The sequence below is a fragment of the Pituophis catenifer genome, unplaced genomic scaffold (assembly GCF_029215685.1).
Source record: "Pituophis catenifer annectens isolate HBS135680 unplaced genomic scaffold, rPitCat1.0.hap2 SCAF_2, whole genome shotgun sequence".
NCBI classification, from domain to species: Eukaryota; Metazoa; Chordata; class Lepidosauria; order Squamata; family Colubridae; genus Pituophis; species Pituophis catenifer.
This window is the reverse complement of record NW_027256882.1, coordinates 38452863-38508461: the sequence shown is the minus strand read 5'-3', so window position 1 is coordinate 38508461 and position 55599 is coordinate 38452863. Positions and strand designations below refer to the sequence as shown.

The 55599-nt window shown below is 42.6% G+C and overlaps 2 protein-coding genes across 2 annotated transcripts; one reads left to right on the top strand and one right to left on the bottom strand.

Annotated features, from left to right (window-relative positions):
- The first annotated feature begins 1512 nt into the window (after positions 1 to 1512).
- Positions 1513 to 8093, top strand: TCF19 (transcription factor 19). Its single transcript, XM_070933426.1, has 3 exons — positions 1513 to 1786; positions 5435 to 6071; positions 7859 to 8093. The coding sequence occupies exons 1-3, from the start codon at positions 1513 to 1515 to the stop codon at positions 8091 to 8093; spliced, it is 1146 nt and encodes a 381-aa protein (XP_070789527.1).
- A 7270-nt stretch (positions 8094 to 15363) lies between these two features.
- Positions 15364 to 40213, bottom strand: POU5F1 (POU class 5 homeobox 1). The gene is made up of 5 exons (XM_070933425.1): positions 39554 to 40213; positions 26850 to 26961; positions 24997 to 25127; positions 19139 to 19303; positions 15364 to 15654 (listed from the first exon to the last, which is right to left on the bottom strand). Exons 1-5 carry the CDS (start codon positions 40211 to 40213, stop codon positions 15364 to 15366), a joined length of 1359 nt encoding a protein of 452 aa, XP_070789526.1.
- Positions 40214 to 55599: the final 15386 nt, after the last annotated feature.

The window sequence follows — 55599 nt, the reverse complement described above, 5'->3', positions numbered from 1 at the left end:
AACTTTGAACGGTCACTAAACGAGGTAAATCGAGGATTCCTGTTACTGGGCAACTTTCTAGGTAGAAAGCGAAGCTGGGAAGCGGCCCTAGTCCTCGCTCCTCCTCCCACCTTCCTTCCCCTCTTCCCTCCTCCCCCCCGCCACCCAATCGCCTTCCGCCGGCCGAACGCGCCAACGAGGCCGAACCCCCACCCTGACGCTCCCAACCAATCAGGGCCTTTCCTCCGCCCCAAGCCCTGCGTCTGGCCTCGCGCGCTTTATGCTAGCCGACCCGCCCTCGAGCCTTCCCAGCCAACGGGACAGCAAGGCTTTCTCTGGGAGAGGCCAATCGGCATCGGAGGCTACGGCCGCTCCTCCTTCCCTTCGCTTCAGCCGGGCCAATCGGAAGGCAGCGCGCGCCGCTCGGAGCCCCGGGGAGCGGCTTTTGACAAGGGAGAAAAGCCTCGGGGCCAGAAGCGAAGCGGGGACCTTTATAAGGCTATTCGAGGCGTCGCCAAGGAGACGGAGATTCGAGAACCCTCCGGCCTCCCCCCCCCCACCACCACGCCCAAGATCGCTCGTTGCTACGGCGACGCCCGGGTTCTAGAACCGAACCGGGTTGCCTGAGCAGAGCGGGGCGTTGGACGTTCCAGAACGCTTGCAAGGAAGGGCGGATCGGCTTCGCTGCCGGGCAAACCGGAGAGACGAGAAATCTGCAGCTTTTTGTGGCCGGCCGGTATAAATTCGAATTCATTTCCAGGATCCTCAACCTGCTGGAGAAAGCCGAGGCGGTTTCGATCCGGTCCCTCGAGATCTGCATCCTCCCTTTCCCGAGGAAGATGCGCGAAGAAGCCCGGCGGGGCTGATTTCCACGAACTCGGGACCTGCGGGGTAGTTTTCCCTGCCGTGGAAACCTGCAGAAGTGGGGGAAGGAAAAAAAAAAAAAAGACTTCAGGCAAGAATTCCCATGGCTGGTTGCAGACACGGGTGTTTTGCACTCACAATGCGGGTCAGGAGTCAGTCTGACTCGAAATTGCTCTCGAGGAACTAATTGTCCTTAAAACATCTTGCGACGCGTGTCACGCAACGCGTGTCACGCAAACCGCGGTGGTCTTGCAACGCTGTCATGATGAGATGAAAGGGGCTGCATGACTGAAGAAGCCTTATTTTCTTCTTCTTCTTCTTCTTTGCAGTTAAATCAATTGGGGTTAATCAAGGAAGCTCTGCTGATGGAAGGATCCTGGACTGCCCACCCCTCACCCACCTGCTTTCAGGTAGAGATGAACCTGTCATTGCACAACAGCCTGTGATTTGGGACATTCAGCCAATTTTTGTAACAATCTCAGTTTTTGCAATTGAACCCTATTGTCTTACATCCAGTCCTTGCTGCTTTTCCCTTAAAAAAAAAAAAAGGTTGCTGGCTTGTCACAGCGGAAAGTCAACTTGACGGCTTGCAGGTGGAGTGACTGAACCCTGCCTTGAACCTGCTTTGTCACCTGACACCACTGTCTTTGGATTGAGGGAGACCTAGCCATGCTTTCTGAAGCTCTGCCCTGCTTCCAGTTACTCCGGATGGGCCCGGCCTCTTCTGGGGATTTGCCAAACCGGGATCTCTACACTTTCCGACCTGCCAAGCCCAGCTGCATTTATCGTCTGGGTCGCCGTGCTGAAGTTTGTGATGTCATTCTGGTGTCCGAACAGAACCCAGCCTTGATCTCCCGGGTCCATGCGGAGATACACGCAGAACGGGATGCTGACAGCATGGCGGGGGAGTGGCGAGTTGGCCTCGTGGACTGCAGCAGTTATGGTGAGTTCTTGTGAACACAAGTAGACTTTGACTGACAACAGTTCATTTAGTGAAGTGTTCAAAGTTCACTAAGTGAACTTTAATGTTCAAAGTTACAACGGCACTGAAAAAAGTGACTTATGACCATGTTTCACACTTACAACCGTTGCAGCATCCCCGTGGCCACGTGATCAAAATTCAGAGATGCCCGGCAACTGACTCGTATTTTATGACAGTTGCTGTGTCCCAGGGACATGTGATCACTTTTTGAGGCCTTCTGACAGTGGGGAAGCCAGATTCACTTAACAATTGTGTTTGCTAACTTGACAAATGCAGTGATTTGCTTGACGTGGCACAAAAGGTCGTAAAATGGGGTTAAATTCACTTAACGAATGTCTCGCTTAGCAACATCAATTTTGGACTCAATTGTGGTCATAAGTAGAGGATTGCCTATATTATGCTGCTAAATCCTGGCCTAATTGTTTATTTACATCCCACTTTTATTAGTTTTATAAATAGCTCAAGGTGGCCAACACACATAATACTCTTTCTGCCTTCTATTTTCCCACAACAAAACCCTGTGAGGTGGGTTGAGCTGAGAGAGTGATTGGTCCAACTCGGGATCTCTTGATTTCTAGGTGTTAACCACAACACCAAAGAGTTCAGACACTCCTTCCTAAATGTATTGAATTTCAGCATGGTTGGACTTTTGAGGGTTAAAAAGAATTGCTTTTATTTATTCATTTATTTTGAGGACTTCAGAACAAAACCCACAGCTCAGAAGTTGAATAATTGCTTAGACTAATACAGGTAATATTTATATAAGGGGCATCAACCTTATCCTTTAAAAGTCAAGTTCATTGCTGAAGGAGAAACACACATTCCAAAAGGCCTGATATGAAACAAACTACAATATAGATAGTCCTCAACGTACGACCATAATTGAGCCCAAAATTTCTATTGCCATGTGAGACAGTGGTTAAGTGAGTTTTGTCCCATTTTACGACCTTTCTTGCCACCATTGTTAGGTGAATCACTGCAGTTGCTCAGTTAGTAACACGGTTGTTAAGTGAATCTGACTTCCCCATTGACTTGGCTTGTCAGAAAGTCATAAAAAGCGATCACATGGCATTGGGACACTGCAACCATCATAAACATGAATCAGTTGTAAAGCATCTGAATTTTGATCCCATTAACCATGGAGATGCTGCAGTGGCCATAAGCGTGAAAAACGGTCATAAGTCACTTTTTTTCAGTGCGGTTGTAACTTCGAACAATCACTAAATGAACTGTTGCAAGTCAAGGACCACCTGTAGCTCACACTTAGAGAGCACGCTGCTTTTTTCACTTCTCTGCTTCTCTCTTGGGTGTGTTGCAATACTTGAGCACCTGACTTGATCCTGCACACATGAAAAAAAAAATGTCTCATAAACTTGAGTATTAAGTGGCTGCAAATACTTGTAAATCACAAAATACTTTTCTAAGTGTCCATCTTCCTTTCCTTTATCATGATCGGCTTCTACGAAACGGGATGGTTGTGACTGACAAATTCCACACATTAGTGTGTCTAATACTGGCCCAAACACACTGCGATAAGAAGACTGCAGGCTACAAAGTTGTGCAGGTGTGAGGGCCTCGTGTGGCCAGTTGCCCATTCCTGTCATAAAGCAGTTGTGGAGTGGAGAGTGGAGTGGAATGGAATAGAATAGAATAGAATAGAATAGAATAGAATAGAATAGAATAGAATAGAATAGAATAGAATAGAATAGAATAGAATAGTCGGAAGGGACCTTGGAGGTCTTCTAGTCCAACCCCTTGCTTAGGCAGAAAACGCTACACCATATTAGTGTGTCTAATACTGGTCCAAACACACTGCGATAAGAAGACTGCAGGCTACAAAGTTGTGCAGGTGTGAGGGCCTCGTGTGGCCAGTTGCCCATTCCTGTCATAAAGCAGTTGTGGAGTGGAGAGTGGAGTGGAATGGAATAGAATAGAATAGAATAGAATAGAATAGAATAGAATAGAATAGAATAGAATAGAATAGAATAGAATAGAATAGTCGGAAGGGACCTTGGAGGTCTTCTAGTCCAACCCCTTGCTTAGGCAGAAAACGCTACACCATATTAGTGTGTCTAATACTGGTCCAAACACACTGCGATAAGAAGACTGCAGGCTACAAAGTTGTGCAGGTGTGAGGGCCTCGTGTGGCCAGTTGCCCATTCCTGTCATAAAGCAGTTGTGGAGTGGAGAGTGGAGTGGAATGGAATAGAATAGAATAGAATAGAATAGAATAGAATAGAATAGAATAGAATAGAATAGAATAGAATAGAATAGCAGAGTTGGAAGGGACCTTGGAGGTCTTCTAGTCCAACCCCCTGCTTAGGCAGGAAACGCTACACCATATTAGTGTGTCTAATACTGGTCCAAACACACTGTGATAAGAAGACTGTTGGCTACAAAGTTGTGCAGGTGTGAGGGCCTCGTGTGGCCAGTTGCCCATTCCTGTCATAAAGCAGTTTTGTATATGGAATGGAATGGAATAGAGTGGAATGGAATACAGTGCAATGGAATGGAATGGAATGGAATGGAATAGAATAGAATAGAATAGAATAGAATAGAATAGAATAGAATAGAATAGAATAGAATAGAATAGAATAGAATAGAATAGAATAGCAGAGTTGGAAGGGACCTTGGAGGTCTTCTAGTCTAACCCCCTGCTTAGGCAGGAAACCCTACACCACTTCCTGTGTGAAGAACAATTTCCCTTTCATATGTCTTGCATATATCAGCCCATTTGAAAAAGATGATGGTTTGGTTACAGGGTAGTCCTCAACTTGCAACCACAATTGAGCCCAAAGTTTATCTTGCTCAGTGAGAAATTTGTTAAGTGAGTTTTGCCCCCATTTTAAGAGGCACATTTTATTGCCACCGTTGTTAAGTGAATCACTGCAGTTGTTAAGTTAGTAACACGGTTGTTAAGTGAATCTGGCTTCCCCATTGACTTTGCTGATCAGGAGGTCGCAAAGGGGGATCACATGTCCCCAGAACGCTGCAACCGTCATAAATGTGAGTCAGTTGCCAAGCGTCCGAATGTAAATCACATGACCATCGGGATACTGCAACGGTCATAAGTGTGAAAAATGGTTATAAATCACTATTTGCAGTGCCGTTGTAACTTCAAACAGTCATTAAGTGAACTGTTGTAATTCAAGGACTACCTGTACAGTCTTTGACAGGTAGTCCTTGACTCAACAACCATAATTGAGCTCAGAATTACAGTTGTAAGTCATACCTGTCCTTAAGCTGGTCATCACAAGCCTCACCTGATTTTACAACTTTTTTTTTTCTTAAATGAATTCCGAAGTTGTTAAGTGAACCCATTTGTCTGCAGTGGGCGTTTTTTGCCAGAAACTGCAAATAAATGCCGGTTTCTGACAGAAAACCATCATTAATCAGGGTCATGTGACTGTGGGATGCTGCAAACGGCCATAAATGTGCCCAAAATGTGATCATAGGGGAAGGAACTGCCAATCAGAACTTCACATCTGGGTCATAAGTACATTTTTGGAGTCTGTTGTGACTTCAAACAATTGTTTAGCGGCTGGTCATACCTTGAGGACTAGAGACTACACGTAACATTTTTTCCTCCCTGTGTAATTATCCTTTCAGGTACATACATCAATGCTCTCCGCATGTCCCATGGCCAGCGGGTAGATCTGAACGATGGAGACCTTCTGACTTTCGGACACTCCAGCCCGGTGCCCGAGGGTTGCGTGTTGCCGCCACCGCACGGCAACTCCGAGTTTTATTTCCTCTTCCAGAAAGTCCGTGTTCGGCCGCAAGACTTTGCAGCTATCACCGAACCCAAAGCCCCATGGGCTTCTTCCTCTGGTTTCCGGCCGGTGTTGCCTTCCGACAACCATCGCATCCATCCCCTATCCCGTCATTCGCCCACCTCCCTCTCGTGCCGCCCCAAAGCCACCCTCATCCTCAGCTCCATCGGCAGCCTTAGCAAGCTGAAACCCCATCCCTTCACTTTCTCTTTGAGTCGGAGCCGATGCACGGATCCTCCCGCCCAGCCGAAACCATCCCGCAATCGACGTAAGTCGGCTCACACGGTGCTTCCTGAACTTGAGGATGAAATCGCACGTCTGGAAGAGGAACAGCCACCCCCAGATAAGGAGCAGCGCTTGGGAACTTACCGGTGTTGCCCGAGTAGCAATTTGAGGCTCCAGCAAAGAGTGCAGGAAGGGAGCAAAAGCATCCAGGAAGATATAGAACCAAAGCTTCATATCACACCGAGTGGGTGAGTCCCTTTAAGGCAGGGGTGAAATCCAGCAGGTTCCGACAGGTTCTGGAGAACCAGTAGCGGAAATTTTGAGCAGTTTGGAAAACCGGCAAATACCACCTCTGGCTGGCCCCGGAATGGGGTGGGAATGGAGATTTTGCAGCATCCTTCCCCCAGGAGTGGGGAGGGAATGGGGATTTTGCAGTATCCTTCCTGTGGAGTGGGGAGGGAATGGGGATTTTGCAGTATCCTTCCCCTGGAGTGGGGAGGGAATGGAGATTTTGCAGTATCCTTCCCCTGCCATGCCCACAAAGCCACGGCCCCCGAGCCACACCACGGCCACCAAGCCACGCCCACAGATCCAGTAGTAAAAAAAATTGGATTTCACCACTGCTTTAAGGTCTATGTTATATGCAACATTACTTTTATTAAAGAAGCAAGATTAAAGACACTGAGCTTGTCAGCTGGAAAGCTGACAGACTGGGTTCGAGACATTGTTCCTGCAAGGGGTGAGCATCCATTCCTTGCTCCAGCTCCTGCCAACCTAGCAGTTAGAAAGCATGCAAATGGGAGTAGATTCTTCTTTTAACAAAATACTTGTTTCTGAGAGCCAGTTTGATGTAGTGGTTAAGGCACCAGGCTAGGAACCAGGAAACTGAATTCTAGTCCTGCCTTAGGCAAGAAAGCCAGCTCGGTGATTTTGGGCCAATCACCAGGAGGCTATGAGTTCTAGTCCTGCCTTAGGCATGAAAGCTGGCTGAACTTGGGCCAGTCACTCTCTGTCAGCCCAATCCACCTCCAAGATGCCTGGCCTGGGAATAGAATGTGAAACTATTTTGAGAAGTGCCCAGCTTCAAAGCATTTCCAGAAACATCAGATAGTGAAGCTATTGGACACTATTGAACTGGTCAAGGGAGGAGGGCCAGGGAAAGGGGAAAATTGTAACCTTTTGTGCGGGAATACTCAGATCTAGCCTTACTTTCGCTGCAACCACTTGCCTTTAGTAAAAACCTATCACTTCAACTTCAACCAAAGAGCCTTGGTAGTACAGGGGTTTAAGGCACCCTGTTATTAAGCTTATTAAGACCAGCTGCCTGCAATTACTGCAGGGTTCGAATCTCGCCAAGGCTCAAGGTTGACTCAGCCTTCCATCCTTTCTAAGGTAGGTGAAATGAGGACCCAGTTTGTGGGGGCAATAAGCTGACTTTGTATAAATATACAAAAGGATGAAGGCTATTGCTGAGCACATTGTAAGCCGCCCTGAGTCTTCGGAGAAGGGCGGCATATAAATCAAATTAAAAAAAAAAAATGGAGTCGAGGGTCTTTCTTTCCTAAGTATCTAAGTTGGGGCAGGTCTGACACTATTTCAGGAATGCGCTTGGGTGATTATGATGCATTAGGTAAAGGTAAAGGTTCCCCTCGCACATATGTGCTAGTCGTTCCTGACTCTAGGGGACAGTGCTCATCTCCATTTCAAAGCCGAAGAGCCAGCGCTGTCCGAAGACGTCTCCGTGGTCATGTGGCTGGCATGACTAAACGCCAAAGACACATGGAACGCTGTTACCTTCCCACCAAAGGTGGTCCCTATTTCTCTATTTGCATTTTTTTTTTGCGTGCTTTCGAACTGCTAGGTTGGCAGAAGCTGGGAGAAGTAATGGGAGCTCACCCTGTTACGCGGCACTAGGGATTCGAACCGCTGAACTGCTGACCTTTCGATCAACAAGCTCAGTGTCTTAGCCACTGAGCCACCACGTCCCTTTTTATGATGCATTACAAATGTTTTATCTCTGTTTGGTTCTTTCCAGGAAGCGTCGTGGTCGGCCTCGGAAGAATCCTTTGGGAAGCGCCGGCCAAGTTTTCTCCCAGACTCTTTCTTCCCTGGAGCCATGTGCGGCTCCCCGGTGCCGCCTTCCCCAGGATGAGATGGTGGAGTGGGTCCAGTGCGATGGCTGCGATGCCTGGTACCACGTAGCTTGTGTGGGCTGCAGTTACAGTGTGGTCAAAGAGGCAGATTTTCGGTGTGTTGCCTGCCGTTCGTAATGCCAGATAATTCTCCTCAGAAAACCAGTCCCATCAGAGACCGAAAAGAATTTTTTTAAAAAAATAAGATCCCTGATGGACGCATGTGGACTACTGAAAATTTGCACAGGGTAAGCCTTCCTTCAAAGAGAAAGAAGCAGATATTGAATAGGGTGAACTGCGGATTCGTGCAGAGGAAACCTTTGAGCAACCTTTGACACGTAAAAGGAGACAGACTCCTAAAGTTATCAGTCCCGTTTCTTTGGGAATCATTGCCTTGCTGAGAACATGCCAAGCAAGCGTTGGTGGGAATGTATCATGCTGTAAATTGCTACCTGGTGACCCTCTGAAAAAGGTCAGTGAGAGGCCTGGAGATCAATATGGAATAGACCTTCGGTGCAGAGTCCCCCACTCCTGGAATCTTTTCATTTTTGAAATTTTTCAAAACCTTTCATTTTTGAAAAAATTTTCGTTTTTGAAGCGTGCGGGGAAGAACAATCCGTATGTCAGTTGACTTGCACGACGAATTCATAAAACAGCCGAATATTGTCAAAGGTCAGATTGGCACCAACTTTCTGATCGCACCAAATGGTCTGATCACCATCAGTGCCTTACAACAGGGAGAAAGAAGGCTGTTGTGTGAACAACCAGCTGCTTCCTGGAGGGGTCAACGGTGGTTCAAAGCACAAAAGAAGCAACTTGGGAAGGCAGCTCCAAGAATTGCGTCTCCGGATTTGAGATTTGGGGCTCTTCAAATCTTCACTAAGTTCATGTACAGTACGGGACGATTTTCCAAGAACAGGATTTGCTTTGAAGGAGGGACACCTCCTGCTCTCTCTCCCTCTCTCTCTCAAGCGTTTGGGGTGGGCGAGATGGCAGATGAAAAAGCAAGCATGGAGTTCAAAGATGAAGAATTAAATGGAAAAAAACAACAACGATAACCCACGAGTTCTAAATTCCAGAGAGATGAACGGGGGCTTGTAATCGAATTGATGAGGCCGGGGCTGGTACGGTTCACCATCTGCTTTGTCCATATTTAAAGCGCATATGTTTGCTTGAATGTTACACCAAAAGCAACTAGGAAGGAAATATTTTCCATCCTCTTCTCTTTTCACCCTTTTGTTCTCACCTCCCAACGCCGGGCTGTGAGACTAGTGGGGGGAAAAGAAGGGGAGGATTTTTTACTCTTTTTAGCAATCGCTTTTTGACTTTTTTAAAAAAAAGCTTCTTGCACTTTATACGCAAATAAGGCAGACACACGATTGAGTGCTCCTTCTGATTTAACTTAGCCCCTCTTTAAAAGAAGCAGTCTGGCCCAGTATTTCTCAACCTCGACAGGTTTAAGATATGCGGACTTCCATTTCCAGAATTCCCCAGCCAGCCATGCTGGCTGGGCAATTCTGGGAATGGAAGTCCGCATATCTTAAACCTGCCAAAGTTGAGAAATACTTGTGGCATCTTATGAAGGCAAATGTGTTGCTTTGTTGGTCTCAGAAGGTTCCTACAGCATTATCCACAGTCTCCATTGTGTATATTTGTAGATGGAGAGTGAAGCTACTCTAGAAAAAGGTACATGGCAAGTCTGGTGGTCTTCAAGGGAGACCAAATCCATATTGGGGGGGTCTATGACAATTCGGCACAGCCAACTCAACTGCAAGACAACTCATCACCGCCATCTCGCCACAGGACAACTCGGTACAGGACAAGAGTTACACTAATATCAAAAGAAATGGTGGAATAGAATCTATTAAAGAAGGGCTGCAAAAGGAGGGAGAGAGTGAAATGTGAGTGACAAAAATTAAAAGAACTTTTATTTATTTTAAACAATTAAGTAGAATTGTTAAATTGCCCTGCAGCGAGTTGTCCCATTCCCTCCTGTATGCCCTCCCGGATCAAATGATCCCACAGAACCTCTTCTAACCAAGATGGCAAACCACCTATCCGGCTGCAAAAGCTTACTGTGTTTCCCCGAAAATACGACCCTGTCTTATATATATATATATTTTTGAACCCTGAAATAAGCACTTGGGCCTTACTGCCATGTGCTCAAAAGCCCGATTGGGCTTATTATCAGGGGATGTCTTATTTGGGGGGAAACAGGGTATACGCCCATAAGTTTGTTGAGCAGTGTTTTTTCTTTGTCTAAGGCAGGGGTGTCAAACTCAATTTCATCGAGGGCCGCATCAGGGTTGTGTTTGACTTCGGGGGACCGGGTTGGGTGTGGCCAGCATGATATCACTCGTGTCGGGGGCGCCTGTGGTGGCTCAACCACTCTGCCAGCAAAAATGGGCTCCTGAGCTCCGTTTTTGGCTGTGACAGTCTCCTGCACCCCTCTGTCAGCGAAAACGGAGCTTGCAAGGGCCGCCTCCATTTTCCCTGACAGAGGCACCATGGGCTGATCCCTTGCTGTTTCCAGGACAGCCCCGCGGGCCGGATCGAAGCATCCTACGGACTGGATCCAGCCCCCGGGCCTTGAGTTTGACACCCCTGGTCCTTTGCACCTGATAAAGGGGGTGAGTTGGTGGGTTTTTTAAAAAAATCTTTCTCGAGAATGCTCGGTAGCCTTGATTTCTAGCATAGAAACTGAAACCCTTTTTTAAAAAAATCTGTAAAGCAGCATGGTTTAGGTTTTCCTAAGAAACACCCAGATGTGTGCAGATGTGTATGCACAAGGCATCCCAGCTGGATAAGGCACTTCATTTAATTGATAGCTGGGGAGATACCATTCTCATTCTGCTATGTATTTAGCTGTAGATCAGTGACAAACAACGGGATCTGCTTGTCTAGACCAGGGGTCTCCAACTTTAAGCCTGGTGGATTTCAATTCCCAGAATTCCCCAGCCAGGAATTCTGGGAGTTGAAGTCCACCAGGCTTTAAAATTGCCAAGGTTGGAGACCCCTGATCTAGATGTTGAACAGTAGGTCCCAGCCTCCCTTGGTGATAACATCTGGGGGCTACACAACTGGAACGGACTGTATCTTCCAGTTTAGGAGGGAAGAAGGGGGTCAAGCCACAGAATGAAGAATCTTCAACCTGGGGAAATGCTAGAAACAGGCTCCATCTTTTCACGGAAATGGTTTCAAATGTCAAATACAAGCCTTCTGCTAGCAAAAGAAATAAACAGGAGATCAAAAAAATGGAACCCCTCGAAAAAAGGATATTTGCTGTAAACCATGGGATCTGCCTTGTTTTCTCAAGATGCGTCAACTTAAAGCACTTTGCAGTTAACAAAACAGAAAGGCAATTCTTAACTTCAATCCCGTTTCTGTTCATCCCGGCTTCACTTATCCGACTTCTCAGCAGCATGTTTGCTCGGCTTTGCCGCCTCTACCGACTCAATCTGGGGAAAATCTGCTTTTTAATATGCCAAAATGAAAAAAATAAGCTACTCCTTACAGGGAAACTGCTGCCATAGAAGCCAACAAGAAAATCAACCAAAGACTTCTGTAGTTTAGGAAAGAGGCATTCTTTTTTTTTTTTTTTTTTTATTCTTGTGCACTTAGCAAGGTCGTTTTTATCTTTTTAGGGGGAAGGAAGGAAGGGTATCCTTTTCCTGTAAAAAAAAAAAAAAATGTTTCTCATCTTGCAACAGGCTTGATTTTAACATTGAAATAAACCTAAACTGCAAACTTACTAGCTGCATAAATGTGATAAGACGGAACGAGATGTGTTCAAACTAAATTACAGTAGTGGCCAAAATTGTGGAAACCTTTTGGGACAAGTGTATTTTTTACAACACCATTTTTATTTGGAGTAATACCATAAAATTATATATCAATGGAAAGATAATTTAATCAAGAATGTAATGCAATAACTTTTTATGAAGGATTTGCTATTAGAATAGCAGTTATAGTATAAAGAAGAAAAGTGGAACACGTAGAAAAAATGAGATATACAAAAATGATCACGTCAGTTAATAGTTGGGTAATCTTTAGCATGAATTGCAGCCCTACGTCTTCCCATGGAGTGAACCAAATCTTAATTCTGCATCTGTTCTAATGTGAAACCAAGATTGAATGATTGCTTCTATTAGCTGGGTTTTATTGCTGGGTCACTTCTGACTAACAAGTTTCTTTAGCTGGCTCCATAGATTTCCAATTGGGTTAAGGTCTGGACTATTCCCAGGCCGTTCCAGCAGTGGAATATGATTATCTTGAAACTCCAAAAACAAAGTGGTGTTATTAGCCATCAAACCTCAAAAATACATTTTTCCCAAAAGGTTTCCACAATTACTGTGTCTTTCCTTGAAAACGATCTTATGGCAGGAGAATGGCGGGTTTCACCTGTTGAAAGAACGCTCAACGTTGTCGCTGCGATCTCAGACATTACTATTAGAAGAAATATCCTTCTGGGTTCAGCTCCAAGTGGGGGAAAAAGACACTGGAAACATGGAGACTGCTTGGAAAGATGGTTTAATGGTGGACAGGATCACATGGCTTGAGTTCCTGAACAGAAAAGATGCTGTGAGTCCCCGGGTTTTATGCCCTCTGGCTTTGAACTTCCTGGGGCCCAGAAAGAGTATCCTGATTGGTTGTCAGACTCCCAGGGGGTGGGGGTTTTAGCTAGCCTGGCTGGCTGATGTAATCTTCCCAGGTGCCATGTGGTGAGTTTCTGTTGCTAGATGGGTCCTATTGTGTTAGTTTCTGTTGCTAAATGGGTCCTATTGTGTTGCAGATGATGGTCCATTGACAAAGATGGGGAATTGAGTTTCTGCCTCTCTGAGTTTCTACTTCTCTTTTAGGGAAAATATTTTGCCTTTTTAGTATTTCCTAAAGTATTTCATTTTTCTAGGAGAGGGGTGGGTGCTAACTTCCTACATTACAAAGTTCAGAAATTTACCAGTAGTCCTTGACGTATGACCACAATTGAGCTCAAAATTCCTGCTGCTAAGCGTGACAATTTGTTAAGGGAATGTTGCCTCCATTTTACGATCTTTCTTGTCCCATTTGTCAACTCAATTACTGCAGTCGTTAAGGGAATAACACGGTTGTCAAAGGAATCGGACTTCCCCATTGACTTTGCTTGTCAGAAGGTCGCAAAAGGGGATCACATGACCATGGGACACTGCAATCGCAATAATTAGGAGTCCGTTGCCGACCGTCTGAGTTCTGATCACATGGCCATGGGGATGCTGCAACGGTCATAAGTGTGAGAAATGGTCCTAAGTCACTTTTTTCAGTGCCGTTGTAACTTTGAACGGTCACTAAACAAACTTGTAAGTTTATTTATTTATTTATTTATTCAACTTGTATGTCGCCTTTCTCCGAAGACTCAAGGCGGCTTACAATGCATTTAAAAACCATATATAAAAACACTAAAAATTAAAACATTAAAAACAATTAAAACCCATTCACACCATTCATGGCCAGATCTCGCCAGATCGCAACAGCGAGATCAACGGCCCCAGGCCTGCCGGAAAAGCATACTACCTGTATGCATGTCCCAGGATAATGTTGCAGGATCCCATCTGGGTTAGTCACCGGGACCAGTGGTCTAGATGTTGAACAGTAGGTCCTAGCCTCCCTCGGCGATAACATCTGGGAGCTACACATCTGGTATCTTCCAGTTTAGGAGGGAAGAAGGGGGTCAAGCCACAGAATGAAGAATCTGTCCTGCAACCTTCTGCCAATGAAATTGGAGTTCCAGGAGGCCACTTGCGGCCTGCCCAGTCTCCATTTTCGGTTGTGATGGCCTCCTGGAGCCCTCTGCCAGTGAAAACGGAGCTCCAGGAGGCTGTCGCGGCCAAAAATGGAGCCTCAATGAGTGACGTCGAGCTGGCCACACCGTCCTCCCCCAAGGTTAAACACAACCCTGATGCAGCCCTCAATGAAATCAAGTTTGGTACCCCTCAACTAAGCCATTTGAAGTAGTATGATGTGCAAAGTAATCCATAGGCCAACAAATAAAAAGATATTTGGGTGGTTTAATTGTGGCCAACGCATTATTGTCAACCTTCTTGATACAAAGATGCTCCTGATTTTTTCAAAGAAATCACCTTCACGCCTACGTTAATCAGCAATTTTTTTTAATAGAGGCCTCTTATGTCATGCAAACAATTGAGCAAATTAGGAAAAAAATCAAAAATACAAAGATAAATCATACGAGTTTATGATTAAAATAACACAACCACCAACATTCTTCTCCCATGGCCAGATACAATCGTAACATTATGAAAGACAAATGAGAAACGGGGTATGACATTCAATATTTATAGCTAGCTTCCTTTCCATGTTTGATTTTGATGTGCTGGCCCGTTTTTGAATTTGTAGCAGGGCAGGGAAGGAAAAATGGGACATCTGGTCCTTTGAAAGAATATCCTGCTTAAAATATATCTCATACCATGCGTCGTTGTGTCTTTAAAAGATTATGGACTTTCAGAGATGGGTATCCAGCCTCTTGTGTGTACTTAGGGAGAAAAGGGCATCGTCTTAAAATCTGATTTTTGAGGACTGTAATGGCAGTCAAGGCCAAAAGGAGAATGTTTCTGGGGACACCACTAAGATCTCTCCATCTTGGGGTGGTGGGATGGACGAAGAACGAAACCAAGATTTCAGTAACCTTTTAAAGACTTTTCTTGGTTGGATCAGAGCCATTCGGACACAAGAATGCTTTGACATAGGTCACCCTTCAAAGAAATTTTATATTAAATGATAGGATGGGGAGGGAGAGAAAAAAAGAGGGAAAAAAATGAAAACCCAAGTCCTTTCTACCTGCAGGGGAGTTTGCGTCCCACAAAGAAAACGACAACGCTTGTGTGATATGTTGAAGTTCACCTCAAAATCATTTGGGTTTGTGTTGGATAGTTACGAGAACAAAGCCCATTTTTAAGCCTTTATAAGCCATACCGTCTCATTCATTAAAAGTGGGCAATGATACCCAATTATGTCCCCCAAAATCTGCTTGGTCCTTTAAGGGAAAAAAGCACCAGGATTTGGGAGTGGGTAAATATGGATGCATGCCAAACTAAATAAAGACCAGCTATTATGGATCCTATAAGAGACCAAAAAATGGTTGGAAATGAAAGCGGCTTTTAGAAGCAGCTTTTCCCTTTCTCAATATATATATGTATTAAAAAAATCATTGGCAAAAATCTTTTTTTAAACCCTGATTAGAAAAAAGCCTTACCAAGAAGCTTTGTACCCCTGAGTGTAACAGGTGGCCTAAAGCCTAAGCTTTGAGCCCTTCCTTTCCCTAAAGGAAAACAAATCTAAGGAATAGGAAAAGAAAATGGCCGGAGGACCTCCCCGAGATTAAAAATGAAGACAACAAGAGATTTGCTAGACAGGCTGCTCAGGTGGAATGCATCGGGTGGCCCATCACAGCCGAGGTCGAGGCCGGAGCGATAAAAACTTCTCCTTCGTGGAACTGGGGCACGTAAACAGCAGCAAAGGCAGCCGTGTTGTAGCCCTGGGGAGGTGGAGGCAGCTGGGGATGGACGGTGCCAAGACCGTGGGGCGGAGCTTGGAGTGGCCCATGAGGACAAGCTTGAGGTAGTATAGGACCATCGGACTCATCCCGAGACCCAGCTCCTGGGTTGCGCTTGCCCTTCTGACGGCGGTTGCAAAACCAGACGCGTACTACCTACAAGAGACAAAAGGACATGTAAGTTATAGCACGAGCACTTATATACTGCCCCATAGCGTTTTACAGCACTCACTGGGGGCGGTTTTTTTTTTTTTTAAACAATGTCAGCATATTGTTCTGAACAATCTGGGTCCTCATTTTACCGACCTCGGAAGGATGGAAGGCTGAGTCAACCTTGAGCTGGTCAGGATCGAACTCCTGGCTGTGGGCAGAGTTTGCCTGCAATACTGTGTTCTAACCAAGGTGCCACCATGGCTTAGGGTCAAGCCGATATGGTGAGGGACAGGTCACTGTGCTAATGCTCTCCACAATGCAGTGGTGGTTGTCCCCGGTTCGGACCGGTTCGTAAGAACTGGTAGTAAAACTGGCGGGAGGCTCCGCCCACCAACCCTGACATCATCAGGAAGCGAGCACATATGCATAGCCCCGTTGCAAACCAGTAGTAAAAGGTAAGTAGAACCTACCCCTGCCACAATGGCCTTCTCTCCATAGCTCCTTGCACAGCCCATCCTCTAGAAGGGCTCTACATGGGCTGCCCTTGAATGTTGCAACAGCAGAAGAAACTGAACTGGTATCTCCACATCAAAATACGAAACATTTCATTAATTAAGTATCTTGTGCCAGCAGAGTCAGTGTTTAATTTTAATTTTGAATTAGTGTAATGCCAGCACATATGTGTGCATTAGTTGTAGCCACTCTTAGAATATTGTGGACAGTCAAGTAAACTCCTAAATAATTGGCAATCAGAGCTGGAAAAGAGTGCAGAAAGGGGCAAACAATGCAATCCAGAGATCACATCTTGTTTCATTTAATCCGTAGGACTTCCCTTAAGTGTAGAGTTCAGGTAGTCCTCAATTTATGACCGCAATGGAGGCTGTAAAGCAAATCACCCTGTGACAATTGATTTTACAACTTTTTTTGCAGTGGTCATTGAAAGCCACGGTCATTAAATGAATTTCTTGTTTGCTACGGGGCCGGTTTTGCTGGAAATCAGAAGTCAATACTAGTTCCTTGGGAAAACGTAAGATCGCAAGGTGCTGTAAATTTGGGTCAATTGTCAAGTGCCGAAAATGGGGTCATAGGACCATAGGGGTTGAAGATGGGTGTTGGGACTTCACACCTGGGTCACAAATCCCTTTGTTGGGGGTCTGTCATAATCGTCCCAAAGGTGCTTTTTTCAAGAGGCAACTGGACTTTCTGGTTTTTCTTTGAAGACATTTCGCTTCTCATCCAAGAAGCTTCTTCAGCTCTTACTGGATGGTAGATCTTTCTATTCCCCTCCATCCAGTCAGAGCTGAAGAAGCTTCTTCGATGAGAAGCAAAACGTCTTCAAAAAAACAAACAAACCAGAAAGTCCAGTTGCCTCTTGAAAAAGCACCTTTGGGACAACCATGACTTGGATGACTGAGAACCTCCATAGATATCGGTCTCTCGTAATGTTAAATCGACTGGTTGTAAATCAAGGACCACCTGTAGATGCCTCGCAACATAAGCAAGAAGATTCATTTGTCCCTAGATCTTCCTTAGGATTTGGCTGACTATTATCGGACAGCTGATACTAGGCTATATGGAACCTGAACTGATCCATCAGGATTGCTCTTATATTCTTAGAACAGAAGAAGCTTCTTGGATGAGAAGCTAAATGTTTTCAAAGGAAAAAAAATCAAGCAAGTGCAGTTGCCTTTTTTGGAAAAAGCATCGTTGGGACAACCATGACCTGGATGACTGAGAATCTCTATAGATGTGTTCTTACAACAAATATTATGAGTAGAGGTTGCTGTCAATTTTATGTATTTCCAGAAGCAACTCAATATAGTTGTATGATGGGATGAGCTTTAGGCTCATCACCGTAACTTTAAGATCCAGAAGCAGGAATTCCAACTTAATATACTGCTCAAAAAAATAAAGGGAACACAAGCAGAAGACATCCGAGATCTGAATGAATGAAATAGCCTTATTAAATACTTTGTTCTTTACCTACAGTAGTTTATACACTGCTCAAACAACTAAAGGGAACACAAAACTACTGTGTGTAACGTATGTACTGTATGTAAAAAAATAACAATAAACAATGGCCAGCAGGGGGAAAATATTTTCTGCAACTAAATAAAATTTAGTCATCCTGGGTGAGAATTATAGAAATGATAGTTCAATACATTTTGCTACCACCAAGTTGAAAAAGAGTGCCTACAATCAGGTGTAATGAAACTGCAATTCAACAGGCACACCTTTTTTTCAAGTTAAAGTGGTAGGGTTATTATGGCAATCATAGGGTTGTTATGTCACTTTTCCAGATTGACAGGTAGAGTGTTCTGAAAGAAAATACATGTTTTGGCATTGAGTTTTGAAAATCTGCTAGAACCGTGATGGCGAACTTATGGCATGCGAGCCGTTGCCCAGCTCAGCTCTACCGCGCATGTGTGGCTTCCGCCAGCCAGCTGATTTTTAGGATGGGGGGCAGGGTGCATGTGGGAGATGTGTGTGCATCCACAGGGGGGCTGCGTGCACATGTGGGGTGAGTGCGGGGGAGCTCCCCCCTGCAGCCCATTTTTGGTCCCAGGAGGCTGCAGGTGTTTCAAGTAGTTTTAATCAAAATGCAGTTAAAATGCTATACAAGCCATCGAAAATATAAATATATATATACACAACAGGAACAGGAAGTGCCTCACAGGATCAAATAGAGGTAAATCCTAGAGAGGCAGGAAAGGCATCACAAAACAATGGAGATGAATGCTAAAGAGGAATAAAGCTGCATACAAGGCAGATATAACTGTAACAGCAGGGAGGCCTAGGCCCGGGGTGGGGGTGTCATGCGCGGGCGGGGGAGTGGGGGGGGTTGTGTGTGCATGCACAGGGGAGAGTGGAAGGGGTCATGTGCATGCATGGGGGGGTGCATTGCATTATATGTGCCGGCACGCATGCCTGCTATCACGTGCATGCATGTGTGCTTTCGGCACATGACAACAAAAAGGTTAGCCATCACTGTGCTAGAACATCTTTGTTTTGTCGGTTCTGCGAGAAGCATTCTGTTTGCTTACTTTTATCCTGAAAAAGTAATTTGTGCAGAATACTGTCCATCACCCAATTAAAGATCATCTTCTAAATCAAATTTTTCTCTAAATTAGATGGCTGAAAGTACCCAGAATGGACTATCAGTCTTATCTTCTTCTTTGGCCCCAGGACATAAAAATAATTTTAATTTCCCATTGTTTGCTAAGGCAAAAAAATAAATAAGTATTTTGTTCTTTTGGAATGCAACACACACAAAACTGTCAATTGGCAACTATCACCATGTCTGATGGCAATGACTTTCCCAATTTAACTCTGGGTGGTGACATGCTTCTAACTCTCTCTGCAATTCCTTTCTAAAGGATGATCCTGACCCTTCCCTAACAACACAATCTGACCCTGGAAAGCTAGGATTTCAGGCACCGAAATGGTGGCTGCTTTGGGGAAATGCAATAAGACGGGGGTCACTCACATCCTTCTCCAGGCAGAGGTCGTCAGCAATCTGTGATATCTCCTGCAGGTTAGGCTTGGGGCAGCGCAGAAAGTACGACTCGAGTGAACCCCGCACGTTGTTCTCAATGCTGGTGCGCTTGCGTTTCCGAGCCTGGATCATGGCCGACTCCATGGAGCACAGTTGCTGCACAGAGGACGAGAGCTATGTTTGGAGTCACTGCTTGGAGGTCACAACCCCTTCTGACCCACCCAATAAGAGAGTCCCTTCTCCACCTCTGCTTAAAGTTATCACAGCCACAGAGGGAGCAAAAAAAATAGCTTCAGGTGTCACAAACGAAGGCGAATATACGTGTCCCAGGATAATGTTGCAGGATCCAATCTGGGTCAGTCACCGGGACCAGCAGTTTTGTCTTCCTGAGTTTTCGGACTCGTGCTGGTGCCCATCGCAAAACCGCTGATCCCGGTGACCGACCCAGATTGGATCCCGCTTCAGATCTCTCCAGCATCTGCTACTTATAAGGTTAAGCAATCTATGCTGTGATAAGTCCCATTGCAACAGTCTAAATGTCTCCCTTAGGTACCTTTTGGTCTTTCTCTATCCTTGTCATTTCTGCATAGAGGTAATATTCGACTTACGATCACAACTGAATTTCAGCATTTCTGTCGCTAAGCAACACGGTTATTCAGTGAATCACACTGGATTTTATATCCTTTTTTCGCCATGGTTATTAAGCGCATGGCTGCCGATTCACTGTTAAGTGAATCTGGTTTCCCTTGTTAACTTTGCTTTCAGAAGTCAGGTGGGAAGGCCGCAAATGGAGATCACATGACTCAAGGATGTTGCCACCATCATAAACGCATGATGATTGCTCATGCCTGAATTTTGATCATGTGACCATGGGGATGCCGAGATGGTTTTAAGTCACTTTCTTCAATGCCGTTGTAACTTTGGTCACTAAATGAATGGTTGTAAGTCAAGGCCTACCTATCCTAGCACCCTAACATTATCCATTCCCCCATTCAAACCTGCTGCCCTCTCCTCCATTTTGTAAAGCCCTCCCTTTGACCCATGTTTCAATGAGTGACATATCCAAATTGGATATTCCTTTTTCCTCCAAACCTATGAAGCTTTCTAGTCCCCAATTTCCTCTACCCTCTCCATCTTTGCATCCCCCTCCTCCCAAAATCAAGCTAAAGGAGCATCTCTGCTAAATTAAGTCCACCAGATACATTTAGAAAGCTCACAAGCCAACAAAGGCGGTTTATTTTCCTGTTCTATTGTTAATAAACCAGCTGTTATTTAAAGTCAGATATCTATGATTCAGGAAGAGTAAACAACCACAAAGTAGTCACCATGGATAACCTGGATTTACTTGAAATTGTCTAGTCTGCTTTCAAAATTATCTAAATTGGCAACTATCACCATGTCTGATGGCAGTGACTTTTGCGATTTAACTCTGGGTGGTGACATGCTTCTGAACCCTTCTGGAATTCCTTTCTAAAGGATGATCCTGACCCTTTCCTAACAAAGGAATATCCATGACGTTCACACCTTTTTCCAGCTCTACAATATACTTTTTGAGATCTCAAACTTGATGCAATATTCCAGGAGTAATCTTTCCATTCAGTGATCTTTCCATTCTCAGTGATTCCAAGCATAGCATGTCCTCTTTTAAAGCAGCAAACTGTGAGTTAACATGTCATTCACCACGATCCACAAATCATGGCCCTCTCAAGTCCCAATATTGGACATGCAAGCTGGATTTTTCGTGCCGGTGTGCATCAAGTTGCATTTACATGTATTAAACCACATTTTCTTCTCTGAAGTCCATTCACCAGCTTGGAAAAATCCTTATGGGATTTTCTGTACTCTCATTTAGATTTTACTATCCTGGATAGTGTCTAATAATGTCAACAAACGTGGTCTCCTTATCTTACTATTCAGCTGAACATATAGAAACTATTTAAAAAGCAACTGATCCGTGAAGGACTCTTTTTGAATATTTCCCTAATTTGAAAAGGGTTCATTTTTATTCTTCTGTTTTTCTAGACAGCATCTCCCTTTTATCTAATGTCGGCTGAATTTTGATTACAAACTTTATAGGAGAGAAATGTCAAAAGCTTTTTGAAAATGCAGGTATGCTGTCTACTAAATTACCCCATCTGCATTTTTGCTGACATCCTAAAAAGAAAGTTAATGAGATAAAATTTTGAGGGATGCATGCTAGTTCCTTTTCAGCAAGATTTGTTCTGAATGGTGAAATTATTTCCCCTTTAATATTTTCAACATTTTATCCAGAATGAACATAAAACTGGTTTTTAATTAATCGATTAGGCCAGGGGTCTGCAACCTTAAATACTCAAAGAGCTATTTGGACCCATTTCCCACAGAAAAGAAAACAAGAGAGAGGGAGGAAGGGAGAAACAAAGGAAGGAAGGAAGGAAAAGAGAGAAAGGGAAAGAAAGAAAAGGGAGGGAGGGAGAGAAAGAGAGGGGGAAAGAAAGAAAGAAAGAAAGAAAAGGAAGGAAGGAAGGAAGGAAGAAAGAAAAGAAAGAAAGAAAGAAAGGAAGGAAGGAAGGAAGAAAAGAAAGAAAGAAAGAAAGAAAGAAAGAAAGAAAGAAAGAAAGAAAGAAAGAAAGAAGGGCATGACCAACTCGATGTCACTCACTTCCACCAAGCACATGAACACCCCCCCACCCCCCAGCTATGCCTACCCAGCCGGTCATTAGAGCAGAGAACCAGTTGTTAAAAAACACTGGGAACCACAAAATTCTTTTGACATATCTCTCTCCCCCCCCCTCCTTCTTTCCCCCCCTCTCTGTATCTCTTTCTGTCTCTCTCTCTCTCCCTCCCTCTCTCTCTCTATATCTCGCTATCTCTGCCCTGGCCGCTTCTCCATCCCCTGGCCACTTCTCCATCACCCTTACCTTCTCAGGCCAGGTGAGGAGTGACTGGGAGGGGAGGGCCAGCCAGTGGTGGGATCACCTGACAGGGAGCCACAGCAGAGGGCCCAAAGAGCCACATGTGGCTCCGGAGCCACAGGTTGCTGATCCCTGGATTAGGCTCTTCATTTCATCTCTATCTCAGTTAATCTGATTTCCTTCTTGAGAAAGCTAATTCAAGGATGTTCTACATCTTCAAAAATGAAGACAAGAATAAATATCTTATTTGGTTTCTCTATAATTTTCTCTCTCCTCTTTTAGCGCACCTTCAAATTCCATCATGACTTACTATTCACTTCCCTTTCCACAATATGCAGAGTTTTTTTTTAATTGGTCATTGTGTCTCTTTGAGTTGAATTGTTTTGCAACTTTTATGAAATGCTTGCATATTTTTTTCCTATTCCAGTTTGGGTTAATTAAAAAAAGTGTAGATTTAATGCTATGATAGCATAATTAGAGGACATTCAATTGATGGTTACTAAGGAATTAATGAACACAATTAGAGTTTCAGATCGAAAGACTTTAGATTGATCATCCCCTCCTATAGAACCATTCAGGTCCCAATGAATGAATGAATGAATGAATGAATGAAAGAAAGAAAGAAATATATTTGCAGAAATACTGAATGGAGGAAGCTGATCCGTATATAACCAAACTGTATCTTCGCTGAGCAATATAGCAAAAATCCATCCAATTTCCTTTGCCACTGCAACTAAAATTCAGGCGCTGCAATTTTTTCACCAGCCTGCTTTTCCCATGCTTAGAACATAGAATCATAGAACTGGAAGGGATCTGGGAGGTCTTCTAGTCTAACCCCCCTCCTAGAGCAAGAGACCCTATCCATTCTAGACAAATGGCTATCCAGTCTCTTCTTAAATGCCTCCAGTGATGGAGCATCCACAACTTCTGAAGGCAAGCTATTCTATTGTTCTCACTATTAGGAAATTTCTCTTTATTTCTAGCTTGCTTCTCTCCCTGGTTAGTTTCCAACCATTGTTTCTTGCCTTGCCTTTTGGTGCTTTGGAAAATAATTTGACCCTCTCATCTTGGTACCTTCGTACAAAGGGTACCTTCAAGACAGACTTCTGCCACCAATAGCCTCCCACCGGCCAGTTCGCTCCCACAGAGAGGGTCTCCTCAGGATGCCATCGGCCAAGTTATGTCGGCTGGTGACACCCAGGGGGAGGGCCTTCTCTGTAGGAACCCCAGCCCTGTGGAATGAACTGCCCCTGGAAGTGCGTAAGATCTCCGACCTCCAGGTATTTCGCTGTGCACTCAAGACCCTGTTGTTCTGCCAGGCCAGGCTAACAACATAATAATTTTAAATTGGGTGTTTTAAATTTCTGGGGTTTTAAATTGAGCCGAATTATTTAATAATTTTAAATTATTTTAATTGATGTTTGTCTTGTGCTTTTAATAGGCTGTACACCGCCCTGAGTCCTTCAGGAGAAGGGCGGTATAGAAATAAAATTATTCTATTCTATTATTCTATTTGTAGGAGCCCCTGAGATATTGGAACACTGCTATCATGTCTCCCCTAGTCCTTCTTTTCATTAAACTAGACATAGCCGGTTCCTGCAACCGTTCCGGTTCCAGCCCTCTAATCATTTGTGTTGCTCTTCTCTGCACTCTTTCCAGCATCTCAACATCTTTTTTTATATTGTGGTGACAAGAACAGGATGTAGTATTCCAAATGTAATCCTACTTGTGGTTGTCTTACAAGTGGTTGCCCAGTCTATTTTGGAAAACTTCCAGTGATGGGAGCACCCACAACTCTTTTCATATTCCATCGATTACAGTAATTCATTTTATCACTCCCAAGGCAAAACCCTCCCACAAAAGGTATCCACCAAGGATGGGTAACATGCATCAGTCTGAGAAAATGGTGGGTTTTGCAACAGTGACGAATATCTGTAGCTTGGGTGTAGGATGAGGGTGAAGGTTCGTTCTCCGAGATTGTGGGTTGGTTTCTGAACGTTTCGTTACCAGGCTAGGTAACATCTTCAGTGGACATACCCAGGGGTGGGGTTCAAAAAATTTGGCAAGGGGTTTTCTGCCTGGTTGCTGGGTGGGCGTGGCCATGGAGGCCTCCTGCACCACGGTGGTGGTGGGGGCATTTTTGCCCTCCCCGGGCTCTGGAGGCTTTTCTTGAGCCTCCGGGAGGGCAAAAACGGCCTCCCCAGGCTCCGGAGACCCTCTGGAGGCCGGAAACGGGCTCGTTTCTGGACTTCCCAAACTTCTGGTAGGCCCAGATTTTGCCTCCCAAGGCTCCGCGCACACCCTGCACTTACCTGCATCCAAAACAGGCCGCGTGGGGACTCCTGGGAGGGGAGGGGAGGGGAGGGGTGAGGTGACCAAGGCCAGCCAGGAATGGGATTTGGGGGTTCTCCGAACTGCACAGAATCTTAAGCTAGAGGTTCTCCTGAACCCCTGAGAATCCCCAGCAGCCCACCCCTGGACATACCGTAACAGGAAGTCCTTATAAACAGAGGAACACTGACACCGACGCCGCTGAAGATGTTACCTAGCCTGGTAATAAAACGTTCTGAAACCAGCCCACAAGCTCAGAGAATGAACCTTCACCCTCAAGGTAATATGTATTCCTGCCTTTCTTTGGAGTCAATCTTACCTACCGTACAGGTGATGTACCAAAAAAAATTCCAATGAGCAGATCCTTTAAAATAGCAATTTTTTTTGGTGATATTCTGGACCACCCCAATTCTGAATGGTGCTCTTTTCGTTTCAAACATTAAACAAAACCCTTTAAATTTTATCCTCCTTGGGGAAGAGGCAGGCTGACATTTACCTAGAACTCTCAGCAAAGTGCCATTATTAATAATTATTGGTAACGATTAATAAAACTTAGCCTCCCAAATGAAGAATCCATTCAGGTCCTGGAGACAGGATAGCCATTCCTCCGTCCTAGAAACTCACCTCCTGCAAATTCTCGTTACTGTCAGCCTCTTGAAGCCAACGCTGAAGAAGGGGCTTCAGCTTACACATGTTCTTGAAGCTGAGTTGCAAAGCTTCAAAGCGGCAGATGGTGGTTTGACTAAACATCTTCCCTGCTTAAGGAAGTGGGGGGAAAAAACAGATCGATATTTAGAAGAGGAATCTAGTACAGGGGTCTCCCACCTTGGCAACTTTAAGACCTGTGGACTTCAACTCCCAGAATTCCTTAGCCAGCAAAACTTTGCTGGCTGAACTTCGCTGGCTGAGGAATTCTGGGAATTGAAGTCCGCAAGTTTTAAAGTTGCCAAGGTTGGAGACCTCTGATTTAGTAGGTCAGATGTCGATCCTATAGATAACAGAACTCAATCTCAGTCTCACTGACTTCAAGGGGCTTTTTGTAAAGCATTCATGCTTTGTAGTAACTAAAGAAAAATAGGGAATATTCAATATTGTTGGCAACTACTTTGCTAATAATTCAAGTGTTGGAAGAATTTTTGAAAGCTGTCTAAGGCAACTTCTTGCCCAGTGTTTTCCATACTTTTTAGATTCAAATGCACAATTGTTTTCAGTAGAAAACCAAATGAAATTAGACGATCTACTTCACATTAAAGAGAGAGAGAGGGGGGGGGAGGCAGGAAGGAAAAGAGAGAGGGGGGAAAGGAAGGAATGAGAAGAGAGAAAGAGGGAAAGAAAGAAAGATAGAGAGAGAAAGAAAGAGAGAGGGAGGAAGGGAAGAAGGAAGGAAGGAAGGAAGGAAAAGAGAAAGAGAGGGGAAGAAAGAAAAGAAGGGAGGGAGGAAGAGAAAGAGGGGGAAAGAAATGAAGGAAGGAAGAAAAAAGAAAGAAAAAGAAAGAAAGAAAGAAAGAAAGAAAGAAAGAAAGAAAGAAAGAAAGAAAGAAAGAAAGAAAGAAATTGACTGATTGATTCCAGGTCATAGAAAAATTTCTACAACATGAGTAGACAGTGAGAAATGCCTCTGAAAGTGTTACAAGATTTAATTGATTGGATTAATCAATACACTTAAAAATGTTGTTGTTAGTTGTGAAGTCGTGTCTGACCCATTGGGACCCCATGGACAACTTTCCTCCAGGCCTTCCTATCCTCTACCATCCCCCGGAGACCATTTAAGCTCACGCCAACTGCTTCAGTGACTCCATCCAGCCACCTCATTCTCTGTCGTCCCCTTCTTCTTTTGCCCTCAATCGTTCCCAGCATTAGGCTCTTCTCCAGTGAGTCCTTCCTTCTCATTAGGTGGCCAAAGTACTTCAGTTTCATCTTCAGGATCTGGCCTTCTAAAGAGCAGTCAGGGTTGATCTCCTCTAGGACCGACCGGTTTGATCACCTTGCAGTCCAAGGGACTCGCAGGAGTCTTCTCCAGCACCATAGTTCAAAGGCCTCAATTCTTTGGCGCTCAGCGTTCCTTGTGGTACACTTAAAAATATTTCCCTGTAAATTAGGTGCCAGTTACACCTTTTAATATAAAAGCTATAGTAGGAGCATCCCTTGTTAGATAACAATGCCTTTAAAGGAGAAATGTTTCTCACTTTGGAACTATTGTTTGGACTAATGGGTCAAACTTATCAACAGATCAAGATTAATTCCAATTCAATGCAGCACATCTCTTTAGCTCAGCCAGGCTTCTCTCCAACTCTTTTGTTCTACAAGCTCTATCATTCTGAGCCAGGACTGCTTAAGTGATAAAGGAAGACTCTTTAACCTTAGTTGAGACAAAAAGTTGAGTTCCTTCTCATCCTAGTAAAAAACAAAAAAACACCCTCAAAAAATTTCATTTGTTTGATACTTTACATGCCTAAAACTTGACAGCTTGTACCTACCATAGAGTAAACCCAGGGCCATTCCCACGTCTGCCTGAGTGAAGCCCAGAGTAATTCTTTTGTGTTTCAGTTCCTTAGCAAATTGTTCCAGCTCCTCAGTAGTGGTTGTTTCCTAAGGGGGGGGGAGGGGAAAGCAAAGGAAAAAAGAAGCACTTTGATTGATAGGTGTCCATTTCAAGACAGCAATAAGACCTCCTTGATGTACATTCATTTTTCAGAAAAGAAGTTACAACTTCTATGGAGATTCTCAATCATCCAGCTCATGGTTGCCCAAAAAGTGGGTAGGTTTTTTTTTTCTTCTGCAAAAGGCAACTGGATTTCCTTTGAAAATATTTCACTTCTCATCCAAGAAGCTTCTTCCATTCCGTTCAGTTCAGTTCTGAAGAACTGAATAAGCTTCTTGGATGAGAAGCAAAACATTTTCAAAGAAAAAACAAACAAAAACCAAGGAAGAGTCCAGTTGCTTTTTGGGAAAAGAAGCACCTTTGGGACAACAATTCCCTCATTTGGAATTGATTTGAGCAATTTTTTTTTTAACTTTTTGCTCCTATCACTTCATCTGAAATATATTTTTATTTATTATTAAAATTGTAAAAAAAAAAGGGGGGGGGCAGGTTCAATTCCACCTTCCCATATAAGAAGCACACTGAGTGATTTTGATCCAATCACTATTTCTTACCTACTGCCAATCAGCTGTTGTTCCAGGGGGAAACCTGGAGGAAGAGGGGATGGACATCTAACCATTAAACAAATGTTTATATATTATATTATATAAATGTATATAAATCAGGGGTGAAATCCAGCAGGTTCTGACAGGTTCTGGAGAACCGGTAGCGGAAATTTTGAGCAGTTCGGAGAACCGGCAAATACCACCTCTGGCTGGTCCCAGAGTGGGGAGAGAATGGAGATTTTGCAGTATCCTTCCCCTGGAGTGGGGGTGGGAATGGAGAATTTGCAGTATCCTTCCCCTGCCACGCCCACCAAGCCACGCACAGAACCGGTAGTAAAAAAATTTGGATTTACCACTGATACGTGTGTGTGTGTGTGTCTGTGTGTGTGTGTGTATACACCCACACACACACCCTACACACAATTACATCATATAGGTACATATACAATCTCAACTTTTATACTAATCAGGATAAGACCACCAAACTCAAGACTTGAGGGCAGAGATTTTAATTCTCATAATCTGTTTAAGAGCCACTGTTGAAAGAGAATTGAAAAGATTCCATGCCAGACTATGGGTAGTTTGTAAATCAGAAGAATCCAATGGATTCCTTTTAAATCACTAGAAATCAATCACATCAACAGATCTCAAGGCTTCTTCATAGCCGAACCTCTCCCCTGCTGGAGTGATTTATTAAAATTTCTGGCTACAAGGCAGAGCTCAAGCTCACGGTTATCACTTTCTAATCTATTTCTTTCTCACTCTTTGGAGCAGTCACAGTAGATAATCTCCAGCAGACAATTCCAATTTCCAGCAGACAAATCTTCACACGTTTATGATAAGAAAAGGAATCCAAGCAGCAGGCTTGGCTTTTCTTTGTGTTGCTTCTAAAAATAGTAACCAGCCAATCTTTCTAGCCCGGAGCCTATTTAATTGCTCATCAGAGCTAATCATATCTTCTCCAGAAGAAAATCTGCCAGCTTTTCTGTCCCCTCAAGCTCACATTCTTCTTAACTATCAAGTACAGACTCCAAGAGATACTCAATAAGAAAGAACAATTGCAACCAGCCGGCCTTGTATATTGTGTGGGTCAGAAGAAGAACTGAGAAAATATCTGCAGACCCCCCCCCCCTCACATCCTGGACATAAAAGTGTCCCAACCTCTTCCCTTGGGGACGTTGCCAGAGGGCATTGCAGGCCAAAAGGATGCCATCCCTCTGCTGATCATCTAATTCTCACAATGCTGTCTAATGTCTATGTATATTAACCCATGAAGTATGGCTGTGGTATTATTATTATTATTTATCCTTCTGATTATCTTCTTTACTTTCCCTTTTATTGGCATTAAAAAAATAAGTATTGAGTGCTTCTGTACAAATTTCTTGTGTATCTAATTACACTTGGCCAAATAAAGTATTCCGTTCCATTCCGTTCCAATCCAATCCAATCCAATCCAATCCAATCCAATCCAATCCAATGTTTCTGCACAAATAGCACTATGGGTAGCATACACCTTGATTCTTCAATCAATCAGAATAGAGTTGGAAGGGACCTTGGAGGTCTTCGAATCCAACTCCTGGGCTCAATCAGGAGATCCTATAGTACCATTTGAGACAAGTGACTGTCCAGTCTCTTCTTAAAAACCTCCAATGATGGAGCACCCACAACTTCTGAAGGCAAATTGTTCCACTGGTTAATTGTGCTCTGTTAGGAAGTTTCTCCTTAACTCCAGGTTGCTTCTCACCTTGATTAGTTTCCATCTCTTCTGGTGCTTTAGAAAATAAGTTGATCCCCCTCCTCTTCTTTATGGCAGCCCCTCAAATACTGGAAGACTGCTATGATGTCACCCCTAGTCCTTTTTTTCTCTAGATTGGCCATATCCAATTCCTGAAACCGTTCTTCATATGTTTTCATGCCTTTAATCATCCTAGTTGCTCTTCTTTGCAACTTTCTCAGAGAATCTTCTCTGATTTTACATGGTCTGGGGACTGTGAAGGGGGTATGGCTCCTCCTAAGATCTGCTCTGCTCCAATTATCTCTTGCAGCAATTAACTTACATTCTCCCGTAGGATGTTCCCCAGACCTGAGATGAGCTGGAGATTGTGAAAGTCGAAATCTCAAAACTTGGGAGGATTCAAAATTTGGAAAAGTTGAACAAGATAGCCATTCCAATACTCCTTAGAACTAAGCCACCATACATCATGCAGGGGGTGAAGAACAAGCCAAGGTCCAAGCCCAAATTCCTTCCATAGACTGGAGGCCAATCACAAGGTCTACCTTGCCCGAGGCAAGAGGATGAACTCTTTCAAGGCACCAACAAGAGAGCTTTGAAGTGACTTTAGCACTACAAGTGATCCTCTCCAAAATCCTTAGCCAGACATTACTGGGAGGGGTGGTGGTGGTGTTGGATGGCCCCGGGGAATGTCATTTCCAGGCAGGAGGGGTAGAAGAAGGAGGGGTCTTGATTGAAAGCCCCAAAGGCAGGATGGAACAGACAGGATAAAGCATCTGCAAGGGTTGTAGGGCAGACATCAGATCCACAAGCGGTGCATTGTTTGTATATGTTGCCGCTCCAAAAAAACCGGTCAGGGAAAGCCATAGCAGATCCTCCTGAGGTGGCAAACTTAATACACAGGCTGGGCATGCTTAACCATATGGTTTTCACTGTGATGTGAAAACTAGATACTGTATAAGCCATGGTATATGGCTTAAGTGAACCAAGATGCTATTGTTTATTCAATGATCTTCTGGTGCAGACCTTCATTCATGGAAGCTCACTGCAAATTTGGTCCCAACTCAACCTAACCTCTTCCCCACTTCTCTCTCTCCCTCCCTGTCTGCCCCCTCTCTCTTTCCCCCTCCCCCCTCTCTCTCCCCTCCCCCTCTCTCTTTCTCTCTCTCCATCTCACTGTTCCCTCTCCCTCCTTCCATAACATAAGAGCGCTTGTCTTTTGAATTTACATTTACATTTTGAAAATTTGCATTGATCTTATCTTCATTATTGCCTGTGGGGTTGTTGATTGGGTGACCAAACCTTATCTCTAAGCACACTCTGGACATTTTAATGTTTAGAAACATATAAAGCACAGAAAACTGACAGCAGAAAAAGATCTAGTGGTCCATTGAATCTGGTTTGTTTTGTTTTTTATTTTAATATTTTATTTTTTATTCCCTTAATACAGGTAGTCCTCGATTTACAACAGTTTGTTTAGTGAATGGCACTGAAAAAATATGACTTATGACCATATTTCATACTTACAACTGTTGTGGTATCCCCATAGTCACGTGATGACTATGACGATCGTGTTAGCAATGTAACAATTGCAATGATTCACTTAATAACTGTGGCAAGAAAGGTCACAAAACGAGGCAAATTTGCTTAACAACTGTCTCACTTAGCAACAGAAATTTTGAGCCCACTGTGGGGCTCATAATTGTGGTTATTAAGCTAGTAACAAGGTTGTTAAGCGAATCCGGCTTCCTCATTGATTTGGCTTCTCAGAAGGTCACAGAAGGGGATCATGGGACCCCGGGACACTGCAACCGTCATAAATATGAGTCAGTTGCCAAGCATCGGAATTTTAATCACGTGTCCATGGGGATGCTGCAACAGTCGTAAGTGTGAAAAACAGTCATAAGTCATTTTTTTCAGTGCCGTTGTAGCTTTGAACGGTCACTAAATGAACTGTTGTAAGTCGAGGACTACCTGTACAGTCTTCAAATATTTCAATAGTTTTTTAGTTTCCTCCCTTCCCTTCCCACTTGTCATTTCTCCTCTAGGCTAAACCCACCAACTGCCCTTCATCCTTCCTTCACAGATCGTAATTTTCACGCTGGTGATTCTTTCTCGTTACAAATTGTTCCAATGGTGAAATCCAAATTTTTTTACTACTGGTTCTGTGGGCATGGCTTGGGTGGGCGTGGCAGGGGAAGGATACTGCAAAATCCCCATTCCCTCCCCACTCCTGGGGGAAGAATATTGCAAAATTTCCATTCCCACCCCACTCTGGGGCCAACCAGAGGTGGTATTTGCCAGTTCTCTGAACTGCTCAAAATTTCCGCTACAGGTTCTCCAGAACCTGCTGGATTTTACCCCTGAATTGTCCTCTTCCATTTAACGATCTGGAGCCAGACCAAGACCCAGAATTCTGGGTAAGGTCTGATTAATGCACAATAAAATAGAATTTATTTTTAAAAATTTAGAAACTATCTAATTTTAAAACGAAAGTATTCTCAACACAACCTTTTTGTAGTTGGAGGACACTGCTGATCGACAGTTTTTTTTTTATTATTATTTTTTATTTTTTTTAATTTGATTTATATGCCGCCCTTCTCCGAAGACTCAGGGCGGCTTACAATGTGCTCAGCAATAGCCTTCATCCTTTTGTATATTTATACAAAGTCAGCTTATTGCCCCCACAAACTGGGTCCTCATTTCACCTACCTTAGAAAGGATGGAAGGCTGAGTCAACCTTGAGCCTTGGCGAGATTTGAACCCTGCAGTAATTGCAGGCAGCTGGTCTTAATAAGCTTAATAACAGGGTGCCTTAAACCCCTGTACCACCAAGGCTCCTGGTACAGTTACCAGTAGCTTAATGTTAATCAACAGTCCCAATATTTTTCCTACAAGGTAAGTATTCCTCATCCCATCTCTATGTATTTGACCATTTTTTGGTACAGCAAATACAGCATTTCGAATTTATTTCTGCTAAACTTCACTTCTTAGTTCAGTTGTTTATTCTACCAAAAACACAGCATTCTAGGTTTTTTTTTTCGGAATTATATTTAGCAAGCCAAGTTTGGTCTTCTGAGAACTTTTTAATTCAGCCTTCCCCAACACATTTTGAATTACTAGTCTCATCACCCCAGCCATAACTTCAAAGAGTGAAAAGAAACTACAGTACTCTTAAGACATCCAGATTGAGGAACAATCAATTAAATAATTGATAGAAGTGCTGAAGAATACTTCCACACAGAGAAACTCAAGTTTCTCAGCCAAATACTGCTCAGTTCTGACGTACAACCCACTGAATCCATTCAAGGTTGACTCAGCCTTCCATCCTTCTGAAGTCGGTAAAATGAGGACCCAGATTGTTGGGGGACAATATGCTGACTCTGTAAACTGCTTAGAGAGGACTGTAAAGCACTGTGAATGGGTATATAACGGTAAGTGCTATTGCTATTGCCATTATTCCATCATCATATATCACCTAAGTTTTATTAGGTGATAATAAAGGGCCGAGATGGTTGGGGACAATATGCTGGCTCTGAAAACCACTTTGAGAGGGCTCTGAAGCGGTATATAAGTGCTATTTCTATTGCTATTTATCCCTGTTAATTCTAATTTTATTGATCCCTGTTAATTCTAATTCTCTTTTTATTTTTAAAAATGTTTTTGCAGCTTTGATTTTATTGTAAGCAGCCTAAGGTCTCTCGGATAGTGAGATGGGCAGCATATAAATTTAATAAAACATCATCACCATCAGAGGTTCATCTATCCAACTGGCTAACCATAGGGGGAAATGCGGAGAGAATATTCTCTTTGTCAAGTGTTTATTTGTTTATTTATTTTTTTAAGTAGTACACTTTTCCATCCCCCAAATGAGAAATACACTCCAAGGTTATCTACTGTAATCTGGGTTTTGCTTTTATTGTTTACCTAGATGAATAAGCAATATCTCTTCAATATTTATAAACTTTCGAGTAGTGTTTTCACAACAATGGAAAAATATTATTATACAGACAGATGACAGTGTAATAATAAAAAAAATTAGAATGTGCTGAGATGTATAGATTGACACTTAAGATAAAAGAAAAAGAAGAAACAGAATACTTTTTAATATGGGATTTATTTTACCAATGGTTAACTAACAGGAACAGAGGTTAGAAACTAAACAGAATAAAAAAAAGGAGAACAAAAATGTGTACTGAAAATTTTATAAGATGGATAAACTAACTGTATTATTATTTTATGATTAATATTGATATGTGTATTAAGATTACTAGTATGATTATAGTTATTGTTGTATACTTATTTAAAATTAATGGTGCCCAGACAACACGCTGTTCAAATAGACATGGAATTTTTTTTAGTTTATAAAAGAAAAATGTATCAATAAATCATATAATTTAAATTTTTTTTATAAACTTTCACTTTAATTTCAATACTTGACTTTGATGGATAGCTCTTTGATTCAAGCAAAACTTTAGTGGATTTGGGAAGACTGGTCTTCCCATCTGATTCTGCAGCAAACAGTAATCTGATGACAGAAAAAGACTCGGGAAGATTGATATTACTCCGTCCAGTTATTATAACATTAGCAAGGGGCTTAAAAATTAACTTGATCAGCTCCTGCTAGAATCTCTTGGCTCCACGGTAGATCTCGAGTTGAGAATGGAGAAAGGGGAGACATTTAAGTTGCTTCTTTTCTCTGAAAACGTGATACTTTTTTAAAAGAAATGCCACACAATTGCCGCTTTGGGAGCAGGATCACAATGTTTCATTAATTAACGTTCCCCAAGGAATGAGAAACTTCAAAGAGTTTTACTCTGATCGGGGCCAAGGGCTGATCTGGTCCTTCACTCTGTATCTCACAGTAGGCAGTCAATATACATTCCAAAAACACACAAACATGAATAGGGGGGTTGATACTCCTCTTACACTGCGGCTCCCCAGCAGCTGGCATCTCAGAATAGCAAACTGCAAACTGAAAGACCGACAGCTGTCGATTTTTCCTGTCTTTCTTGGACTTGTCCAATCCTCTCCTAAAAAAAATTCCACACCGATGACCATCACCACCCAATGGCCGTGAATTTCATACCAGGCACAGCATATAAAAAAAAATTATTCCGTTCATTGAATCACTGAATGTTTCATTTCAATGGGTGACACAGAATACTAACGCTGGGAGGAATAAAACCTTTCCATTTTCTATATATCATGCATTGATTTCGTATTAAGCTACCATGTTTTCTCTGGCTTTAAAAAAAACCTTCAATTGTTGTAGCCTTTCCATACAGGAAAACCTTTCTAATTGCCTCATTCATTTGGCATCTTTTTTTTTTTTTTGCATTCTTTCTAGCTCCATAATAATCTTTGGAGAGTTTTATTATTTATTTATTTATTTTAATTTAAACATCCCATCTTCCATTAAACAGTGTGAGGTCTAGGTACAAATATCTCTGCAATAACAATCAAAATTTACAACAGTGTTCATTACATTGATATTGATTCTCTAAAATCTTACAATAGTAATATTGAGTATAATAAATGTATTCATTTCTCCCTCTTAACGTATCTTCTAATAAGAATAATATTAAACGTAATAATCTTAATAGTCATATTGGTAACAGTCATGATATTCTTTACATCTCTCTTAACATATTTTCTATATTTCACTGATCTCCATTTATTTCTAACTTCCGTTTTTATTCTCTACCCATCGATAAATTAGTTCCCATGTCATATAATATTCAGTTCTTTGTCCTTAATAGCAAGCATTAATTTATTCATTTCTGCACATTCTAATATTTTCCTAATCACGTTCTCATCAATAGGGATCTCTTCACTTGTCCAGGTTTGTACAAATACAATTCTAGCTGCAGTTAATACATGTATAATTAAATATGCATTCCCTTTAAATCAATGTGCTGCTTTATCATCTTTTCCAGCCAAGGGAGTTTTATTGTAAGCCGCTCTGAGTCGCTTTGGATAGTGGAATGAGCAGCATATACATTTAACAACGATCATTGAGATACTGAGAGCAGTGTCACCAGGTGACGACAATGCTATACAGGTAGTCCTCGACTTACAACAGTCCATTTAGTGACCGTTCAAAGTTACACATAAGTGATTTATGACCAGGTTTCATACTTGCAACTATTGTGGCATCTCCATGGTCATGTGACCAAAATACAGATATTTGGCATCTGACTCATATTTATGATGGTTGGTTGGAGTGTCTCCAGTCACGAGATCCCCTTTTTGTGACCTTCTGACAAGCCAAGTCAATGAGGAAATCAGATTCACTTAACCACCAACCGTAGTGATTCACTTAACAACGGTGGCAAGAAAAGTTGTAAAACGGGGCAAAACTCACTTTTTGAATGCAAAAAAAAAAAAAACCCTCACAAATTTCAACATAAATTTGGTTGTTGGCTCAATTGTGGTTGTTAAGTTCAGGACTACCTATACTGCATTGGTAGTTTGTTGCAAAACTGGCATGGATTTCACACCTTGCTGTGCAATACAGATGTCATAAATTATGAACAAATCGCAGTCATGTCAAAACTTCCCATAATTCCACAGAATAGAATAGAATAACAGGGAAGGGACCTTGGAGGTCTTATAGTCCAACCCCCTGCTTAGGCATTCCCCCCCCCAGCCAGGTGGGCACCAAGTTGGGGAACAGTGATGGAATCCTGTCTGTTAGCACAAAAGAGGTTTTTGTTATAGCTGATATGCAGGAGAACAGGATAAAAGCTAAAACATTATCAAGTCTGCTTGGGGGCGGAACCCCACCCCTTGCTGCAGTCCCTGAATTTTAGAAACAAATCACATAATTGTGACTCATTTTACAACGTGGTTTTGTACCCACTATACAGCCTAAAAGGTAGTCAAGTACCGTATACCAAAACACTAGTTTTCACATTCACAGGATGCCAAAATGTGATTTATTTATTTATTTTGACATACCTGGTTAGGCTAACCCAATCAACTGGAGATTGATGTATGGTTTATTTACTGATCAATTGAATAAATCCAATTCAATTGAGTGAGTAAAACAGCTGGGACACACACAAAAGGAAGCAACTAATCAAGAAACCCAATGCAAGAGAGCATTTTCCCTAGAAAGAAATCCTAAAGCTTTTTTAGTTTTAAAAGGTAGTTTAAAAAGAGTTTTAGGCAGAGGTTTCTCCTCTGAACTTGCTGCTTGGCTCCTGGAGGCTTCTTCGTTACCAAACTAGGTAACATCTTCAGCAGGATTTGGGATCAAGTGTCTTGTTCCTTTATATCCTGGGTATTTGTATCCTGGGTGGTTGGTTGGCCTTGTGATTCAACAAGTTACAAGATCAACCAATTTACCCAGGACCTATATAAATGAGGGGTCCTTGGTGCTCTCTGAGCTTGCTTGTTTCCTTGCAAACATTTCATTATCCAAACTAGGTAACATCTAGTTTGGGTAATGAAAGATCTGCCAAGAAAACAACCAAGCTCAGAGAGCACCAAGGACTCATGTTAACCCTGAGTTACAAATATTCTCCTTTATATGGTACCTGTATAAACAAACAAGACACTTCATCCAAAACCCCATAGAAGATGTTACCTGGTTTGGTAGTCAAGCAGGAAATCACCTCTGCCTAAATCTACAACCTGAGCTATGAACATTCTCTACAATTTCTAATGGTAGTTAGTCTTCAGTTCCATTGGAAACCTAGAGCTCTGCCCAATAGGGGTGAGAAGAAGAAAAAAACTTTCTCTAAATTCTCCAGGAATTCATAAGAAAAATATTTTCTCTTGCATCTTCAGAAGTTTATAAGCTCTGCCAATCAAGTCCGACTTCTTGACCCTATAATCTATTTTATTAGTTGACAATTTCTAACAGCAGCTGTTTGGGATTAGGTGACTTTAAACAAATTGGAAGGAGCAATGATTTTATGGACCTTCATTAACATGTTTATATGCTGCTTCCCATTAAAAAAAAAATCTCAAAACTGTTTGTAACATTGAACACATCCTGGAACTAATTAATCACCCTTAATCCTCCCAATTCCATCAGGGCAGTCGAATCTGAATACTAGTTCTTGAATGGGAAAAAAAGGGGAAGCTGTTGGCTTTACATCCTTCCCAACAACTAAGTAAGGCAAAGGGTACTTGAGTTGATGGAGTAATCTGACACAGCTTTGCTATGTAATTACTTTTAAAAGAAAGAGGGCTATTTAGAGCTTTATCTCCAAAAGTTCAAGGGTGTAAAGAAACAGCTCAGACCCTATTTTTTGAGGAGGAAACTAAAACCACCTTTTCTCAACTTGATCTTCCATAATCTCAACTCTCATAATTTCTGCCTGCTTCTAATTTGTGACACCTTCAAGTAATTATTCGCGATAGCCTGAGCTTTCATGAACTACAGTTTCCAGTGTATAAAATATGAAGCTGGATCATTTTTTTTTTCAATTTCATTTTTCCAAAATCCACAACATCCACTTTCCCATTATATGTGTTTCTCACATATATACTGAACAGGTGGGTGTGGGATTGAAAAAAAAAACAAAAAAAATGCAGAAAGTAGAGATTTACAGAAGACTCATCCTAAAAAACATCTCATAGAGTTATCACAAACACAGATACCATGGGTCAGCTTGGTTAGCATTCAACTCAGTTAAGAGATTCATGATTTAGCATGTTAGGTATAACCACTAAAACTGGCAACTAAGATTCAGTGTTTTGGACAAAACCCAAACTATGGATAATTAATTAAGAAACCAGGTTACCAGTTGTGTGAAGATAGTCGCTGAGCTACAAACTATAGTCTCGGTTCACACAAGATAGAATAAGCTAAGACAGAGTTAGCTAGTTTGCGATTCAATCTTGCAAACCCAACCACACATTTATGTTTCAATATAAGCTTAGAGATTCTCATTCAAACATGACAAAAAAAGCACCATCAAGGAAAAACATTGCTTTCTTTATAGTTACAATCATGAAATGGTGGCAGGACATGGTACTATTTTCCAAGCGTTTGATGCTGAGCTGGGATTCTAAAACCCTAGTTGCAAATCTTCCAGAGACTTAATGGACTCCACCTTTAACAGAGTTTTTACCAGCTTGGAAATCTTATCTGTAATATTTATCAAGGAGTCCCAACAGACTCCTTGTCTGATCATGATTTATCCCATTTTGTCCTACCCAGCAACAATAATGCATAGCCACAAGCTAACCACTCCATAATAAATGTGAAGTGTCCCAGAGCCAAAGGTGGTTTTTCCAAAAGGCAACTGGACTTTCTGGGGGTTTTTTTAGCTCAGTGTTGGTAACCTAATTTCTTAATTTTGCATTTTGCTTTTCATCCAAGAAGTTTTTTGGATGAGAAGCGAAAGGTTTTCAAAGAAAAAAACCCAAGGAAGTCCGGTTGCCTCTTGGAAAACTCATCTTTGGGACAACCATGACCTGAATGACTGAGAATCTCCATGGACGTGAAGTCCCTAAGCACTTCATACAATTCCTCAATCCTTCCTTTGCTCCCAACATTTGCCTAATAGTCTCCAAAGCCTCAAGCAGATATAAATGCTAAAAACCCTTTTCTTAAAATCTAAAATGCTAAAATGCTCTGCTAAAACAGACACCCAACCCAAACAGATCAAACCCAGGATTATTATGTGAATGCAAAAAAAGGAGACTCTTCGTCTGGATTGCAACACCACAGCTGAATGCAATGAAAAAGAAGAGGGGGAAAAAAAAGAACCGCTAGGAATGCCTTCCCATCCCGAGTAGGAACCAGCAGTTTTAAAAGCAACCTTTAGCAGCCTGTAAGAAAAATGAGCAACTCAAAAAAAAAAAAATCCCACAAAAAAACTGGCAAGGACACAATTATTCTTTATTGGCCGTGCGTAATTGGACAAGGAATTTGTCTCCGGTGCATAAGCTCTCACTGTCCATAGGAGCATCAAAGTGATGGGTTGCATATCGTAGAGCATAATTACAGTCATGAATAAGATACAACAAGGTGATATCAGTATCACAGATACCAACAGGAGAAAGTAATAGGAAAGATGAGAAAAACGAGAAGACGAGAAGGATAATATCAATGAACCCTACTCTACTAGGGTTCTCAATCGTGTCCTTGCCATGGACGTGAAGTCCCTAAGCACTTCATAATACAATTCCTCAATCCTTCATTTGCTTGCCAGTTTTTTTTTTTTAATTTTGAAAGAGTTGCTCATTTCTTAATCTTATTCAATTCTACTTTTGAGGAGCGTCTTGCAAAACCCCAGGTTTTGGCCCCAATCGTCCCCACCACCACACCTCCATTCCTACCTCTTCTCCGCTGCCTTCTTCATCTTTCGCTTCCTCCTGCTCGCTGGGGATACTAGCATCGCTCCGGGGACTCGTCTCCCCACTGCCCACCTCTTCGGGCTGGCTGGCGGGGCTGCTGGAAAGCTGGGAATCCGGACTGGGCGAAGCGGCCTCCTCCTCGTTGTTGTTGTTGTTGTTGCAAGAAGCCGGACGGGCTGGGGCTGGGGCCTGGACCGGGGCCGGGAGCGGCACCGAAGGGACCAAACACCCACCGGTCCAGGGATGCCCACCGTAATAGGGGCCCGTTTGGTCGAAGTCGCGCTCGACTTTGATCTCGGCCTTGGAAGCCTGGCAGGCTTCTCCGGGCTGAGCGAGGGCATAAGAGTTTACCACAAACCCGGGAGGGTGGGCCCAGCCATCCGCCGGGGCAGCAAAGGGGTACCAAGGGCGAGGCACTTCGCCCCCGCCGGGATAGGGCTCCCCGAGCCCTCCCTGGGGACCGTAATCGGGCTTGAAGCCGAAGGCCTGCCCGGCCGTCGCCCCGCTGAAGGATTCGGGCAAGAAGCCGGGCGAGGTGGTGGTTTCGTGCTGGGGGACAGCCGGGAGGTTGGCGAGATGCAGGCTTTGCACCGGGAAAGGGTAGGTGGAGCGGCCCAGCTCTCGTCGCAAGGGCCCAGCCATGGGGGACCGGTTAGAAAAGTGCTCGGAAAGTTAGCCCAAGGTGTCCCGAGTAGAAACGGGGGAGAGGCCCTAAATACCTCTCGGTTGGGTTGGGTTGAGCAAAAGGAGGAGATGGAGCAAGAAGAGAGGCCTTAAAAGCATCCAAGGTCTCCTTCCTTAGACGGCTCCCGTGGGCCAGCTTTTCTTCTTCGGGGAGGCAGCAATGGGGAGACACCCCCCCACACCAAAAGTTAGGGAGTAAAGAGGTGATGGGGCCGCCGCTGATCTCTCCCACCGCAGCTCAGAAAAGTTGGAGGGAAAGTCCCAAGATGGGGACTGTCCGACCCTTGCAGGAGAAGTCAAGTCCAAAGGGAGAAGGCTGAGCGGCCTCTGTCCTTAGCCCAAGAGGGGAGCCAGAGCCGGGGGCGACGGCCAACAAGCTTCCCCAAAGGCCAGGAGCGGAGCAAGGAGCCCCACCGCCCCGCAGAGTGAAGATTGCTTTGGCCCCCAGGCGCACCACAGCTGGAAGGGTCGAAGCCAACCTGGAAGGGACCCGCCCTCCTGCTTAAAGTGGCCCTGACCACACCTCTCCTCCAGGTATTGGCCAAAAGACAAGAAAAGCTCCAGGCCTTCCCACCTTCTAGCCCGTGGATGCCTCCCCGGTGGCCTCTTCAAAGCCCAGTCAAGGGTGGGATCCAGGGAGAAACCCCCCTCCCTCCTCACCCACTGCCATCCTTGCGCAAGAGATCTCCGGCTGCCCTGGACGGAAACCTAGGATGGAGGGGGGGGGGACAGCCCCAAGGATGGCTTCAAAGCCAAGGGAGGAACGGAGGGGGGGGAGGGGTGCAAAGGGGCCACCGAGGGTCTCAATCCTGGGGGAAGATGATGAGGGCGATCCAGCTCTTGGGGTCCTCAAGGGGTTCTGAGTGTTGGGTCAATGATAAGGTTCTACCATGACTCAAGATCTAAAATGGACATTTAACATCAAAAACGTCATCAAAAAAGCACAACAAAGAATGTTCTTTCTGCGCCAACTCAGAAAGCTCAAACTGCCCAAGGAGCTGCTGATTCAGTTCTACAGAGGAATTATTGAGTCTGTCATCTGCACCTCTATAATTGTCTGGTTTGGTTCTGCAACCCAACAAGACAGACACAGATTTCAGAGGATAATTAGAACTGCAGAAAAAACAATGGCTACCAACCTGCCTTACATTGAGGACCTGTATATTGCACGAGTCAAAAAGAGGGCTGTGAAAATATTTACAGACCCCTCGCATCCTGGACATAAACTGTTTCAACTCCTACCCTCAAAATGCTTCAGAGCACACAAGAACAACTAGACACAAGAACAGTTTTTTCCCAAATGCCATCACTCTGCTAAACAAATAATTCCCTCAACACTGTCAAACTGTTCACTAAGGCTGCACTACTATTAATCTTCTCATCGTTCCCATCACCCATCTCCTCCCACTTATGACTGTATGACTGTAACCTTGTTGCTGGTATCCTTAAGATTTATATTGACTATTTCCTAATACGATTTGATTGCTTATTTGTACCCTATGACTACCATTAAGTGTTGTACCTTATGATTTTTGATGAATGCATCTTTTCTTTTATGTACACTGAGAGCGTATGCACCAAAGACAAATTCCTTGTGTGTCCAGTCACACTTAGCCAATAAAGAATTCTATTCTATTCTATAAGGAAAACTGACTTTGCTTTGGAGCTGTGAGCTTCCAGACATGTCTGTGGGATGCCACCTTCCACACTTGTGCAGCACTGCAAAGGCTGGCCTGTTTCTTTCCAACCACTAAAGGTATATAAATGCACAAATGAGGCCTTTCCAATTTTTCAGAGGGGAAGGGGCTGCTTCTGTTGGATAGCTGCCTGTTATGTTGCAGTGCAAAAGAGAAAGAGAACTTTAAGAGCGAGGAAAAGGTAGGGCAGGGCAACCTTAACCCATAGCTTTGAAAGCGGTAAGAAACAAGGTGCTGGTTTTATTTGGAAGGAGTGTCCTTTTATTTATTTATTTTACAGAACTTCCAGTCTGTGGCCATCTGTATCATACCTAGGCAGCTCACAAGGAATAAAAACACTCCCTCTACGAATTTATTTACATTTATGTCTTCATTTTCCCACTGAGACCAAGGCAATGTAGTAGAGTGTATTTTAGCCTCTCAACTATTTCAGGGAGGCAGGTTAAGGAACGGTAGTTGGTCCAAAATGTCACAGCTGTGGCTATTTAGATCTGATTTGCCTAGGCCATGTTAATTGTTGCAGAGATTGGGGTTCCCTGATATATATATATTGAGATCATTTATAAACCTTGATTATAAATCTCTCAAAACTGGAGATTATACAGATTAAGATACCTAAATTATTAATTACACTTTACTCAGTTCTGGTGGCTTTACTGCCTCCCTTTAAGCAGCTTTCTTTTCTCTCCTCTTTATAATATTTTTAATTTACTGATAGGTAAAAGTTCCTGCCACTAGTAGCTTCCGACCTTAAGGGGTGGTGCTCATCTGTTTCATTTACTCATATAGCCCAATCCAAAAATATTTAAAATTAAAACCTATTTAGGTCAATGGAACTAGAAAGTGTTAGAAAGAACTCTCACTAGTATCTAACTGTGTTTAGGAGTGGGACATTTCAGCTGCAATCTTATGCAGATCTGCAGCTTTTTTTTGCAATGCAATTCATTGGTGTGTAACCTTACCTATTTACAAGGTAATTCTAAAGTTGGAGTTTAGCATAATTCTAAGTTGTTTATTCAAAAGTAAGCACTACAGCCTTCTATGGAGCTTTGCCATCCAGGCAACTTTAATAAAGCCACAGCCTTAAAATTAAGTTGTATATATATATTTTCTCAGATGTAAGCCCTGCTGAGTTTCATCCTTCTTACTCCCAAGTGAAAATGAATAAAATTGCAGCTTTGTTGTTTGGGAGCTTACCGCTTTGCATTCCATAATGTTTGTATCACAGAAGAAAACCCCAAAGAGACTAATAATAAATATGGTGCTAGCTTATAAAATAATGAAAGTATGCAACAAAATAACAAATGCTAGAGAGACTTTTTCTTCAACTTTTAAACAGAAAGTTCATACACTTGAATCAATAGATAGGGTCTCATCTGTATAAGCATTGCCATCCCAAAGCTGGATCTTAATGTGTGGTTACTGGAAGGAATGTATAGCTTGAATACAGTGGTGTGCACTTTCAATAGGATTTGTGGAATCTCTTCCCAATCCATCACTTTTTTTTAAATTCATCATATTTATAAACCTTTGAATTAAGTTTGTTGTGAAAAGGGACCAGGAAGAAATTTTCTGAGCAATTGGGTCCAAATTGTTGCAACTGGCTTCTTTCCCCCATTTCTTGATTCCTCTTATGTCATTTATACCTGCAGTATTAATTTATATTTTTATTTGCACAAATAAGGGAAACACGTTCTGGGTGAGCTTAGAAATCTATCCTAAACTTCAACTTCGGTTCTTCTGTTCTTGCAACTCGGAGCAGCTGTGACCAATTTTACCTGAGACACTCAACCCTTTTAATCATCTTACTTACTTTCCTGGAAGTAAATTACTGAATTCAAGTGGGTTTACTTTGGAGTAAGCACATATCGCATTATTTGTATCCTTGGGACGTGTTGGAGGGCAGCAACTATAATGATGAGAATGTTACTGAGATTGAGAATTGCAACCTGCTTTCGGAGTGTGATATGGGAGAATGCTTTTAAGGGATTTGTTTGGAAATTAGACCAGGAATTCTAGTATGACAGACTGAAAAATGGTCTCTCAGCCTACTTTCCCACTTTATACATAATCTGGTAAATATTGCCTCACATCATTTTAAATTATTCTTTCCTTCACAAGCAGTCAAGAAATACACCACAAAGTAAGAGAGAAGGAAATCAGAAGCTTCCTCTTTCTAATTCTTCTTGTCTTTTTTTTTCTCTGCCCTTTTGCTTTTTTCTGTTTTCTTTATTCTGTCTTGGTGTTAGTTTTTCTCTTTTAAAACTTTTAATAAAATTAATATTCTGCTTAGCCTCAGGAAGGGCATCTGGCCAGTAAATGCTCAGTTTTATCCAGTCGCCCTGACTCTATACCAAATTAAGGGATCATTACAGAGTCGTAAATAGGAGTTTTATGTATAAGGGGGGGGAGGATCTTTAAGACACCAAATTGATTCCGTGATATATCAATAAATATATTAACTTGTAGACTCAGCCCAAAATAGTTAACCTTAGGAGAAGTAAAGAAATGCTTAATCTGCATTTACGGAAGCCCCGTTTTATCTTCTCTTTCCAGGCATCTCTGAGGAGTGCATAATGTGATTTACTTTCACATTTTCCCATACAATAGCTCGTGAGGTAAATGTGGTTGAGGAAGAACCACATTTAAACTCAAAGGTAAAGCAGAATAGGTTTTTTTTTCCGTCTGCTTTATACATTTCATTAGACTTTTTTTTAGGAATGGTTTTTAAGATCCTTTTTAAAAAAGGTTTTAATTTTTTTTACTTTCATACCCCATAAACCATTTGAGTGATGTGTATGTATGTACTTCAAAGGAGAAATGTACGGGGGAAGGGGGACATACTTTTTATGTAAATAAATAGAAAAGAAGCTTAGGGAAGCTTTCAGTTTCATCCAACTTTACAGGTGAAACCAAAGAGTTATTTATTCTCCTCTTTTTATATCCCACTGTGCCTTCCTAGAAGATCAGAGGAAAACCACTGTGTGAAGTGAGATAGGCTAAGAAAGGATTAACCTACATTTCAGCACTCTAGGTAACTATTCCAATGGTGTCTTATTCATAATAAAATTCAATTTCATGGATTTTTATATTGCCTTCCATACATAACATATACGGTATAGGTGTTGAAAATGTTGGACTGCTTTGGGAGGGAGAGAAGATCCAGGTTGTAATTTGCCCCCCTTCCCTCCTCCAGCCATAATGCTCTCTGGATCAGGAGTCTCCAACCTTGGCAACTTTAAGACTTGTGGACTTCACAAGCAAAGCTGGCTGAGGAATTCTGGGAGTTGAACTCCACAAGTCTTAAAGTTGCCAAGGTTGGAGACCCGTACTCTGGATGATTGTGGACTAGTCACTTTCATTTTTGTCCAGCCTACCACATAGGATGGTTGCTATGGAGGAAAAATAGGAGGAAGAGACACTTCTGTTGTTCTGCCCCAGCTCCGGATTCCCGAGGATATTGACACACGCCAATGGTCCTTATCAAATTTATTAACTAGCAAGAATAAACCAAAGTCCGGCAAAGGTTGGCAACCAGCCCAGAAAACAAGATATGATAAGATTTTTCCAAAAATGCTCTGATGATAATTACAAGTTGTTTCTAGCAAGAAACTTACTAATGGCGTGTGATTTAAATAGGCTAAGGGAGTGGCCAATTATCCTCAAGCCTTACTCTCGAGGAGACCTCCTCCTCCTGAGTAGCCACTCCTGCCTTTTGGCAGCCCTGCCTGCTCGAGCATTGAGGAGAGGTTCCTCCACTTCGCTATCTCCACTGGAAGGAGCCTCTGGAGGTTCTGAAGGCCCTGGCTGAGTCTCTGCCTCTGGCACCACATCCTCTTCAGCCTCCTCACTGTCCAACGCGAGCGTCGGCTGCGCAGGCTGCTGGCATGACACCACACCAGCCTCCTCCTTGTCAGGATCAGCCACAATCCGTGCAGGCCGCTGGCGGGCCACAACATCTGTTCCTGAAGGAAAGACAAGATGTTAATCAGATTTGTAAACAGCAGGAGATTGTTAAAATAACCAATAGATTAATACCATGTACCAGTGTTTCTCAACCTTAGCAACTTTTGAGATGGTGAAATTCAGCTCCCAGAATTCCCCAGTCAGCATGGAGGAATTGAAAACCTTCAGAGGTTGTGGAAGCTTCATCACTTGAGACTTTCAAGAAAAGATTGGACTGCCATTTGTCAGAAATGGTGGTAGGGGTCTCCTGGCTTGTGGGGTGGCGGTTGGACTAGATGATCTATAAGGTCCTTTCCAACTCTGTTAATCTATTAACAATATATCTTAAAGTTGCTGAGGTTGAAAAATATTGCTGTATAAGTAGTCCTTGACTTACAACAGCTTGTTTAGTGACCGTTTGAAGTTACATCACTGAAAAAGTGGTTTATGCCCGTTTTTTCAAACCTACAACTATTACGGCATCCCCATGGTCATGTGATCAAAATTCAGATGCTTGGCAACTGACTCATATTTAGGACGGTTGCAGTATCTCGGGGTCATGTGATCCCCTTTTGCAAGCTTCTGACCAGCAGAGTCAACAGGGAAGCCAGATTCACTTAAACAACTGTGTTACTAATTTAACAGGTGCACTTCAACAACCGTGGTAAAATGGGGCAAAGCTCACTTCACAAATGTCTCACTCAGCAACAGAAATGTTGGGCTCAATTGTGGTTGTAAATCAAGGACTTACCTGTATACTGTTAAAAACATTGAATATAGGAAAACCAACTGGGTGATCTTGGGCCACTCACAGCCCAACTTACCTCACAGGATTGTTGTTATGAGGAAAATAGGAGGAGGAAGGTCTGTTTGGCCATGTTTGGTGCCTTGAATTAATTTTATACAATAATAAAGATCTATCTATCTATCTATCTATCTATCTATCTATCTATCTATCTGTATGTATGTATGTATGTATGTAGGTCTTTGGTTATTCGGGTTTTCTCCTGCGTAAAATTGGAGGTTTCTTGGCAACATTTCGACGAAGTCTCATTCGTCATCTTCAGGCTAGTGTTCTCGGCTTCGTGCTTCTAGGAGCAATGTGTGTGATTGCACGAAGCATGAAGCCTAGAACACCAGCCTGAAGATGACGAATGAGACTTCGTCGAAATGTTGCCAAGAAACCTCCAATTTTACGCGGGGAAAAACGCGAATAACCAAAGACCAGGGCTGGACTTAGATGAAAAGAGGCCCTAGGCTATTCCACTTATGAGGCCCTTTCACCTATAGTGAAAATGTAATTTTAATTTTGCTAACAATTTGAATGTAGGCCCCTCTTGATCTTGAGGCCCTAGGCTGAAGCCTAGTTAGCCTATAGGAAAATCCGGCCCTGCCAAAGACCTACATACAAACACCCGCGAAAACCTCAGAAAACAAATATATATTCTTACTTCTTTGTAGGATTTATGTGTGTTTTTCCTCTCTCTCTATATATAAATAAATAAATGTATGTATGCATGCATGCTCTGGCTGCACTATCCCTTGATTGTAGCAAGCCACAAATCATGGAACAAGTGTTTTGCCTCAGTACTATAATCTTTACGACTCGGGCTGCTATGGAATTGAGGTTAATGAAATCATTAGTGAATCTAGAGCTAGATTGGATTAACAGCTTAATTCTGGCAGAGATGAGATTTTTTTTTTCTAAAGAAGAATTAGGGTGACATGATAGCAGTGGTCCATTATTTGAGAGGCTGCCACAAAGATAAGTGGGGCAATTTATTTTCAAAAGCACCAGAGATACTTTTGGCACCAAAGCACCAAAACAAGAAACAATGGATAAAAACTAATCAAGGAGAGAAACAACCTGATCAGATTAACAGAGTTGGAAGGGACTTTATAGGTCATCTAGTCCAACTTCCCATCTAAGCAGGAGACCCTACACCATTTCTGACAAATGGCAGTCCAGTCTTTTCTTGAAAGCCTCAAGTGATGAAGCTCCCACAACTTCTGGAGGCAACTTCTGCTCCATGGGTTGATCGCTCTCACTGTCAGAAAGTTCCTCCTCATTTCCAGGTTGTTGGTCAGTTTCCATTCATTATTCCTTGTCTGGCCTTTGGAAAACAGCTTGATCCCCTCCTCTCTGTGGCAGCCCCACAAATACTGGAACACTGCTATCATCTCTCCCTGGTCTTAACCTGGAATTAAGGAGAAACTTCCTAACAGTGAGGACAATTAACCAGCGGAAGAGCTTGCCTTCAGAAATGATGGGTGCTTCATCACTGGAGATTTTAAAGAAGAGGCTGGACAGTCATTTGTCTGAGATTGTATAGCTTCTGGACTAGAAGACCTCCAAGGTCCCTTCCAGCTCTATTCTATTCTAATTTTTTTTTTCTTTCTTTCCCTTTCTCTCCTTACTTTCAGAAAACGTATTTTGGCACCTACTGTTGTGAGTTTAAAAGACAGCAAGGCAGAGAAGGCAGAGGAAAGACCTGCTTGCAAAACTCACCTGCCTACTTTGACAGCCATCAAACTTAATGTAGTTTCAATTAAAGTGATGGATTGCATTTTTAAGGCAATTCAAAAAGCAATGAATTTTACGAGCCTCCGTAATGTAGGCTCCTGTGTTTGCTCTTAAATCAGTCCGATATCAATGGCCTCGCCAAAGGAGCCTTTCAGGAATTAGACCCATTAAGGAACAACCTGCTTTATAAAATGAAAAGCCAGTAGATATTATTATACCTTAAGATATTGAAGATCATGATTTAACATTTCCATGGGGGGGGTGGTGGAAATAAAGAAGCTAACTCCTTAGAGAATTCACACCCTTGGTAGATTGCACCCCACAGTTGCAATCTAGAGTATTATTGTGCAATCAATACTTTCTGATCTTACTCTTGAGGTAAATGCCAGCACACCTTCCCACCCTTTTAAAATCTTCCTCCTTTTTGAAATGTCCCAATCCTCCCCAGGGGATGCTTACCCTAACCACTAGGCCCCATGGCCCCCAGACATTCCAGAAGGCATGACAAGCCTTGCCTTGGCCTGGCCTGGTAGTGCTCATCAGGCCTTACAAAGTGATAAAACCCCAGCAGATAGCTGAGAGATAAAACCACAGGAGTCAAGGTCTCCCACTCTTTTCTCAGCCCCTCCCTCCAGGACAATGTATCAAAGGGCCTTCAGGCTCCATTATCTTGCTAAACGGGCTGTCAAGTTATCAATTGCTCTTCTCAAGTCCTTGATGGCTCTCCTGGTGGGTTGGTTTCCTGGACTCCTATTTTCTCTTGCCTACGGGGGCTGCAAGCCTCCCCCCTCCTCCCAGCTCACTTCCAAAAGGATCCATCAGCTTCCCCCAACAATGAGGCATTCACACCTCTCTGCTTTCTGACAAGCGCCTCCTCCCCAAATTTATCCAACTCTAGTTGTAAACAACCTTCATCCTCTGCCTGGCAAAAATCAAGGTCATTAGATCCTGCAAGAGATCTCAGGCTCTGCTATAGCTACCTATCCAGTGCATTTTTATTATTTTAATTGTAATGTTGAACCGATGTCCCCATCAGAGCTAAGAGGCTGAGTGACAAGAATCAGATCATGGTCTTAAACAAGCCAGCATTTGGGATTAAGCCCACCTGTCTGCATAGATGTAAACCAGGCAGGTTTATTTGGCGGAGGTGTATAGATTACAACTAGATCCAGATAATATTTGCAACAGCTTCTTGGATGAGAAGCAAAATGTTTTCAAGGGGAAAAAAAACCCTAAGAAAGTCCAGTTTCCTTTTAGTTACTAGTTACTATGTCTGCATTACTATTAATCTTCTCATCCTTCCTATCACCCATCTCTTCCCATTTATGACTGTATGACTGTAACCTTGTTGCTAGTATCCTTAAGATTTATATTATATTTATATTATCCTAATATTCATATTAGGAAAATATGATTTGATTGCTTATTTGTACCCTATGACTATCATTATGTATTGTACCTTATGATTCTTGACAAATGTATCTTTTCTTTTATGTACACTGAGAGCGTATGCACCAAGACAAATTCCTTGTGTGTCCAATCACACTTGGCCAATAAAGAATTCTATTTTGGAAAAGCTCCTTTGGGACAACCATGACCTGGATGACTTGAGAATCTCCATTGACTTTGGTGGTGTGTTGTGCAAAAGCCCATTGACTGCCATTTGTTTAGGGTTGCGTATAGTGTGCAAACCAGGTAACTTGGTTGATTCAGTGAATTAAAGGCTAAATCAAACTGAGATGAGCAAATTGTTGCGAATATTATTTAGATCTTGTTGTACTCTCTACACCTCTGCTAAATAAACGGTCTCTTTGCAGATGAGAAGCTAAATGTTTTCAAGGAGAAAAAAACACCCCAAGAAAGTCCAGTTGCCTTTTGGGACAACACATGCTAAATTACAGAAAAACTACCCTAGATTAAAACTAATCAAGGATATTGCATAAACTTGTGTGCATGCATCTGAGGAATATAAAGATGGAAGTATTGTATTGTGTATTTCACCTTGAGCTGGAAGAAAGATAGGATATGGCTCTTAAATAAATATGAAACACCCAAAAGAGCTCTAAGTATTTCCAGAATTATTACTCAGGTTACAAATCTATATTTACTGCAATATGCAGCTTTGTTTACCATCATGCCAATTGAACAATATTCCAAAACCTGATGCCATTTATATGTTGAGTTGTGACTGGGGGCAGGTTTCATTAAACAGTTTAAAAAAAAAAATTTTTTTTTTTACAACTTTCTTCTTTTCAACAATTTCGCATCAGTAAACATTTCTTACACATCCATTTTTCTCCCTTATTTCAACTTGCCATCTATATATATAGTTCATATATTGATTTATATACATAAAGATAACAGTGTACTCAATAGTGATCATACATTCTGTGTCTATTCCATTGCCACTCGTATGTTACTGCATTTCAACTCCTATATCTTCCTCATTTACTCTTTCCTTGCCTTTTATCCCTGTCCTCTAAACATTCATACCATTTCTCCCATACCATATAGTATTCTGTTTCTAACTTTTCTTGTATTTCTTTTGTAAGTTTGTCCATCTCTGCATAATCCAAAACTTTTCTAATCAAATTTTCTTCTGTTGGTATATTATTATTTTTCCAATTTTGTGCATATATTATTCTTGCTGCTGTTGTAATATGTATAATTAAATATTGTATTTTTTTTCCATAGGTCCCTGGAAGTATTCCTAATAAAAATACTTTTGGCTTCATCTCTATACGCTGTCTGGTTATCTCTTCTAATTTTATTCTAATTTTACTCCAATATTGTTTTGCTTTGGGGCACATCCACCACATATGGTAGTATGTTCCTTGATGTTGTTTACATTTCCAGCATGTTGATGGGGTATTGAGGAACATTTTGGCCAATCTCACCGGTGGAAGATGCCACCTATAAAACATTTTATACATATTAACTTATAGGCTACAGACATTGTCAGTTTATAATTTTTGTTCCATAATTTCTCCCATTTATCCAATTCAATGTTATATCTGAAATTTTTAGCCCAAATTATCATGTTTTCTTTGACTACCTCCTCCTCCATTTTGTATCTTAATAAGTAATTATAAATTAAAATTACTTATTAAGGGGCAGATTTCAAAACCCGTCGCTATTGGTTCGCTTGTGGGAGCTCGTGAGCATGCACGACGCTTCTGTGCATGCGCAGAAGCATCCGGGTGGGTGGGCGGAGCCTCCTGCCACCGCTGCTACCCGTTCCCCCGATCTAGGGTGGACGGGTAGCAACCCACCACTGATTGTGACTCTTCCAGAGTTGCTGATTGGAATGAATGGAGTCTATTGTCATACATATGAATGATAGTTGGGGAAGGACTGGTTATATGGTAGTGGCTGGGGAAAGTAGAAGTTGTAATACCCACTCTAGTGAGTGAGTATAAGAAATAGTTAAATGAAATAGAAAGAGAAGATGTACCGTAGATGGTAGAAAGTAAAACGAGGTAAGGAAAGGTTACATAGGTAGGCAAAAGATATGACTTATGTATCTATTAATCTACCTTTAAAGACCCATTATATATATATACATTAACAATGATATAAGTATACATTTATATAGCATGTAACTGAGTAGCAAAGATCATCTATATGTACATATATCTGAATTTGTATTTATTTCCTTTTCCTATACCATGTAACCGGATGGACAAAAATTGTATTATAACAATTTCTTAACAATAAAAAAATAAAAATAAAAAATAAATTAAAAAAAAAAGTTGTAATACCATGCCTCAGGGGGCGTGCCAAGGAGGTTAGGTGCTGGCTTAGAAATGTAGAAACTGTGATTTCTACTCTCACCTTAGCCATGAAAACTGAGTGAGTCAGTGGGTTTGGGCCAGTTTCTCTCTCTCTCTCTCTCTCACTCTCTCTCTCTCTCTCTCTTTGTCTTTCTCTCCCTTCCCCTCTCCCTCCTTCCCTCTCTCCCCAACTCACCTGGTTGTTGTGAAAATAGGAAGAGTAGGGAGTATTAGGTATTGTCACCATTTTGATTTACTTATAAAGTAATAAAGATGGGATAAAAATCTAAATAAAAATAATTAGGAAGGCCGACAACGTCTTATGGTGTGAAGCTGAATCGAGTAATAGCAAAAATATAGACTATGTCAGGGTGAGGAGTTTATTATAAAAATGATCTTTTTACATCCCAATCTCAAATTAACCTATAAGACTGAAAGAAAGAAATATGCACACATGGGTTTTCTCCATCTTTTGATGTATTAGCAGATCTTCCTTCAAGCCATACCAACAGGCGTCAAAGTCAGTGCAGAATCTTAGGATACTAGATTGAAGAATGACTTGAGTAGGTGTTTCTCAACCTCAGCGAGGTTAAGATGCGTGGACTTCAATTCCCAGAATTCCCCAGCCAGCCATGCTGGGAGTTGAAAGTCCACACAATCTTAGTGGTTGAGAAATATTGAACTACAGTTTTAATGTTTAATCAATGCATGGGAGTTGGGGTCCTTCTTTAAAAGAAGTATTATGTAGACAGGATAAGGTCAAGTAAATACTGTAATTATAAGGTGATGCGGATTTTTTTTTTAAAAATGGGAGGCATATCTTGATTTTTTTTCCCCATACCTTTGATGCAGTTGTAGGAAGTTAGCACCCACCCCTTTCCTGGAAAAGTGAAATATTTTAGGAAATATGAAAAAGGCAGAATATTATATTTCCCTGGATGAGAAATGGATAAGCATGTTTTGAAGCAGCTCCCATCTTCCTGCCCACCCCCCACCCTTTGTTAATGGACCAGAGGCAGAAAACCCAATCCTTTGTCAAAGGACATTTGCAACACAATAGCAACAGAAACTAACACAATGAGCCCCATCTAGCAACCAAAACTCACCACATGTGACCTGGGAAGCACATATGACCATCAGCCAGCAAGGCTAGCTAAGACCCCCACCCCCTGGGAGTCTGACAACCAATCAGGATATTCTTTCGGGGCCCCAAGAAATGCAAAGCCAGAAAGAGCATAAAAACCCGTGGACTCGCTGTATTCCTCCCTTTTCTGTTCAGGAACTCAAGCCATGTGATCCTGTCCACCATTAAACCATCTTTCCAAGCAGTCTCCATGTTTCCAGTGTCTTTTTCCCCACCTGGAGCAGAACCCAGAAGGAGATTTCTTCCAACACAGTAGAATAGGAGTATGCAAGCTTGGCAACTTTAAAACTTGTGGACTTCAACTCCCAGAGGTCCCCAGCCAGCAAATTCCCCATGAATACATACAATGGAGGCTGCATCCATGTATTTTGAAACAAAATTGCCTACTTTAGTCAGCATTTCATGGCAATATTTTTGATAATTTTATGCACAGGTGACAACAAATGTTGTGTGATGGAATACTGACCACCCACCACCACCACCCTGTCAAATCAGCAGATACTTTAGAGCAGTGTTTCTCAACCTCGGAAGCTTGAAGATGGGTGGACTTCAACTCCCAGAATCCCCCAGCCAGCGTTGCTGGCTGGGGGTTTCTGGGAGTTGAAGTCCACCCATCTTCAAGCTTCCAAGGTTGAGAAACACTGCTTTAGAGCATGGGTGTCCATTGTCCAACAATGGCAACTTTAAGATGTGTGGACTTCAACTTCATTCTTGTCTTGTGCTTTTGCTCACCACCCTCTGTAATGTATTTCTATCCGTGGCTGTCAAGCCAGCATACCACACCGTAATGCAATGAGGGAGGACGCTTCCTATTGTGGACCGGTAAAAGGAGATCATCAGTTGTTGTTCCACTTTATTTTTTTCGCAATACTCTAAGGAAGTGGAAGTTGGGCCTTTCTGGCCACCTGGGTGGTGTTGATTTTCCAGGTGAGATCTTCACTGAGATAGACTCCCAGGAATTTAAAAGAGGAAACTCTCTCTCCACACAGCCCCCCTCGATGTAAAGTGGGGCAGGTTCCTCTCTCTTCTTCCGGAAGTCTAACCCCATCTCCTTTGTCTTGCTGATGTTCAGGTACAGGTTGTTTTGTAAGCACCATGTGGATAGTTTTTGAACCTCCCCCCCGTACGCTGTTTCATCTCCACCTGTAATAAGACCAGGGGTGGATTCTAATTTTTTTACTACTGGTTCTGTGGGCGTGGCTTATTTTGTGGGCGTGGCTTGATGGTCATGTGACAATTATTTAGGATTTAGCAGAGGTACTGGTCTACCAGGCTTTTAACTGCTTGCAGAGCTGTACCGATCTACCCATTTATTTTTTGCAGGCACTGATCTACTCATGTATTTTTGCAGGCACTGATCTACTCATGTATTTTTGCAGGCACTGGTCTACTCATGTATTTTTGCAAGCACTGATCTACTCATGTATTTTTGCAGGCACTGGTCTACTCATGTATTTTTGCAAGCACTGATCTACTCATGTATTTTTGCAGGCACTGGTCTACCCATTTATTTTTGCAGGCACTGATCTACTCATGTATTTTTGCAGGCACTGGTCTACCCATTTATTTTTGCAGGCACTGATCTATACATGTATTTTTGCAGGCACTGGTCTACCCATTTATTTTTGCAGGCACTGATCTACTCATGTATTTTTGCAGGCATTGGTCTACTCATTTGTTTTCTTCTAACATTGATCAGCTGGAGGGCGGCCCTTTGAAGCCTCGCAGCAAGAGTTTAAACAGTTTTTTTTCTCTCTAGCCATCAGCTGGGACTCAGGAGGCAGCAATAGATTGAGGGGTGGGGCCAAATAAAAGGTAAGAATAACATGGGGGTGGGTGGGTGGGGGCCGGGGGGGGGCAGAACTGGTTCAGTGATGTCATATCATCACCGCTACCGGCTCGGGAGAACCGGGCCGAACCGGGAGGAACCCACCACTGAATAAGACCCAGTACGGTGGTATCATCTGCAGACTTAATGATCACAGTGGATGGGTCAGACAATACGCAATCCTGTGGGTATAGTGAATATAGGTAGGGACTGAGCACACAGCCCTGTGGGGAGCCAGTGCTAAGCTTCAGGGAGGTGGATATAACAGACTCAACCCTCACTGTTTGTGGCCGGTCCCTCAGAAAGTCTTTGATCCAGATTTCTTGACCCTCTCTCTCCTTTCTGCACATCAGGCCTATGATGGTGATATGAAAACTTAGAAATGTGTTGACATCTGGGTCTCTCTCAGGGCCGGATTTAGATGAAAAGAGGC

What these genes read in the sequence shown, in the direction of transcription:
- POU5F1 (XM_070933425.1), bottom strand. Translation starts at nt 40,213, where the DNA reads ATGGCTGGGCCCTTGCGACGAGAGCTGGGCCGCTCCACCTACCCTTTC. An exon ending in GTAACGAGAATTTGCAGGAG is followed by an intron (nt 19,304 to 24,996) that starts GTGAGTTTCTAG and finishes TCCTCTGTGCAG; the next exon opens with CAACTGTGCTCCATGGAGTC. An exon ending in ACCTCTGCCTGGAGAAGGAT is followed by an intron (nt 15,655 to 19,138) that starts GTGAGTGACCCC and finishes TGTCTCTTGTAG; the next exon opens with GTAGTACGCGTCTGGTTTTG.
- TCF19 (XM_070933426.1), top strand. Translation starts at nt 1,513, where the DNA reads ATGCTTTCTGAAGCTCTGCCCTGCTTCCAGTTACTCCGGATGGGCCCG. An exon ending in CGTGGACTGCAGCAGTTATG is followed by an intron (nt 1,787 to 5,434) that starts GTGAGTTCTTGT and finishes TTATCCTTTCAG; the next exon opens with GTACATACATCAATGCTCTC. An exon ending in CTTCATATCACACCGAGTGG is followed by an intron (nt 6,072 to 7,858) that starts GTGAGTCCCTTT and finishes GGTTCTTTCCAG; the next exon opens with GAAGCGTCGTGGTCGGCCTC.